This window comes from Somniosus microcephalus, chromosome 2 (genome assembly GCF_052327205.1).
Source record: "Somniosus microcephalus isolate GS21.2 chromosome 2, FLI_Smic_1.0, whole genome shotgun sequence".
Taxonomy (NCBI): Eukaryota; Metazoa; Chordata; class Chondrichthyes; order Squaliformes; family Somniosidae; genus Somniosus; species Somniosus microcephalus.
In genome coordinates, this window is record NC_140988.1 from 360,836,367 (window position 1) to 360,908,093 (window position 71,727).

The following is a 71,727-nucleotide window of genomic DNA, read 5'->3' on the forward strand; positions in this document are numbered from 1 at the left end:
GGTTTCTCTTGGCCATCATCCAATACGTAGTTTATGACAGCTTCCACACCATAGCTGGAAGCATCACAAGCTAACTTAAGCTCACCCTCTGTGTCATAGTGCACAAGGAGAGCATCGCTAGAGTGACTTCTCTTACAAGTGTTGTAAGCTTCCTGCTGTGCTTTCATCCACTTCCACTGGACATCCTTCTTGAGGAGCTCGTACAATGGAGCTAACATGGTCGCTAACTCAGGTAAGAAACGTGCGTAGTACTGGACCATTCCAAGGAAAGGTCTTAACTCAGACACGTTCTGTGGCTTTGGAGCATTGATGACAGCATCAACCTTTTCTTTCACTGGTTGCAAGCCATTTGCATCAACTTTCAGACCAATGTGCACAACCTCGGGCTGCACAAAAGCACATTTGCTCCTTTTCAATTTGGCATTGTGGCAATTCAACCTTTAAAGCACTAAATCTAACACTTCTAGATTTTCTTCTTTGCTGCTTGTTGCGATCAGCACATTGTCTTGATTGCATAAGCAATTTGGAACGCCTTGCAAAATCTTATCCATCGTAACCTGGAAGGTTTTGGGGGAGGACTTTACACCATACAGCAGCTTGGTGTACGAGTACAGTCCCTTGTGTGTGTTGATGGTGAGATACTGCTGACTCTCTTTGGCAACATTCTGCTGAGCGTAAGCGTGCGACAGGTCAAGTTTGGAGGAGATATTTGACCCAGAGAGTGCTGCATACAAATCTTGGGATGTAGGTAACGGGTACTGCTCATCGTCAACCACTTGTTTAACAGTAACTTTGTAGTCACCGCACAAGTGTACAGTTTGTCTGCTTTGGGCACTACCACAATCGGGGTAGCCCATTCACATTTGTCAGTTTGTACTAGCACTCTGTTCTGAGCTTCGCTAGCTCTTCCTCCACCTGACTTTTCAACACATTGGGGACCAGCCTTGCCTTACAATAGACAGGCTTCGCGTTGGATGATGCAGGTCATACCCAGTGATGCCCTCATAACTGTCTGTGAACATGCTTTCGTACTTCACAGAATCACAGAAATCACAGAAACCCCACAGTGCAGATAGAGGCCATTTCGGCCCATCGAGCCTGCACCGACACATATCCCACCCGATCCCCGTAACCCCTACACCAACACATATCCCACCCTATCCTGTAACCCCACGTATTTAATCCCCCTAACACTAAGGGTCAATTTATCATAGCCAATCAACCTAACCTGCACATCTTTGGACTGTGGGAGGAAACTGGAGCACCCGGAGGAAACCCACGCAAACACGGGGAGAATGTGCAAACTCCACACAGACAGTCGCCCGAGGCCGGATTCGAACCCGGGTCCCTGGCGCTGTGAGGCAACAGTGCTAACCACTATGCCACCGTTCAGCATTGTTTTGAGTCGCTTCTTTGAAGCATCTACACTGAGGATGTTTTTCCAGTCTAATTTTAACTTTCTCAACCAGTCTTTGCCCATGAGAGCTGGTCTGTTGTTGTAGCTCGCTACAATAATAGGCAGCTTTACTGACTGGTCATTGTGTTGAACTGTACATTCTATTTGTCCACATGTCTCTAGGGTTTCTCCAGAGTAGGTTTTTAACTCTAAGGTACTCTTTGTAAGTGGTACTTGATTAAACTTACTCTCATATGTGTCCTTACTCATGATAGAGCAGTCCGCTACCGTGTCGATACACATATCAATTTATCGTTTGTTGATCAAAGGTTTTGTACGGAAGTCTTTCTCACGACTGTTAGCATTGTCGCTAGTGGCATAGATACTGTAGATGCCTAATTCTTCAACATCAGGCGTGTTCACTTCAATATTGTGAATTCCTCCCTTTTGTTGTCGCTGCTTTGCATTGCCACTAGAATGGTTCTTACTTCCTGCTTTAGCTCTAGCTCTGCAAGCTGTTGAAATATGGCCTTGCTTCTGGCAGTGAAAACACTTCGCATTTCTGTATTGGCAGAACTGTGGTGAGTGATTTCCATTGCAGCGACAACAATTCACTGAACCACTCCCACCAACATGCTTTTGACCCAGTCTCACAACTTTAGGTTTGGCGGTGGCATTGTGACTGTAGACCTCAACTGCACTAATCACTTGAGTTGGACGGAGCTCCCTAGCATTCTTAGAAGCCATCTTCATAGATAGGGCAATTTTGCATGCTATAGCAAACCTTAGGTTGGGAGTGTTCAGTAACTTGGACTGTGTGCACTCATCCACCAGTCCACACACAAACTTATCTCACAACGCACGATCCAACAATGTGTCGAAGTTACAATGCAAAGCCAGGTTTTTAAGAGCTACAATGTACTCGCTGATGGTTTCACTTTGTTTTTGGTTTCGGATACCAACTTATAGCTCTCTGCTATTTCTAACATCTTTGGGTCAAAATGGTCCTCGAGTTTCGTGACAATGTCTTCAAACGACGCATCCTTCGCTTTCCTTGGTGTGAGTAGGTATGTCAACGTTCTGTAGACATCTGGCCCAATCTCTGTTAGAAAAATTGCTTTTTTTCATTCACAAATTACTTTATTTTGGACTTGAAAATTCTCATCTGCTCCTTCAATCTCAATAATGTTATTGGCCCTAAAAAACATCTCCATCTGCTCAATGTAAGAGCTGAATGGCACATGTGCTCAGTCATACATGCTGAGGCTTCCGATGAATCCCGTAGGCGAGACCATGATTGTCCCGATGCTGTCGAACAGTGACTCAGCACGTTACCTGTGTACATGTGCAAATCAATGCTGCTGTTGCTGACTGTAAAAGCTTTTATAGATATGTGGAGAGAAAAAGATTGGTGAAGTCAAGCGTAGGTCCCTTGCAGTCAGAATCAGGGGAATTTATAATGGGGAACAAAGAAATGGCAAACCAATTAAATACATATTTTGGTTCTGTCTTCACAAAGGAGAACACAAATAACCTCCCAGAGATGTCGGGGAACATAGGGTCTGATGAAAGGGAGGAACTGAAAGAAATCAGTATTTGTAGGGAAATGGTGTTAGGGAAATTGACGGGATTGAAGGCCGATAAATCCCCAGGGCCTGATAATCTACATCCTTGGGTACTTAATGAAGTGGCCCTAGAAATAGTAGATGCATTGCTGATCATCTTCCAACATTCGATAGAATCTGGAGCAGTACCCATGGATTGGAGGGTAGCTAATGTTACCCCACTATTCAAAAAAGGTGGTAGAGAGAAAATGGGGAATTACAGACCGGTAAGCCTGACATCGGTAGTGGGGAAAATGCTAGAGTCCATTATACAAGATGTAATAGCAGAGCACTTGGAAAACAGTGACAGGATCGGACAAAGTCAACGTGGATTTACAAAAGGTAAATCGTGTTTGACTAATCTACTGGAATTTTTTGAGGATGTAACTGGTAAAATAGATAAGGGAGAACCAGTGGATGTGGTGTATTTGGACGTTCAAAAGGCTTTTGATAAGGTCCCGCATAAGAGATTAGTGTGTAAAGTTAAGGCACATGGGATTGGGGGAAAGGTATTGACTTGGAGAGAGAACTGGTTGGCAGACAGAAAGCAAAGAGTTAGAATAAACAGGTCTTTATCCGAGTGGCGGGCAGTGACTAGTGGGGTACCGCAGGGATCGGTCCTTGGACCCCAGCTATTCACAATATATATTAATGATCTAGACGAGGGAACTAGATGTAATATCTCCAAGTTTGCAGATGACACAAAGCTGGGTGGGCGTGTGTGCTGTGAGGAGGATGCCGAGAAACTCCAGTATGATTTGGACAGGTTGGGTGATTGGGCAGAAGCATAGCAGATGCAGTATAACGTGGATAAATGCGAGGCTATCCAGTTTGGTGTCAAAAGCAGGAAGGCAGATTATTATCTGAACGGCAATAGATTGGGAGAAGGGGAAGTGCAACGAGGTGTCCTTGTGCACCAGTCGCTGAAGGTAAGCATGTAGGTGCAGCAGGCGGTTAAGAAGGCAAATGGTATTTTGGCCTTCGTAGCGAGAGGGTTTGAGTACAGGAACAAGAATGTCTTGCTACAGTTGTACAGGGCCTTGGTGAGACCGCATCTTGAGTATTGTGTGCAGTTTTGGTCGCCTTATCTGAGGAAGGATGTTCTTGCCATGGAGGGAGTGCAGGGAAGATTCACCAGGCTGATAGCTGGGATGGCAGGAATGACGTATGAGGAGAGATTGGGTCGATTGTGCTTATACTCGTTGGAGTTTAGAAGAATGAGAGGGGATCTCATTGAAACTTATAAAATTCTGACAGGACTGGACTGGACAGGCTAGATGCAGGAAGGATGTTCCCGATGGTTGGGGAGTCCAGAACCAGGGGTCACAGTCTAAGGATAAGGGGTAAGCCATTTAGGACAGAGATGAGGAGGAATTTCTTCACCCAGAGAGTGGTGAACCTGTGGAATTCTCTACCACAGAAGGCAGTAGAGGCCAATTCATTAAATATATTCAAGAAGGAGTTGGATATATTTCTTAAGGCTAAAGGGATCAAGGGATATGGGGAGAAGGCAGGGACAGGGTACTGAATTTGGATGATCAGCCATGATCTCATTGAATGGCGGAGCAGGCTCGAGGGGCCAAATGGCCTACTCCTGCTCCTATCTTCTATGTTTATATATTTCTATGCTGTGTATACATACACATGAAGGTGAAGCACAGACGATTCTGCATCAGCATTAACGATAAAACATCGCAAAAATTCAGTTTAGGTGTCAAAAATTCACCTTAAACTTGTCCACTCGAAGGTTGAACACTGTATCCTTCCATTATCCCTAAAAATGGCTTTGCGATCCCATCCTCTACTTGGGTGGAACAAATGAAGGACAGAAACACGATGAATTGCTAGTCCATGTGCTTGTTTATTAGGCCAGAGCGAACTGAGCATGCTCATACCAAACCACGTAATAATACATTACAACTAAGGACAAATATAGCAGCCAAAACTGTTATCCAAGAAATACTTGGGCCATCAGCAGCAGCAGAATTGTACACTACCGCGTGCATAACCTTCTCCCACCGCCAATCTCCTGACCTTCTCCCTCCCATTCTCTTAATCCTCGATCAACATAAACCCTGGTGCAATGAGCATTGTGGAAGAGCATGCTGGGTGCAGCAGCAGCCATAACTTCAAATTAGTATCAACCTAATGAAGCTACTACACATGTCAGCTGTTTATTGAGTTCTCAGAATTTTGAAGGTTATGTCGTTTTCTGGCTATGTGTATTTGTGAGCTCCTGTCCTCCACCACCCCACCCCCAACCGGCCCTCGCCACCCACAAGCTCCTGACCCCCTCCTCCTCCCCCCCTCCTCCTCCTCCTCCCTCTCCACCCCCTCCCCTCCACCCCCCTCTCCTCCCCCCCTCTCCCCTCCAGCCCCCCTCCACCCTCCCTCCCCCCCTCCTCCCCCCCTCTCTTCCCCCTCTCTCCCCTCCACCCTCCCTCCCCCCCTCCCCTCCTCCTCCCCCCTCTTCCCCCCTCCCCTCTCTTACCCCCCTCCCCTCCCCACCCCCCTCCACCTCTCCCCTCCCCTCTCCCCTTCCCCCGTTCTCCCCTCCCCCCTCCCTCCCCCTTCCCCCATTCTCCCCTCCCTCCCCCTCCCCCCTTCCTCCCCCCCTCCCCTCCCCCCTCCCCCTTCTCCCCTCCCCCTCCCTACCCCCCTTCCTCCCCCTCCCCTCCCCCTTCTCCCCTCCCTCCCCCTTCTCCCCTCCCTCCCCCTCCCCCTTCTCCCCTCCCCCCTTCTCCCCCTCCCCCCTTCTCCCCTCCCTCCCCCTCCCCCCTTCTCCCCTCCCCCCTGCTCCCCCTCCCCCCCTTCTCCCCTCCCCCCTGCTCCCCCTTCTCCCCTCCCCCTTCTCCCCTCCCCCTTCTCCCCTTCTCCCCTCCCTCCCCTCCCCCTTCTCCCCTCCCTCCCCTCCCCCCTTCTCCCCTCCCTTCCCCTCCCCCCTTCTCCCCTCCCTCCCCTCCCTTCTCCCCTCCCTCCCCTCCCTTCTCCCCTCCCCCTCCCCCCTTCTCCCCTCCCCCCTTCTCCCCTCCCTCCCCTCCCCCTTCTCCCCTTCTCCCCTCCCTCCCCTCCCCCTTCTCCCCTTCCCCCCTCCCTCCCCCTCCCCCCTTCTTCCCTCCCTCCCCTCCCCTCCCTCCCCCTCCCCCCTTCTCCCCTCCCTCCCCCTCCCCCCTTCTCCCCTCCCTCCCCTCCCCCTCTCAATTTCAATTCAATTCAAATCGCTTTATTGGCATGACAAGGTACATCTTATGTTACCAAAGCATCGAAAAACATTCATGGTTGAACACATAAACACAGATCTATCCATACAGTGTATAAACAGATATATCCCTGAGTGTATAAATATACATTCATATAATTTGTATATACTCTTTTTTTAGATTTACTGGTTGTCCCTCTGTTTATGGCAAGCTGTAACATAGTGTGCCGCTAAGCTTACACAATTTCTCTCTTCCCCTAGTAGGTATGGGAGTTTTTGGTCGTCATTCAAATTTCTGAATTCCGGGCATATTTTTGTGAATTTTGGGTAGAAATTCTCCCTTATGCCCTGATATTTTCTACAAGCTGTGAGGAAGTGCATCTCTGTCTCCACCACTCCCTCTCCCTCCCCCCCTCCCTCCCCCCTCTCCCTCTCCCCTCCCTCCCTCCCCCACCCCCCCTTCCCCACCCCTCCCTCCCCCCTCTCCCCCCCTCCCCCCTCGCGCCCTCCCCCCTCCCTCCCTCCCCACCCCCTCTCCCCACCCCCCTCTCCCCTCCCCCTCCCTTCCCCCTCTCCCTTCCCCCCCTCTCCCCCGTCTCTCCCCCCCTCCCCCCCCTCTCCCCCCCTCTCAATTCAATTCAATTCAATTCAATTCAAATCGTTTTATTGGCATGACAAGTTACATCTTATGTTGCCAAAGCATCGATAAACATTCATGTTTGTACACAAAAATACAGATCTATCCATACAGTGTATAAACAGATATATCCCTGAGTGTATAAATATACATTCATATAATTTGTATATACTCTTTTCTTAGATTAACTGGTTGTCCCTCTGTTTATGGCAAGCTGTAACATAGTGTGCCGCTAATGTTACACAATTTCTCTCTTCCCCTAGTAGGTATGGGAGTTTTTGGTCGTCATTCAAATTTCTGAATTCTGGGCATATTTTTGTGAATTTTAGGTAGAAATTCTCCCTTATGCCCTGATATTTTCTACAAGCTGTGAGGAAGTGTATCTCGGTCTCCACCACTCCCTGACTGCAGTGAGAGCATATCCTGTCCTCTCTTGGTAGCCGGGTCTGCCTGTGTCTACCTTTTTCGATCGCCAGGCTATGTTCACTAAGTCTGTACCTTGTCAAGGTTTCTCAGTTTGCTATCCTTTACCATGGTCAGGTAATCAGCCATGTTGTATTGTCTGTTTAGGGCCAAGTAGCAATTGAGTTTGCTTTGGGTTTTTGTTGTTTCTGCCCAATATGACAGATATTTTTCCTTTTGCTTAGCGATGATTGTGTTGGGTCGAATTCTTTGTGTTACGCTGTCACTGTCCTGGGGCTGGTTATTGTTAGTAGTGTTAGTAGTTACTTCACTGAGTCCCAGGACTAGTTGACTGAGGGTATTCTTCTTTATGGTCCTCTCTTGGCATTTCAGGGCTTCGTAATGATAGCATTGGGGGTTGCTCATTTCTAGGTGTTTCCAAAATTTGGTGGCTCTTTTTTGGATAGTGATTATTAATGGATATTGGCCTAGTTCTGCCCTGCATGCATTGTTTACGGTTTTCCTTTGAGTCCGGAGGATACTTTTACAGAATTCTGCATGTAGGATCTCAATTGGGTGTTTGTCCCATTTTGCAAATTCTTGTTGTGTTAGCGGTCCCCACACCTCACTGCCATAGAGTGCAATTGGTTCAATTACTGATTTGAAAATTTTGAGCCAAATGCTAATTGGGATTTCTATTTGGATTGATTTTTTAATGGCATAGAAAGCCCTTCTTGCTTTCTCTTTCAGTTCATTCACAGCCAGATGTAAATTTCCCATAGAACTGATTTTTAAGCCCAAGTATGTGTAGTTAGTGGTTTGTTCAATTTTGGCTGTTCCTAGTGTGAAATTTATTTTGGGTCCCTGATGTCTGGATCTTTGCTGGAACACAAGGACTTTGGTTTTTGGGGGATTTATTGTCAGGGCCCAAGTCTGGCAGTACGACTCTAGCAGATCCAGGTTTTGCTGTAGACCCTCCTTAGTTGGTGACAGCAGAACCAGGTCATCTGCATAGAGGAGGAATTTAACCTTGGATTCATATTGGGTGAGGCCGGGTGCTGTAGGTTGTTCAAGTAGTTTTGCCAATTCATTTATGTAAATATTAAAGAGTGTCGGTGAGATTGGTGAGCCCTGCGTCACCCCCCGCCCCTGTGGGAAGTATTTTGTTTGTTTGTCTCCAATTTTAACTGCACATTTGTTGTTTGTATACATTGATTTAATTACATCATATGTTTTTCCCCCTACCCGGCTTTCGATAAGTTTCAGGAATAAACTGTCGTGCCAGATGGAATCGAAAGCCTTCTGGAAATCAATAAAGCATGTGTAGATTTTGCTTTTGTTTTGATGAACGTGTTTGTCAATTAGGGTCTGTAGGGTGAAGATATGATCTGATGTTCTATAGTTTGGCAGGAATCCAATTTGGCTTTTACTCAAGACATTGTACTCCTCAAGGAAGTTTATAAGTCTTTTGTTTATGATACTACAGAATACCTTCCCCAGGTTACTGTTTACACAGATGCCTCGATAGTTATTTGGGTCGACTTTGTCCCCACTTTTGTATATGGGCGTTATGAGTCCTTTGTTCCAGATATCAGGGAAGTAACCGACACTCAGAACCAAGTTGATATTTCCCCCCCTGATATTTTCTACAAGCTGTGAGGAAGTGCACCTCTGTCTCCACCACTCCCTCTCCCCCCTCCCCTCCTCCCTCCCTCCCCCCCCCTCCCTTCCACACCCTCCCCTCTCCCCTCCACCCCCCTCTCCCTCCCCACCCTCTCCCTCCCCCCTCCCTCCCCCCTTTCCCTCCCCCCCTCCCTACCCCCCTCTCCCTCCCCCCCCTCCCTCCCCTCTCCCTTCCCCCCTCCCTCCCCTCTCCCTTCCCCCCTCCCCTCTCCCTTCCCCCCCTTTCTCCCCCCACTCTCCCCCCCTCCCTCTCCCTCCCCCCCTCTCTCCCCCTCCTCTCTCCCTCCCCTCTCCCCCCCTCTCCCTCCCCCCTCTCTCCCTCCCCCTCCTCTCTCCCCCTCCCCCCCTTCTCCCCACCCTCCCCCCCTCCCTCCCTCCCCCCCTCTCTCTCCCTCCCCCCCTCTCTCTCCCTCCCCCCCTCTCCCCCCCTGATATTTTCTGCAAGCTGTGAGGAAGTGCATCTCTGTCTCCACCACTCCCTCTCCCCCCTCCCCCTCCCTCCCTCCACTCCTCCCTCCCTCCCTCCACTCCTCCCTCCCTCCCCCTCTCTCCCCCCATCTCCCCCCTCCCCATCTCCCCCCATCCCCATCTCCCCTATCCCCTCCCCATCCCCATCTCCCTCCCCCCTCCCCATCTCCCCCCCATCCCCCCCCCCTCCCCTCCCCATCTCCCCCCCTCCCCTCCCCATCTCCCCCTCTCCCCCTTCCCTCCCCATCTCCCCCCCTCCCCATCTCCCCCCTCCCCTCCCCATCTCCCCCCATCCCCATCTCCCTCCCCTCCCCATCTCCCCCCTCCCCTCCCCATCTCCCCCCTCCCCTCCCCATCTCCCCCCATCCCCATCTCCCTCCCCTCCCCATCTCCCTCCCCTCCCCCTCCCCATCTCCCCCCCTCCCCCTCCCCATCTCCCTCTCCCCCCCATCCCCATCTCCCCCCCTCCCCATCCCCCCTCCCCACCATCCCCATCTCCCCCCCTCCCCATCCCCCCTCCCCATCTCCCCCATTCATCTCCCCCCCTCCCCATCCCCATCTCCCTCCTATCTCCCCCCCATTCTCTCCCCCCTCCCTCCCAATCCCCTCCCTCCCAGCCCCCCACTCCCTCGCTCCCAATCCCCTCCCTCCCACCCCCCACTCCCTCCCTCCCAATCCCCTCACTCCCTCACCCCCCCACTCCCTCCCTCCCAATCCCCTCCCTCCCACCCCCCCACTTCCTCCCTCCCAATCCCCCTCCCCAATCCCCCCTCCCCCTCCCAATCTCCCCCTCTCCGGACCTTCTGCCCCCCCCACCAATCTCCGGACCTTCTGCAACCCCCCCCCCAATCGCCGGACCTTCTGCCCCACCCAATCTCCGGACCTTCTGCCCCCCCCAACCTCTGGACCTTCTGCCCCCCCCGCCAATCTCCGGACCTTCTGCCCCCCCCCCAATCTCCGGACCTTCTGCGCCCCCCCCAAACTCCGGACCTTCTGCCCCCCCCAATCTCCGGACCTTCTGCCCCCCCAATCTCCGGACCTTCTGCCCCCCCCCAATCTCCGTACCTTCTGCCCCCCCCAATCTCCGGACCTTCTCTCCTCCCCCCAATCTCTGGGCCTTCTGCCCCCCCCACCCCCAAAATCTCCGGACCTTCTGCCCCCTCCCCCCAATCTCCGGACCTTCTCTCCTCCCCCCAATCTCCGGACCTTCTGCCCCCCCCCAAAATCTCCGGACCTTCTGCCCCCTCCCCCCAATCTCCGGACCATCTCTCCTCCCCCCAATCTCCGGACCTTCTGCCCCCCCCCAAAATCTCGGACCTTCTGCCCCCTCCCCCCAATCTCCGGACCTTCTCTCCTCCCCCTAATCTCCGGACCTTCTGCCCCCCCCAATCTCCGGACCTTCTGCCCCCCCCCAATCTCCGGACCTTCTGCCCCCCCCCCAATCTCCGGACCTTCTGCCCCCCCCAATCTCCGGACCTTCTGCCCCCCCCAATCTCCGGACCTTCTGCCCCCCCCCAATCTCCGGACCTTCTCTCCTCCCCCCAATCTCTGGACCTTCTGCCCCCCCACCCCCAAAATCTCCGGACCTTCTGCCCCCTCCCCCCAATCTCCGGACCTTCTGCCCCCCCCCCAATCTCGGGCCTTCTGCCCCCTCCCCCCAATCTCCAGACCTTCTCTCCTCCCCCCAATCTCCGGACCTTCTGCCCCCTCCCCCCAATCTCCAGACCTTCTCTCCTCCCCCCAATCTCCGGACCTTCTGCCCCCTCCCCCCAATCTCCGGACCTTCTCTCCTCCCCCCAATCTCCGGACCTTTTGCCCCCTCCCCCCAATCTCCGGACCTTCTGCCCCCTCCCCCCAATCTCCGGACCTTCTGCCCCCTCCCCCCAATCTCCGGACCTTCTGCCCCCTCCCCCCAATCTCGGACCTTCTGCCCCCTCCCCCCAATCTCGGACCTTCTGCCCCCTCCCCCCAATCTCCGGACCTTCTGCCCCCTCCCCCCAATCTCCGGACCTTCTGCCCCCTCCCCCCAATCTCCGGACCTTCTGCCCCCTCCCCCCAATCTCCAGACCTTCTGCCCCCTCCCCCCAATCTCCGGACCTTCTGCCCCCTCCCCCCAATCTCGGACCTTCTGCCCCCTCCCCCCAATCTCGGACCTTCTGCCCCCTCCCCCCAATCTCGGACCTTCTGCCCCCTCCCCCCAATCTCCGGACCTTCTGCCCCCTCCCCCCAATCTCGGACCTTCTGCCCCCTCCCCCCAATCTCGGACCTTCTGCCCCCTCCCCCCAATCTCGGACCTTCTGCCCCCTCCCCCCAATCCGGACCTTCTGCCCCCTCCCCCCAATCTCGGACCTTCTGCCCCCTCCCCCCAATCTCGGACCTTCTGCCCCCTCCCCCCAATCTCGGACCTTCTGCCCCCTCCCCCCAATCTCGGACCTTCTGCCCCCTCCCCCCAATCTCGGACCTTCTGCCCCCTCCCCCCAATCTCGGACCTTCTGCCCCCTCCCCCCAATCTCGGACCTTCTGCCCCCTCCCCCCAATCTCGGACCTTCTGGCCCCTCCCCCCAATCTCCTGACCTTCTCTCTCCTCCCCCCAATCTCCTGACCTTCTGGCCCCTCCCCCCAATCTCCTGACCTTCTGCCCCCTCCCCCCAATCTCCTGACCTTCTGGCCCCTCCCCCCAATCTCCTGACCTTCTGGCCCCTCCCCCCAATCTCCTGACCTTCTGGCCCCTCCCCCCAATCTCCTGACCTTCTCTCTCCTCCATGCGCGGCTCCCCGAGGTGCGCGCAGGCGCCGAGGCGCTCTCCGGCCCGGGCTGCTGTTTATGAGCTTTTGCTCTGCTCAGCAATGCGTGAACTTTGAGCACAGCAGGGACTTGCACAACTTGGTCTTGAATGTACTGAGTTAGTCGCGCTGCGGTCTCTCGGATTGGCTCCCTGTGTTCACTTAATCCCAGCATTATATGCAGTTATTGTTCGGATTGGCCAGGCAGATCTCAGTGGCGCTGTGCCAGCGGAAGCGATGAAGAAAAGTGTTCCGTGCAACGCAGAATGGCAAAGCAAACAGGGCTCGTCTTGTTACTGTGCGTATGTGTGGCAAACTGTGCAAAACTGTTAACTGTGGCCCTGATGGGTAAGAAACATTTTGTTATTAATTTACAGATAGTAGGCTGCAATTAACTCTGTGAAGGTATCTGGGGGGAAAAAAAAACAAAGTTGCATTTTAACATACCCTGCCGATTTTTTTTGTATTTGTTCCTGGGATGTGAGCTTCGCTGGCAAGGCCAGCATTTATTGTCCATCCCTAATTGCCCTTGAGAAGGTGGTGGTGAGCCGCCTTCTTGAACCGCTGCAGTCCGTGTGGTGAAGATATTCCCACAGTGCTGTTAGGGAGGGAGTTCCAGGACTTTGACCCAGCGACAATGAAGGAACGGCGATGTATTTCCAAGTCAGGATGGTGTGTAACTTGTAGGTGGTGGTGTTCCCATGTGTCTGATGCCCTTGTGCTTCTAGATGGTAGAGGTTGCGGGTTTGGGAGGTGCTGCTGAAGACGCCTTGGCGAGTTGCTGCAGTGCATCTTGTAGATGGTACACACTGCAGCCACAGTACGCCGGTGCTGGAGGGAGTGAATGTTTAAGGTGGTGAATGGGGTGCCAATCAAGCGGGCTGCTTTGTGCTGGATGGTGTCGAGCTTCTTGTGTTGTTGGAGCTGCACTCATCCAGGCAAGTGGAGAGTATTCCATCACACTCCTGACTTGTGCCTTGTAGATGGTAGAAAGGCTTTGGGTAGTCAGCAGGTGAGACACTCGCTGCAGAATACTTAGCCTCTGACCTGCTCTTGTTGCCACAGTATTTATGTGGCTGGTCCAGTTAAGTTTCTGGTCAATGGTGACCCCTCCAGGATGTTGATGGTGGGGGATTCAACGATGGTAATGCCGTTGAATGTCACGGGGCGGTGGTTAGACTCTCGCTTGTTGGAGATAGTCATTGCCTGGCACTTCTGTGGCACGACTGTTAACTGCCACTTATCAGCCCAAGCCTGTATGTCGTCCAGGTCTTGTTGCATGCGGGTATGGACTGCTTCATTATCTGAGGAGTTGTGAATGATGCTGAACACTGTGCAGTCATCAGCGAACATCCCCATTTCTGACCTTCTGCTGGTGGGATGGTCATTGATGAAGCAGCTGAAGATGGTTGAAGATGCATTGAAGTTTCAGGTGGGACTTGAGCCCACAACTTTCTGTCTCGGAGGCAAGAATGCTACCACTAAGCCAAGGCTGATACCTAAGCTACTGTATCCCAGATTGGACCTTATTTTGATTTGATTTATGTAATCCATGGATTGAGTGACGAGGCTGTAAAGGAACTGATTTCCTGTGCCTGGGACTATTCGATTGCCTCCCAAGTAAATGCACTTTGGTTTCAACATTATATTTTGCAAAGTTGTAAATCCTCAAACTCTGTGATCACAAATGTATTCACAGGTGGAAGTCATTATCTTATGATGGAGGAAATCACAAAGATCTTGGCAAATGGAGGCCATAATGTGTCCAACTTCCACCAGAAGGTCCGTTCTTTAAATGGTGAGTTCTATGCCTTTATTTTCCTGTATATCTATGTTGTTTTAAACAGACTTCTGTTGTTCACTTGAGTATTAACAAATTCAGTCTTCTGGTTATACTCATTTTATTCTTTAACTTCAGCATAGAAAGTAATTTACGAGCGGAGTATAGTCACAGATAGACACGCGAACCTAGACATGGGTCCCTTTTCGTGTGCTTGAACAAAGGAAAATGCTTATATTTATACATTATTCTCTATATCAAACTGGAAGTAGCCTTGCCTTATTTGGTAGTGTCCGGTCAAAAGCACCGTCCTTTAGCTGATGCACACAAGTTTACATTTCTCGTACATCAACATTCGGTAGTTTACATTCAATGTACCATCCTCCAACTGGCTGTACCATACTTCAACATCCTCTTGCAAAGATTGCAGTGGCCTGTGAGGGGGTGTTTACAGTATGGCAATACTATAAACGTCCCAAGGCTCTACTTCAATCTTGAACACTGGCTGTTGCTAAGTGAAATCTTTATCTCTTTCTCTTTCTCTAATGATGCCAACCACTTCTCTCCCCCTATATTGAATGAACTAAACATGAACACCTTTCGGAAGCTGAATTAGCCGAGTTCCATATAAGAACATAAGAACATAAGAAATAGGAGCAGGAGTAGGCCAATCGGCCCCTCGAGCCTGCTCCGCCATTCAATAAGATCATGGCTGATCTGATCCTAACCGCCAATCTACTATCACAGAACCATCTCCTGAATCTAACAGAATTAGACACACGAAATAGGAGCAGGATCAGGCTACACGGCCCCTGAGCCCGCTCCGCTACCCACAGGGCCATGTCCGATCTGAACCTAGACTCATGTCCAAATTCCTGCCCGCTCCCCGTAACCCTTAATTCTCTTTACTTCTAGGAAATTGTCTATTTCTATTTTAAATTTATGTAATGATGTAGCTTCTACAGCTTTTTGGCGCAGCATATTCCATGGACCTACCACCCTCTGAGTGAAGTAGTTCCTCCTCCATCTCAGTTTTGAAACAGCAGCCCCTTATTCTAAGACTATGCCCCCTAGTTCTAGTTTCACCCATCATCGGAAACATCCTCCCCGCATCCACCTGATCCAACCCCTTCACAATCTTATATGTTTCAATAAGATCGCCTCTCATTCTTCTGAACTCCAATGAGTAGAGTCCCAATCTACTCAACCTCTCCTCATATGTCCATCCCTTCATCCCCGGGATTAGCCGAGTGAACCTTCTTTGTACTGACTCGAGAGCAAGCATTTCTTTTCTTAAGTATGGACACCAAAACTGTACGCAGTATTCCAGGTGCGGTCTCAGCAATACCTTGTACAACTGAAGCAATACCTCCCTATTTTTATATTCTATCCCCCCAGCAATGAAAGCCAACATTCCATTGGCCTTCTTAATCACTTGCTGCACCTGCATACTAACCTTTTGAGTTTCGTGCACCAGGACCCCCAGATCCCTTTGTACTTCAGTACTTTCCAGTTTCTTGCCATTAAGATAATAACTTGCTCTACGATTTTTCCTCCCAAAGTGCATAACCTCACACTTTCCAGTATTGTATTCCATCTGCCAAATCTCTGCCCACTTACTTAGCCTGTCTATGTCCCCTTGCAGGTTTTTTATGTCCTCCTCACTCACTACTTTCCCTCCCATCTTAGTATCATCTGCAAACTTTGATATGTTACATTCGGTCCCCTCCTCCAAATCGTTAATATAGATTGTAAAGAGTTGGGGACCCAGCACTGACCCCTGCAGAACACCACTAGTTACTGATTGCCAGTCTGAGAACGAACCATTTATCCCAACTCTCTGCCTTCTGTTAGATAGCCGGTCTATAGTTTCCAGCCTTCTGTCTACTGCCCTTTTTAAATAAGGGTGTTACATTAGCAGTTTTCCAGTCTGCCGGGACCTTTGCTGAGTCCAGGGAGTTTTGGAAAATTATTACCAATGCATCCACAATCCCTACCGCCACTTCCCTCAAGACCCTAGGATGTAAGCCATCAGGTCCAGGTGATTTATCCGCCTTGAGTCCCATTATTTTACCGAGTACCACTTCCTTAGTGATTTTGATCGTGTTTAGCTCCTCCCCCCCTATAGCCCCCTGTTTGTCCAGTGTTGGGATATTCTTAGTGTCCTCTACTGTAAAGACTGATACAAAATATTCATTCAGTGTTTTTGCCATCTCCATATTTCCCACCATTAATTTCCCGGTCTCATCCTCTAAGGGACCAACATTTACTTTAGCCACCCTTTTTCTTTTTATATAACTATAAAAACTCTTACTATCTCTTTTTATATTTTTTGCTCATTTACTTTCATAATCTATCTTCCCTTTCTTAATCAATCTTTTTGTTATTTTTTGCTGTTTTTTAAAGTTTTCCCAATCCTCTATCCTCCCACTAGATTTGGCTACCTTATATGCCCTTGTTTTTAGTCAAATACTATCCTTAATTTCTTTACTTAGCCATGGATGGCTGTCTTTTTTTTTACACCCTTTTCTTCTCAGCGGAATATATATTTTTTGGAAGTTGTAAAATAACTCCTTAAATGTACACCACTGATCATGCATCGTCTTACCCTTTAATCTATTTTCCCAATCCACTCTACTCAATTCCACTCTCATACCTTCATAGTCTCCTTTATTCAAGCTTAGCACGCTTGTTTGAGATCCAACCTTCTCACCCTCTAATTGAATATGGAATTCAACCATGTTATGGTCACTCATTCCAAGGGGATCCTTTACTAGGACATTTTTAATGAATCCTGTCTCGTTACACAGGACCAGATCTAAGGTTGCTTGCCCCTTGGTCGGTTCAGTTACATACTGCTCAAGAAACCCATCCCTAATACACTCAATGAACTCATCCTCAAGGCAGCCCTGCCCAATTTGATTTGTCCAATTAATATGATAGTTAAAATCCCCCATAATTATAGATGTTCCCTTATTACAAGCCTCAACTATTTCCTGATTGATACTCCGTCCAACAGAGTTGCAACTGTTCGGAGGCCTATAGACTACGCCCACTAGTGTTTTTTTCCCCTTATTATTCCTTACCTCCACCCAAACTGTTTCATTATCCTGATCTTTTGACCCAATATCATTTCTCTGTATTACAGTGATTCCTTCCTTTATTAACATAGCCACCCCACCTCCCCTTCCTTCCTGCCTGTCCTTCCTGATCGTTAAATAACCTGGTATGTTTAATTCCCAGGCATTGTCACCCTGCAGCCATGTTTCTGTAATGGCCACAAGATCATACCCATATGTAGTTATTTGTGCCATTAACTCGTCTATTTTGTTACGAATGCTACGTGCATTCAGATAGAGAACTTTCAAATATGTTTTGTGACACTTAGTTCCTGCTTTTGCCCTTTTTATTACTTTACCTTTTACTCCATACCTTCTGCCCCTTCCTGACACGCTCTGGTTTTTAATTTCCCCACTGCTACCTAAGTCTATGACCTTCTCTGTTGTCATTTTTATTATTTGCCCTCTAGGAACCTCCCCCCACTAGTTAGTTTAAAGCCCTCTCTACAGCCCTAGTTATATGATCCGCCAGGACTCTAGTCCCAGCACTGGCCAAGTGAAGCCCGTCCCAACGGAACAGCTCCCTCCTGCCCCAGTACTGGTGCCAGTGTCCCAGGAAGCAAAACCCATTTCTCCCACACCAGTCTTTGAGCCACGCATTTAACTCTAATTTTATTTGTCCTAGCCAAATTCGCTCGTGGCTCAGGTAATAATCCAGAGATTATTACCCTTGAGGTTCTGTTTTTTAATTTGACCCCTAGCTGCTCATACTCCTTTAACAGAACCGGCTTCCTAGTCCTATCTATGTCGTTTGTACCAACATGGACCACGACAACTGGATCCACCCCCTCCCACTGCAAGTTTCTTTCCAGCCCAGAGGAGATGTCCTTAACCCTGGCACCGTTCGGGACTCTCGCTCTCGGCTGCAGAGAACTCTATCTATCCCCCTAATAATACTATCCCCTACCAGTACAACATTTCTATTTACTCCCCCCTCTTGAATGGCCCCCGTTCCACGGTGCTGTGGCCAGGTTGCTCATCCTCCCTGCAGTCCCTGCTCCTGTCCCCACAGGGAGTAAGAACCTCCTCCAGCTCTACCTCCTGGATCCCCGTACCTGCCTCACTCGTAGTCACACCGTCCTGTCCCTGACCATGGGCTACATCGGAATTAATTAACTTCATAGGTGTGACCACCTCCTGATACACAGAGTCCAGGTACTTCTCCCCCTCCCTGATGTGTCGCAGTGTCTGAATCTCAGACTCCAGCTCATCAACACGGAGCTGGAGTTCCTGTAGCAGCAGACACTTGTCACAGATGTAATCACCGTGAGCCTCAATGGGGTTCACTGGCTCCCACATCTCGCAACAGTAACACATCACCTGCTCCATTCTATGTAATTAATTACATTTTTCATTGTTAGTTATGGACACCCTCTGCCCGATTTTAGATGCTAGTATCCCCTTTAATTAATTGGATTTAAATTAAATCAATCCCTCTAGTTACACCAGTTAAATGGTTTACCAACAGTCACTCTGCACCAGAAAGGCCTTATTAACTACAACCCACAGAGTTAAAGTTTGAAAAGAGCACCTAACACCCCACTTACCCTAACTCACACTTACCCAAACTCACAGCACTCTTTGATGACTCGCACTAGGACTGGTCTTTTTATACTGTTTGTTTGTTTACAGCCAAATGAGTCACCCCTGCTGATTGGTTAGAAAACTGGTTTCCACTGCCTGCTGTGCCAATTTACTCCTACTGCAGTGTAACCTTGTTTTACTCTTCTTAAACCAACATAATCCCAAATATTTAACTTTTCCCCTTTACTTAAACTGCTTAAGTAATCTTATCAAGAATGAGTTAAAGAGAAATAACAATTAAAGAACTCTCACACTTACCCAAACTCACAGCACTCTTTGATGACTCGCACTCAGTGCTTGCTCGCACTAAGACTGGTCTTTTTATACTGTTTACAGCCAAATGAGTCACCCCTGCTGATTGGTTAGAAAACTGTTTTCCACTGCCTGCTGTGCCAATTTACTCCTACTGCAGTGTACTCTTCTGATTGGACCAAAAACAAATTGTCTGTAAATTAATCAAATTTTAAATAAACCTTAACAAATCAAATTAAAATTGTGTTGGCTGGGTTGATGATGCACTCCAGTCCCCGCGGCGCCCACCGGTCGCGGAAATACTCAAGCGTGCCGGCGGACACCGCGTGCTCCATCTCCAGGGCCACCCTGGCGCGCTACTGCAGTGTAACCTTGTTTTACTCTTCTTAAACCAACAGAATCCCAAATATTTAACTTTTCCCCTTTACTTAAACTGCTTAAGTAATCTTATCAAGAATGATTTAAAGAGAAATAACAATTAAAGAACAATTAAAGTATGCCAACAATCTACATCAATATAATAGTGTTTGCTCATTAACCTTTGGCTAGCTGTTTCAGTCCCAACTAATGTCATAGAAACATAGAAAAATAGGAGCAGGAGTAGGCCATTCAGCCCTTCGAGCCTGCTCCACCATTCAATGAGATCATGGCTGATCCTCTATCTCAATACCATATTCCTGCTCTCTCCCCATACCCCTTGATGCCTTTTGTGTCTAGTCTTTCTTGAGGACCACATTCTGTTCCATGGAGTGAGGGATTGGAGGACTGAACCTCAGATTCCTCAGACAGTGAGCTCCTAATTTCATCCATCTCACCCCATGGCAATTGTTAAGTAGAGACCAGGTAATTTCCCACAGGTTGGCTCAGTGGAAGGACCCTTGCCTCAGAGCCAGAGGGTTTAAGCTCCACTCCAGGGAAATTAGAACACAATGTGGACTTACACTCTCATGCAGTACTGAAGGGGTCCTGCACTGTTGAAGATGCTGTCTTGCAGATGAGATGTTAAACCAAGGCCCTGTCTGCCTCTTTGGGTGGATCTAAAAGATCTCATGGCACTATTTGAAAAAGAGCAAGGCTGAGCAAGCGGACCTGCGGGAGGATCAGAGTCGGACACCGGGGATAAAGGCAGCGCGGAGCAGAGGCCTGGGAGTGTGAGCGAGCGGACCTGCTGGAGGAACGGAGTCGGAGACCGGGGATAAAGGCAGCGCGGAGCAGAGGCCTGGGAGTGTGAGCGAGCGGACTACCTGCGAGGGAGACAGTCGGCAAGCGACACAACAAAGGAGTGACGTCAGAATTCAAAGGTGTCGCTGGCACAAGGGAGCTGAGAGGTGAGTATAGGATGAGTATTTGTGGTAAGTTTTTTGTTCTGTTAGAGTATATTTCTGCTAAGTAGATCATAGCCTATCTAATAGAGGGAAGTGCTGATTGGTGGGTAGCTGTTGAGTGCTCCTTGTTAAGTTTTAAGTTTATTTCTGCTAAATTAATTGCATAGTCTGGTAAATAGAGGCATGGCAGGGCAGCTCAGTCCCGCGGTTTGCACATCCTGTGCCATGTGGGAAGTCCTGGATGCTTCTTGCGGCCTGGACGACCACATGTGCAGGAAGAGTCGCCAACTGCAGCAACTCGAGCTCCGGGTTTCGGAGCTTGAGCTGCAGCTGGAGTCACTACAGTGCATCCGCGAGGCTGAGAAATACTTGGAAAGCAGAAGTGATCACCCCGCAGCCTCAGAATGTGCAGGCAGAGGGGGAATGGGTGACCGTCAGACAGAGAAGGAGGACCAGGCAGGTTGGGCAGGAATCCCCAAGAGTGCATCTCGTTCACTAACCGGTTCACAGTTCTGGAAACTGGTGAGGGTGATGGCTCCTCTAGGGAGAGCAGCCAGAGCCAAGGCCACGGCACCACGGGTGGCTCAGCTGCACAGGGGGGGAGGAAGAAGAGTGGAAGAGCAATAGTGATAGGAGATTCATTGGTTAGGGGAACAGATAGGTGTTTCTGTGGATGCAGACATGATCCCAGGATGGTATGTTGTCTCCCTGGTGTCCGGGACAAGGATGTCACTGAGCGGCTACAGGACACTCTGAGGGGGGAAGGTGAACAGCCAGAGGTCGTTGTCCATATCGGTACCAACGACATAGGCAGAAAGAGGGATGAGGTCCTGCAGGCAAACTATTGGGAGCTATGAAAGAGATTAAAAAGCAGGACCACAAAGGTAGTAAACTCCGGATTACTCCTGGTGCCATGTGCTAGTGAGTACAGGAATAGGAGGATAGAACAAGTGAATGCGTGGTTGGCGACATGGTGCAGGAGGGAGGGCTTTAGATTCCTGAGGCATTGGGACCATTTCTGGGGAAGGTGGGACCTGCTGCTCATCAGAGCCGGGACCAATATTCTCATGGGGAGGTTTGCTAGTGCTGTTGGGGAGGGTTTAAACTAGCTTGGCAGGGGGGTGGGCACCAACATATAGGAATAGAAAAGAGGAATAAGGTGCATAAAAGAGTGAGTGTGTTGGATAGAACTAGAGAAGAAAGTAGTACTAGAGGTGGAAGAAGTACCATATTAAAGAGGAGCAGACTAAGACTATGAAAAATTGAAAAATGGGTTTAGAATGCATGTACGTAAATGCACAAAGTGTGCTGAATAAAGTTGCTGAGCTACAAGCACAATTAGCCGTGTGGCAATATGATGTTGTGGCAATAACGGAAACGTGGCTTAAAAATGGTGAGGACTGGGCACTTAATATTCAAAGGTACAAGGTGTTCAAAAAAGGTAGGGAAGGAAAAAAGGGAGGTGGGGTGGCAGTGCTGATTAAGGAAGACATTGTAGTGTTGGAAAGGGAGACTGCTCTTGAGGGGACAAGGACAGAATCCATTTGGTTAGAATTGAGGAGCAAAAAGGGTATGATCACGCTATTGGGGTATTCTACAGGCCTCCAAATAGTGACAGGGAGGTAGAGGAGCAAATCTGCAGGGAAATCGCAGAGATAAGCAAGAGCTATAGAGTAGTGATACTGGGGGACTTTAATTACCCAAATATCAATTGGGATAATGCTAGGGTAAAGGGAAAGGAGGGGGAGGAATCTCTGAAATGTGTTCAGGAGAATTCCCTTGACCAGTATGTTCTTGGCCCAACTAGGAAGGAGGCATTGCTGGATCTGGTGCTGGGGAATGAGGTACGCCAGGTCGACCAAGTGTCTGTGGGAGAATACTTGGGTACGAGTGATCATCGTACCATAAGATTTAGATTAGCAATGGAGAGGAGCAAGGAACAATCTAGAGTGGAACTTCTAAACTGGAATAGGGCTAACTTCAGTGGGATGCGAAAGGAACTAGCCAGGGTAAAATGGAACCAAAGTCTGACAGGAAAAACTGTAACGGAACAATGGGTGATCTTTAAGGAGGAGACGTTCCAAGTACAGGCTAGGTACATTCCAACAAGAGGGAAGGGTAAGGGAGCCAAAGCAAGGGCTCCTTGGATGACGAGGGAGATAGAGAAGATGATGAAACAAAAAAAGAGGGTGTATGATGAATGTCAGGTGAATTCTTCAAGGGAGAATCGGACCAAATACAATAAGTTGAGAGGGGAAGTGAAGATTAAAATAAGATTGGCAAAGAGAGAATATGAGAGTAGACTGGCGGTTAACATAAAAGGGAACCCAAAAATCTTCTACCGGCATGTAATTAGTAAGCGGGTAGTAAGAGGCAGGGTGGAGCCTATTAGAGACAAAGAAGGAGATATATGCCTAGAGGTGCAGGGCAAGGCTGGAATACTCAATGAGTACTTTGTCGGTGTTTACTAAGGAGGTGAATGCTGACAATATATCAGTAGAAGTGGAAAAGGTAGAAGCAATGGAAGGGGTGGAAATTGATAGACAGGATGTACTAAAAAGGCCGGGTATGCTTAGAGTGGATAAGTCGCCCAGTCCAGATGGCTTGCATCCCAGGTTGCTAAGGGAATTGGGGGAGGAGATAGCGGAAGGGCTTGCCATAATTTTCCAATCTTCTCTAGATGCGGGGGAGGTGCCTGTGGATTGGAAAGTGGCAAATGTGACACCATTGTTCAAGAAAGGGCGTAAGGACAATCTTAGTAACTACAGGCTGGTCAGTTTAACATCAGTGGTGGGTAACGTTTTAGAGACAATAATCAACGAAAAAATTAACGGGCACTTGGAGAGGTTTAAGCTAATTAATGAGAGCCAACACCGATTTGTAAAAGGCAGAACATGCTTGACTAATCTAATTAGAAATAGAAACATAGAAGATAGGAGTAGGAGTAGGCCATTCAGCCCCTCGAGCCGGTTCCGCCATTTAATGAGATCATGGCTGATCATCCAAATTCAGTACCCTGTCCCTGCTTTCTCCCCATATCCCTTGATCCCTTTAGCCTTAAGAAATATATCTAACTCCTTCTTGAATATATTTAATGAATTGGCCTCAACTGCCTTGTGTGGTAGATAATTTCACAGGTTCACCACTCTCTGGGTGAAGAAATTCCTCCTCATCTCTGTCCTAAATGGCTTGCCCCTTATCCTTAGACTGTGACCCCTGGTTCTGGACTCCCCTGCCATCGGGAACATCCTTCCTGCATCTAGTCTGTCTAGTCCTGTTAGAATTTTATAAGTTTCAATGAGATCCCCTCTCATTCTTCTAAACTCTAGCGAATATAAGCCCAATCGACCCAATCTCTCCTCATACGTCATTCCTGCCATCCCAGGTATCAGTCTGGTGAATCTTCACTGCACTTTCTCCATGGCAAGAACATCCTTCCTCAGATAAGGTGACCAGAACTGCACACAATACACAAGGTGTGGTCTCACCAAGGCCCTGTACAACTGCAGCAAGACATCCTTGCTCCTGTACTCGAATCCTCTCGCTATAAAGGCCAACATACCATTTGCCTTCTTAACCGCCTGCTGCACCTGCATGCTTACCTTCAGCGACTGGTGCACAAGGACACCAGGTCTCGTTGCACTTCCCCTTTTCCCAATCTGTTGCCGTTCAGATAATAATCTGTCTTCCTGTTTTTGGCACCGAAGTGGATAACCTCACATTTATCCACATTATACTGCATTTGCCATGCATCTGCCCAATCACCCAACCTGTCCAAATCATACTGGAGTTTCTCGGCATCCTCCTTACAGCACACACGCCCACCCAGCTTTGTGTCATCTGCAAACTTGGAGATGTTACATCTAGTTCCCTCATCTAGATCATTTATATATATATTGTGAATAGCTGGGGTCCTAGCGCCGATCCCTGTGGTATCCCTGTGTCACTGCCTGCCACTTGGAAAAAGACCCGTTTATTCCAACTCTGCTTCCTGTCTGCCAACCAGTTCTCTATCCAAGACAGTACCTTACACCCAATCCCATGTGCTTTAACTTTGCACGCTAATCTCTTATGCGGGACCTTATCGAAAGCCTTCTGAAAGTCCAAATACACCACATCCACTGGTTCTCCCTTATCTATTCTACCAGTTACATCCTCAAAAAATTCCAGTAGATTAATCAAGCTTGATTTACCTTTTGTAAATCCATGTTGACTTTGTCCGATCCTGTCACTGTTTTCCAAGTGCTCTGCTATTACATCTTTTATAATGGACTCTAGCGTTTTCCCCACTACCGATGTCAGGCTTACTGGTCTATAATTCCCTGTTTTTCCTCTCCCACCTGTTTTTAAATAGTGGGGTTACATTAGCTATCCTCCAAGCGCTTTGAGACATCCGGTGGTCGTGAAATGCAAGTCATTTTTTTCTATTTAATTGAGGTGTATAACATTATGAGGGGCCTAGATCGAGTGGATAGGAAGGCCTGATTTCCCTTGGCACAGAGGCCAATAACCAGGGGATGTAGATTTAAAGTAATTGGTAGAAGGATTAGAGGGGAGTTGAGGAGAACTTTTTTCACCCAGAGGGTGGTGGGGGTCTGGAACTCACTGCCTGAAAGGGTGGTAGAGGCAGAAACTCTCATCGCATTTAAAAAGAACTTGGATGTGCACTTGAAGTGCTGTAACCTACAGGGCTACGGACCAAGAGCTGGAAAGTGGGATTAGGCTGGAGAGCTCTTTTTCGGCCGGCACGATGGGCCGAATGGCTTCTTTCTGTGCCATAAATTTCTATGATTCTATGAAAGGTGTTATATCGATGCAAGTTGTTTCTTTATGTCCTCTTTTAACATGGCCCTTTTACTTGTCATGTGGAAGCTGGGGTAACACCGCTACCTGATAGCATTCCCATGCCTTCTTTTGTTGGAGATCGTGAATAGAAGAGTGAGCAGCACTGAATCCTCAGTTCAGTCAACATCCTGTAGCCCCATTGAGGTAAATTTTTTCTGAGACTCCACTCCCATGAGAATATGGGCCAGAGAACTGGGTGCAGAGGTGAGCATGCCTGATTAAAAGGAAATGGCCAATAAATTGGTTGATACTGCGCCTGCTTTCTTCTGGGACACCTGGGATGATACCTGATACCTGGGATGGCAGGAATGACGCATGAGGAGAGATTGGGTCGATTGGGCTTATATTCGCTGGAGTTTAGAAGAATGAGAGGGGATCTCATTGAAACTTATAACATTCTAACAGGACTAGACAGACTAGATGCAGGAAGGATGTTCCCGATGGCGGGGGAGTCCAGAACCAGGGGTCACAGTCTAAGGATAAGGGGTAAGCCATTTAGGACTGAGATGAGGAGGAATTTCTTCACCCAGAGAGTGGTGAACCTGTGGAATTCTCTGCCATACAGGGCAGTTGAGGCCAATTCATTAAATATATTCAAGGAGTTAGATATATTTCTTAAGGTTAAAGGGATCAAGGGATATGGGGAGAAAGCAGGGACAGGGTACTGAATTTGGATGATCAGCCATGATCTCATTAAATGGCAGAACAGGCTCGAGGGGCCGAATTGCCTACTCCTGCTCCTATCTTCTATGCCTCTTCTTAGGCAGTCCCTCGGAACCGAGGATGACTTGCTTCCACATTAAAATTAAGTTCGCAGGTGACTGATGAGTCCAATGCGGGACCTACAGTCTCTGTCACAGGTGGGGCAGACGGTGGTTGAAGGGGCGGGTGGGTGGGGTGCTTGGGTTGATGTGCGCTCCTTCCGCTGTTTGCGCTTGGCTTCCACTTGCTCCCGGCGAAGAGATTTGAGGTATTTGGCGCCTTCCCGGATGCTTCTCCTTCACTTTGTGCGGTCTTGGGCCAAGGATTCCCAGGTGTCGTGGGGATGTAGCACTTTTTCAAGGAGGCTTTGAGGGTGTCCTTGACGTGTTTTCTCTGCCCACCTGGGGCTCTCTTGCCGTGTCGGAGCTCCGAGTAGAGCGCTTGTTTTGGGAGTCTCGTATCGGGCATGCGGATGATGTGACCCGTCCATCGGAGCTGATCGAGCGTGGTCAAAGCTTCGATGCTGGGGATGTTGGCCTGAGCGAGAACTGATGTTGGTGCGCCTATCCTGCCAATGGATTTGCAGGATCTTGCGGAGGCAGCATTGGTGGTACCTCTCCAGTGCTTTGAGGCACCTGCTGTACATGGTCCATGTTTCTGAGGCATACAGGAGGGCGGGTATCACTGCTGCCCTGTAAACCATGAGCTTAGTGCCGGGTTTGAGGTCCTGGTCTTCAAACACTCTCTTCCTCAGGTGACCGAAGGCTGCACTGGCACACTGAAGGCAGTGTTGGACTTCGTCATCGATGTCTGCCCTTGTTGACAGTAGGCTCCCGAGGTATGGAAAGTGGTCCACGTTGTCCAAGGCCTTGTCGTGGATTTTGATAATCGGGGGGGCAGTACTGTGTAGCGGGGGCAGGTTGGTAGAGGAACTTTGTCTTACGGATGTTTAGTGTAAGGCCCATGCTCTCGTACGCTTCGGTGAAGGTGTTAATAATGGCTTGGAGTTCGACCTCCGAGTGTGTGCAGACGCAAGCATCGTCTGCATACTGTAATTCGACGACAGAGGAAGGGACGGCCTTGGTTCTGGACTAGAGGCGATGGAGATGGAACAGTTTCCCGTTTGTTCCCATTTTGTCGCCTTCTGCCAGTGGCTGAAGAGCTCCTCCCAGAGTCGCAATGCGGATTCCGCCCACTAAGGGGCACAATGGACATGGTCTTCACCGCATGTCGATTACAAGAGAAATGCAGGGAATAGCGCCAACCGCTGTATATGGCCTTCTTTGACCTCACAAAGGCCTTTGACACTGTCATCCGTGAGGGATTATGGAGTGTTCTCCTCAAATTCGGCTGCCCTCAAAAGTTTGTCACCATCCTCCGCCTGCTTCACGACTACATGCAAGCCGTGATCCTGACCAACGGTTCCACCACAGACCCAATTCACGTACGAACCGGGGTCAAGCAAGGCTGTGTCATCTCACCAACGCTCTTCTTGATCTTCCTCGCAGCAATGCTCCATCTCACCATCAGTAAGCTCCCCGGTGGAGCGGAGCTAATTTACAGAACCTGCTTTACTGACCATCAAACAGGCTCCTAAGTGTCCAAAACCCCTGCGCACACTCTGCGCTGGATGTACACCGCACGTCGTATTGGCAAAGCCATTGTTGTGGAGTATTTTAAACCAACACTCGACACAAGGTTTTAGGTCGATAGTCAAGTTGTCTTTATTGCACCGGTGGGGAAACAGTCTGCTCTGTCTTAGCCAGACCTTTCCAAATTGGTACAGCAAACACGACATTTTTATACATAACTATACACATGTCAAAATTCATTCCTGCCACCTGATTGGACCTTGGCCCGCATGCATCTTCACTGATTGGTTGCCTATGCCGCATTACATTAAAGTACCACCTTTATTATCAGTTCAAGCTGTTGTTGCACCTATGACCTCTGTTTATACCAAATGGGTCTCATCAACATTGTACTTCTGACTCATTGTCCTCCTTTCCTGCCTCTCTAGGCCTCTTTTACTTCCAAATCATTGTTTTACTTTCCTGCCAGAACAAAACTTACATCCTCTTAGGCCTCTTATGGTTCCATGTCCGGCTATGTTATCTCTACTTAGAAAAAGCTTACTACTGCAAAATATGGTCTTTATTACACCATGCAGTGAAACTGCCAGCGATGCCAGTTTAACTCTTTCCCCACTGCAGCAGAAAACGCGGCCGACGGGACCCTGTGTCGTTCGGTCAATGCCGATAAGGAGCCTAATGCCCGTTTCCGGTCCGCTTCTGAAAACTGGGCGGCCCAGAAAGCGGCCGCAGCTCGCCGCAGCTCGTGGAAAAATGAGGTTCGAGGCCCAATATTGGGTGAGCCTCAACCCTACCCATCCCGGCGCAGGGCTCCTTCGATCCCTCCTCTCAGCTCTGGCGCGATCCAGCTTCTTGGCCTGTGAATGGAAAATCGTGGAGCCGAGAGAATCAAGCGCCCCCATTGTTGGATCCACGCTCCCACTGAGTGGGACTTCAGTCTCAGGGAAACTTATTCCGCTGAGCACTAAATGTGTAGAGGGCTACAGGTGAAGCGAAGGCAAACCCCAAATGTCCCTACTGTGGTTTGTATTTGTAAGTACCACTGTAACACAGTAGATTTGTAATAAAGGAAATTTAAAATGAAAATGTGCCTTTCAGGAACAGACATCACACACCATGGCTATACGTACATCCCATGGACTATCGGAGACAATTACATGCGAGAGTACAGGAAAGTGATGGAAAATTTTTTGCAGGATTCCTTTGATGGAAAGTACGTATATGATTTTATAAAGTATTTTTTTAAGTGGAGTTACAGAATGCAGGCAGGCGTATCGGACAAAAGCACTTTTAGTATGACAACCCACAACAAATGTAAGCACACCATTCCTGTTCTTCATTGAGCATAGGGCATGAGCTTAGGAAGAATAGAATCCGAGAAGTACGGATTTCCATTAGACACCAATGAGTTTTGATTTCAATACCGTGAGCATGCAGTAAGGTGCAGTATTTGGAGTGTAGGAGAAGCAAGAGAGGAAAGTTCAGTGAAGCATTTACCATAGCACCACTGATTAAAGAGGGAGACACAAGAAAGGTTGTGATAGAGTTTGAAAGCTAGAGGTGAGAGCAGACTTGCCTCTCAGATGCAAAGCTATTTCTGTGCTTTTCCAAGGACTATGGAAGAGTTGCTAGAGGACCATCCCCAGTGTGGGCCCAGTTTCACAGTCTTGGACTTTATAGAGTTAAGAACATAAGAAATAGATGAAGGCGTAGGCCATACAGCCCCTCGAGCCTGCTCCTCCATTCAATAAGATCATGGCTGATCTTACACATCAACTCTGCTTCCCCACCCGATCCCCATATCCCTTGATTCTCTTAGTGCCCAAAAATCTATCGATCTCAGTCTTGAATATACTCAACAACTGAGCCTCCACAGCCCTCTGGGGTAGAGAATTCCAAAGATTCACCACCCTCTGAGTGAAGACATTTCTCCTCATCTCAGTCCTAAATGACCGACCCCTTATTCTGAGACTATGACCCTACTTCTAGACTATCCAGCCAGGGGAAACAGCCTCTCAGCATCTACGCTGTCAAGCCCTCTAAGAATTTTATACATTTCAATGAGATCACCTCTCATTCTTCTAAACTCCAGAGAATATAGGCCCATTCTACTCGCTCTACTCAGAGATGTTGATGGGACAGAAGTGTTTGATAATGGTAAGGCAAAATGTATTAAATGGGTGTGGTAAACCACTGTAGTTCACTGTGTTCACTTGTTGTTGTTGTTGTTGTCGTTCACTCTTGTTTAACTGTTATGTCTGACTATGCCTCAGCTGACTCCGCCCTCGGCTACCGAGTATAAGGACGGCCGCATGGCAGCTCCAGGCATTCGGTCATCCACTAGAGGCATAGTCCTGATCTGTCTGAAGTGCAATTCAGTAGTTAATAAAAGCCTGTCGTTCTGAACTCTGCTCAGCCTCTCATTAGAATTGATAGCGCATCAATTTTATTAACTACTGAAAAAAAAAAATAATAATAATAACGATGCTGCAGATACTTAAGATCAAGTGCCTGGAACTCGACCCGCAAGAACCGGACTCGACTGCTAAATTCTCGCACTGGCTGAACTGTTTTGAGTCCTTTCTGGCTGCATCCGGCGAGACCGTCGCCGCCGATGCCGACAAGCTCAGGGTGCTGAATTCTAAAGTAAACCACCGAGCTTTTGCCCTTATCCGGGATGCTACGAGCTACCAGGGGGCTATCGACATTTTGAAGGAGCAATACGCACGCCCGGTCAACTATGTTTACGCAAGACATCTCCTGGGGTCCCGCAAACAACAGCCCGGGGAACCCACAGAAGCATACATACGGGCGCTGAAGGAACTCGGCCGAGCCTGCGAATGCAAGCAAGTATCAGCCACGGAACATACGGAGGAGCTCATCCGTGACGCCCTCGTTGCGGGCCTCAGGTCCACTCACACACGGCAGCGACTGCTGGAAAGTAGCAAGCTCGACCTGAAGAAGGCGATTTCACTCACCCTTTCGTTGGACGTAGCCCACCGGAACATGGAGGCCTACTCCCCGGACCGCGAGGCCGCCTCATGGATGCCGCAGCCGCCGCCACGGGCCCCGGCCTCAACTGCTGCAGCGATGTCCCGCCCGAGCCAGAAATGTTATTTCTGTGGCCAAACCAAACCCCCCAGGGCGCGCTGCCCGGCGAAAAACGCGGTCTGCTCTGCCTGCGGTAAGAAGGGACACTACGCTGGCGTCTGCAGAAGTCAGAAGACCCCTACCTCCAGCAGCGCCGCGTGCGATTCGTGGGAGCGGCCATCTTGCCTTCCTCCAGCCTTGTGGGGATCGGGATCGTCATGGGCGCCGCCATTTTGTCCTTCTTCTCCGACGCCGCCATTTTGCCAACGGGCCCCCGACTCACCCACCGCCGCCTCACCGGGGTTCTACAGCGACGCTCCCGACTCCACAGCGGCCTCCATTACGCTGGATCAATCCAGACCCCATCAGCTAGCCAGGTCCACGATGGACATCCAGGTAAATGGCCGCGCCACAACTTGCCTTTTTGATTCCGGGAGCACGGAGAGCTTCATACACCCTGATACGGTACGGCATTATTCCCTCTCGGTCCGGCCAACGCGCCATCGGATCTCCATGGCCTCAAAATCTCACTCAGCAGACGTCGACGGCTATTGCGTAGTGACCCTCTCGGTGAAGGGCTCCGTTTATAAAAATGTAAAGCTATTCGTCCTGCCACATCTCTGCGCTGCCGTTCTGCTGGGGTTGGACTTTCATTGTCACTTTAAGAGCGTCACCTTGACATACGGTGGACCTCTTCCCCCGCTCACTGTCTGCAACCAGCAGTTTTTAAATTGCCCGCCGCGCCCCACCTGTAGTCTCTCCACCCTCAAAATCACACCCCCCCCCCCCTGTTCGCCAACCTCACCCGCGACTGCAAGCCTATCGCCACAAAGAGCAGGCGATACAGCACCGGGGACAGATCCTTCATAAGATCTGAGGTGACGCGGCTCCTGAAAGAGGGGATTATTGAGGATAGTACCAGCCCCTGGCGAGCTCAGGTGGTAGTCGTTAAGACTGGCAACAAGCAGCGCCTGGTCATTGACTACAGCCAGACTATCAACAAGTACACCCAGTTGGACGCATACCCTCTCCCCCGCATAGCCGACATGGTTAATAAGATAGCGCCATATCGCGTTTTCTCGACCATTGACCTCAAGGCAGCATACCACCAAATCCCTATCCGCCCTGAGGACCGCCAGTACACAGCTTTCGAGGCAAACGGCCGTCTTTTTCACTTCCTCAGGGTTCCTTTCGGCGTCACCAACGGTGTCTCCGTCTTCCAGAGGGAGATGGACCGGATGGTCGACGAGAATGCGTTACAGGCCACGTTTCCCTACCTGGACAACGTGACCATCTGCGGCCATGACCTGCAGGACCATGACGCCAATCTTGATAAGTTCCTTCGCACGGCCCAACTCCTAAACCTCACGTACAACAAGGAAAAGTGCATATTCCGCACAGCCCGCCTCGCTATCCTTGGTTGCGTGGTGGAACACGGAGTCATCGGCCCTGACCCTGACCGGATGCGCCCATTGATGGAACTTCCCCTGCCCCACTGTCTCAAGGCCCTCAAAAGGTGCCTGGGCTTCTTTTCCTATTACGCCCAGTGGGTCCCTCATTATGCGGACAAAGCCCGTCCACTTATCAAGTCCACTTCCTTCCCCCTGACGGCGGAGGCCCGCTCAGCCTTTCACCGTATAAAAGACGACATTGCCAAGGCCACCATGCACTCGGTAGACGAGTCCATCCCCTTCCAGGTGGAGAGTGATGCATCCGACTTTGCCCTGGCCGCTACCCTTAACCAGGCGGGAAGACCCGTGGCCTTCTTTTCACGAACCCTCCAGGGCTCCGAACTCAGACACTCCTCTGTGGAAAAGGAGGCCCAGGCCATTGTGGAGGCGGTGCGCCACTGGCGGCACTACCTGGCTGGAAAACGATTTACCCTGCTTACTGACCAACGTTCAGTCGCTTTCATGTTCAACAACAAGCAGAGGGGCAAAATCAAAAATGACAAGATTTTGAGGTGGAGAATTGAACTTTCCACCTACAATTACGACGTCTTGTACCGGCCCGGGAAACTCAACGAACCCTCAGATGCTCTATCGCGAGGCACATGCGCCACCGCGCAGATCGATAGACTACGGGGCCTCCACAACGACCTCTGCCACCCGGGGGTCACCAGGTTCTTCCATTTCATTAAAGGCCGCAACCTGCCTTACTCCATCGAGGAGGTCAGGACCATGACCAGGAGCTGCCCAGTCTGTGCAGAGTGCAAGCCGCGCTTCTATACGCCTGACAGAGCAAACCTGATCAAGGCCACCCGCCCTTTTGAGCGCCTGAGTGTCGACTTTAAAGGGCCCCTCCCCTCCTCTGACCGTAATGTGTACTTCCTCAACATAGTTGATGAGTACTCCCGTTTCCCTTTCGCCATCCCCTGCCCGGACACGACCACCGCTACGGTCATTAAATGCCTGCACAACCTCTTTGCTCTGTTCGGTTTTCCCAGCTATATTCATAGCGACCGGGGCTCGTCCTTCATGAGCGACGAACTCCGTCAGTACCTGCTCATGAGAGGCATTGCCTCAAGCCGGACCACCAGCTACAACCCCCGGGGGAACGGACAGGTTGAAAGAGAAAACGCGACGGTTTGGAAGGCGGCCCTCCTAGCCTTAAAATCTAGGGGCCTTCCGACCTCCCGTTGGCAGGATGTCCTACCTGATGCGCTCCACTCCATCCGGTCACTGCTGTGTACGGCCACCAACGCCACCCCCCATGAGCGAATGTTCGTTTTTCCCCGGAGGTCCACATCCGGTACCTCACTACCACACTGGCTGACGTCCCCAGGGCCCGTCCTGCTGAGGAAGCATGTAAGGTCCCACAAAACGGCTCCCCTGGTAGAGAAGGTTCACCTCCTCCATGCCAACCCCCAGTACGCCTACGTGGCATACTCGGACGGGCGGGAGGATACAGTCTCCATTAGAGATCTGGCACCCTCGGGGTCCACTGACCCGTCACCATTGCCCTCCACCACGACCCCCTTCGACACGGCCCAAAATTCAGTAGACCAAATTCTCACCCCTATCCATTCCACCCCAGTAGACGGCATGCCGCGACCCCAGGACCAGCCGGAGTCCACTCGCCCACCCAACACCAAAGGGGACGATACACCGGTGCCCGACCCCGCTCAAGACGCGTCGTTGGAAGCTGTAACATAGCAACCGTCGCCACGAAGATCTCGACGGCAAACGAGGCCGCCCGACAGACTCGCCTACTCGAACTTTTGATACACTTCACCCCGCCGGACTTAATTTTAAACGAGGGGTGAATGTGGTAAACCACTGTAGTTCACTGTGTTCACGTTGTTGTTGTTGTTGTTGTTGTTGTCGTTCACTCTTGTTTAACTGTTATGTCTGACTATGCCTCAGCTGACTCCGCCCTCGGCTACCGAGTATAAGGACGGCCGCATGGCAGCTCCAGGCATTCGGTCATCCACTAGAGGCATAGTCCTGATCTGTCTGAAGTGCAATTCAGTAGTTAATAAAAGCCTGTCGTTCTGAACTCTGCTCAGCCTCTCATTAGAATTGATAGCGCATCAATGGGCATCGTGGCAAGGGATGGTTCAGTAGGGGAAAAATACTTACCTCTTGTTTGCAGCACCACCTTTTCAAGATGCTCTCCTGGGCGCCAAGGATCCTGGCTGGAAGGAAAAAGTTGGAGTGGGACATTTCGAGGTGCGTGCTGTGCATTAGACTTTTCCCTGCACTCTTCAGCCCTCAAATTTTTTGCGCCTTAGTTTGCTGGGAGCGCAAGTTGATAACGGCGCGACGAGGGCAACGGGGCATCTTGAGAACGAAGTGAACGGCGGGACCAACGGCCTATCTCCTCAACCAATGAGATTTAAGGATTGAGAGAGAGAAACAGAGGGACGACAGAGAAGGAAATAGGGTGAATTAGAATCAAATCCGGTACAATAAGAGAAATAGGAGAAGGAAAGAAAGACCGAGGAAAAGTAAGGAAAAAAAATCAAAATTTAGAATCTCTTGCGAACAATTTACTTCATGAAGGAATGAGTTTAAGTTGTTCATTTTCTGGGCCAGAGAGGTTGATTGGCAGTCATTAACAATTATCATGTCATTAAGAGGGCACTTACGCTGTTAATTGCTGTGGCCAGATTAATGGGAAATCAATGTGCAATTCCAGCAGGTTCTTAAAAATACTGTAACGGGGAGGCTAAGGGTGAGGTGCTGTTCGTGCAAATCAAACGGCGGAGCGGCGAAAATCGACCAGCAAGTTCTGGAGATTCGCAACTCACGGCGTATCTCTTAATCCCCTGAACTTGCTGGCCAATTTGCATATTAATAACCGCGTGCATCCTTAACACTTCATTAACTTTCCAGCAAGATCCAGGCCCATTATAACATTAACAGTAATGAGTGAGAGTTTGGGGTATTCAACGGTTTGTGGAAGATCAGAATTGAAGACCTGCAAACCATTTTATTTTCTACAATATGATCACGGATTAATAGGCCCGCCAAGCTGTGAGGTTCTAGATTGTGGTCGTATACAATTCTGCTCCAGTCTCTGGAGTGGGGACTTGAACCCACGCCCTTCTGACCCAGGAGGCGAGAGCACTACCAATTGCACTAGATGTTCAATTAAGTATTTCTGCATTAATTCTGGGGCTTTATGAATGAGGCAAAGGCACACAACAAGCTCAAGCTCACTAAATACAGAAGGCCAGCTGAATTGCAGCCTAGTTGGGAGACGGTGCAGGGCCTGCGATCCGAGCTCTATGCTTCCTCCTGTGGCCATTGCACATCTTTTATTGGCCCAGAAATTCGGGTCGGGGGCTTCCCGCGGGTGCTAGCGCGCCGGCCGTTGTGCTGTGGGCCCCCGTGGAATTGCGATCCTGGGCCTCCTCCAACTGCCGGCGCGCAGCGCTTGCGTATCCCAGGGGCGCAGTTAGTTCGAAGCGTCCCCTGGGATCACGTGGGCCATGGAGAGCCAATGGTAGCAGGGAATGCTTCATTCATAAGTTTGACCTGTCAAACCTATAAATACTATAAGCCCCAAAACATCACTAAATCTTCAAATAATTTTTTTTTAAATCACATTTTTAAAAGAAACTATAAATTACATGAAATAACTATTTTAAACAATAATTTAAAGTTTTGAGAAAAAAAAATATTTTCTAACAGGGCTAAAAATAAACGTACCCTTCTTTAAAGTATTTAAAAATAAACCTGTGGAAAAAATGTTTTAATTTTAATTAATTCACCACTTGCCTTGTAAAAAGCAGGCCTTGCGACTGCTTTTTACATGTCTAACTTCTGGAGACTTATCTTCCCGGGAAAACCTGCAAAAAAATACAGAAGTTCGATGGGCACGCGCTGCCTCTCCCGCGCACGCGTTCCACCTCTTAACCCCTTTCAGGGGAACGGAAGTGCCGGGTTCCCGCGCATGCGCAGTGCATTCAGGAAACCGGCACTTCCATTGGGCTTGCGGGTGAGTACCCCGTGCGTACTCACCCGTGGGGACCCGAATTTCTGGGCCATTGTCTCCCTGAATCCACCGCAAGTTCTCAGTGTGCAATTGTATCATGTTTTCTTTTATTTTCTCTCCAATGCAGATTCTCCATTTCATCGTTTCTCACAATCCTAGATGCACATGCTTATGAGTGTGACAAACTATTGTCAGATTCTGAAATACTGGCCAAGCTGCGCAACGAAAACTATGATTTGCTGGTGATCGACGCCTTTCACTTTTGCACCATGCTGCTGTCTGAGAAGCTCAAGGTGCCTTTTGTTGCTGTCTACGGCACCTCGTTCTACAATGGCCGCTATATCCACCTGCCATCAAACCCCAGTTATGTGCCGGCCTTAATGTCTCATTTGTCGGACTCCATGACGTTCTTCGAACGCCTCCAAAATGTCATGGTGTGGCTGAGAGGTTATTTTGAGGGCCAGTCTTGTTTTGATCGCTTCAATTCCGTTATCAAAAAGCATTTCCCGGCAGAAGAGAATGTAAACCTAGAGGAGCTGCAACATAAGGCGGAACTCTGGATCTATAACACAGGCTTCTCTTTGGAATACCCTCGGCCATTATTGCCGAATGTGGTTTACGTTGGGAGCTTCCTTTCTAAACCTGCCAAGCCGTTGCCCCAGGTAGGTGGCTTGTTTCTTTTTATGCAGTGTGATTGCACACATAAGACCCAAGAGGTTTAAAGGAAGCTTTATCACCCTACCCGCCTGATGGGAGCCAAGGTTGGAAAGTCGCGCGCCGTGTTGTAGCCTTATCTCCCACCCGCATTCCCACCATCACGTGAGGCTCTCCACTAGGATCACTGAATTTACCCTCTTGTTCTCTGAGACCTTTTACTCATTCATTCTCAGGGTGTGGGTGTCGCTGGCAAGGCTGGGCATTTGTGACCTATCCCTAGTTGCCCTGAGAAGATGGTGGTGGTGGTGGGCCGCCTTCTCGAACGGTTGAAATTCTTTGTGGCCGTTTGATACAACTGAGTGACTTCCTCAGAGGTCAGTTACAAGTTATCCATGTTGGTGTGGGATTGGAGCCACATTTTTGCTAGACTGGGTAAGGACAGCAGATTGGAATTTACAGCAAAGAAACAGGCCATTCAGCCCAACTAGCCTATGCCGGTGTTTATGCTCCACAAGAGCCTCCTCCCACCCCTCTTCATCTCACCCCATCAACATATCCTTCTATTTCTTTCTCCCTCGTGTACATATCTAGCTTCCTCTTAAAGGCATCTATGCTGTTTGCCTCCACTACTCCTTGTTCCACATTCTCAGCACTCTGGGTGAAGAAGTTCCTCCTGAATTCCCTATCGGATTTATTAGTGACTTCCTTATATTTATGGCCCCTGGTTTTGGACTCCCCCCCCCCCCCCCCCCCCCCACCCCCTACAAGTGGAAACATCTTCTCTACCCTATCAAACCCCTTTCATAGTTTCAAAGGGGTTTGATAGGAATGACGTATGAGGAGAGATTGGGTCAATTGGGCTTATACTCGCTGGAGTTTAGAAGAATGAGAGGGGATCTCATTGAAACTTATAAAATTCTAAAAGGACTAGACAGACCAGATGCAGGAAGGATGTTCCCGATGGTCGGGGAGTCCAGAACCAGGGGTCACAGTCTAAGGATAAGGGGTAAGCCATTTAGGACAGAGATGAGGAGGAATTTCTTCACCCAGAGAGTGGTGAACCTGTGGAATTCTCTACCACAGAAGGCTGTAGAGGCCAATTCATTAAATATATTCAGGAAGGAGTTAGATATATTTCTTAAGGCTAAAGGGATCAAGGGATATGGAGAGAAGGCAGGAACCGGGTACTGAATTTGGATGATCAGCCATGATCTCATTGAATGGCAGAGCAGGCTCGAGGGACCGAATGGCCTACTCCTGCCCCTATCTTCTATGTTTCTATGTAAAGACCTCTATCAGGTCATCCCTCAGCCTTCCCTTTTCTCAATTAGCCACATTTGGCTTGTGGCTGACATGTTGGAAAACGCTGTGAAAGAGTGCCTGCGACCTGTCATGGTCACAACTTTCTCCTCTTTGCTTGCGGGCAAGTCAGTGATAACAAATTATTTTGGAGAGGAAAAGAATCACTGGGAGGTTTCTGAAGCTTCGAGACGCTGCGTATATGGTCAGGGTAGCTGGAGCAGCTGCTTGAGGCACAGCGACGTCACGTGCCGACGACACAGTGACCGGTTTAGTGGGAACGGGGGGTCAAGGGAACAGGGGGTGGGGGTCTCGCGGAGACAATGAGCTCGGGAGAGGGCGTGAGGTGAGGGGAGGGAAAGAAAGATGCGGATTTCAGGGCTAGGGCAGGAGGGAGCAAGCACGCGGCCGAGGCCGCTGAGCGGGTGGCCTCAATCTTACTGACAAAGAAGTCCGTGAGCTTCTCGCACTCTGTTGTCGGAGTTGAGGGTGGAGGGGGTCAGGGAAGAGAGGTTTGAGGGGGACTGCTGGTAGTGGAGAAAGGAAGCCGCAGGGTTATTGTTGCTCTACACAACAACAACTTGCGTTTATATAGTGCCTTTAGCATAGTAAAATGTCCCAAGGCACTTCGCAGGACCGTTATCAATATAAGATTGTGAAGGGGGTGGATGCGGGGAGGATGTTCCCGATGATGGGTGAAACTAGAACTAGGGGGCATAGTCTTAGAATAAGGGGCTGCTCTTTCAAAACTGAGATGAGGAGGAACTACTTCACTCAGAGAGTGGTAGGTCCATGGAATATGCTGCCCCAAAAAGCTGTAGAAGCTACATCATTACATAAATTTAAAACAGAAATAGACAGTTTCCTAGAAGTAAAGGGAATTAAGGGTTACGGGGAGCGGGCAGGAATTTGGACATGAGTCTAGGTTCGGATCGGACATGGCCCTGTGGGTAGTGGAGCGGGCCCAGGGGCCGTGTAGCCTGATCCTGCTCCTATTTCGTGTGTCTAATTCTGTTAGATTCAGGAGATGGTTCTGTGATAGTAGATTGGCGGTTAGGATCAGATCAGCCATGATCTTATTGAATGGCGGAGCAGGCTCGAGGGGCCGATTGGCCTACTCCTGCTCCTATTTCTTATGTTCTTATGTAAGCGGCCGAGGCCGCTGAGCGGGTGGCCTCAATCTTACTGACAAAGAAGTCCGTGAGCTCCTCGCACTCTGTTGTCGGAGTTGAGGGTGGCGGGGGTCAGGGAAGAGAGGTTTGAGGGGGACTGCTGGTAGTGGAGAAAAGAAGCCGCAGGCAGGGTTATCGTTGCTCTACACAACAACAACTTGCGTTTATATGGTGCCTTTAGCATAGTAAAATGTCCCAAGGCACTTCGCAGGACCGTTGTCAAACAAAATTTGACACCGAGCCACATGAGATACTAGAACAGGACTAATAGCCTGGCCGAAGAGGTAGGTTTTAAGGAGGGTCTTAAAGGAGGAGAGAGAGGTAGAGCGAGGCGGAGAGGCTTAGGGAGGGAATTACAGAGCTCGGAGCCTAGCCAGCTGATCCTGGAGTGGGAGTTGTTTTTGCAATAGAGAGCGAGGCCTTCTAGCGCTTGATAGAGCCCAGCGAGAGCCGGTGACCGATGACCATGACAGTTATTCAGCAGATACACTCACGTCGTCGCTCTTTGAACTTGAGGAAGCAAAGATGGGGGCCGTACTAGGGGGGACGACCACATGGGGGAGAACAGGCTTTTACTGGGGATAATGGCATCAAAAGGCAGAGGAGAGGGAGTGACTGAGCACATCGACAGCTGAACTATTGTGACAAATGGAAGGTCAAAGGTTAGGCAGTTACCAAACCGAAAGTGAAATTGCAAGTGACCTCGGTAGAAGAGGTTTTTTTCTGCAGGGGAGGATTAAGAAGGAACTAGGGTTGGAAAGAGTTGGGTGGTGAGAGATACAAGGAAGTGGTTGGGAATGGCCTTGATCGTGATTAATCGAGACCATGGGAGTGGAGAGGCCATCTTAGATAGCAAGGTCATGGGTTGACCGTGATACATAGGAACAGGAGGAGGCCTTTCAGCCCCCCGAGCCTGTTCTGCCATTCGATTAGATCATGGCTGATCTGTATCTTAACTCCATCTACCCACCTTGGTTCCGTAACCCTCAATACCCTTGCTTAATTAGAAACCTGTCAATCTCAGTTTTCTAAATTTCATTTCACCCCCAGCCTCTCAAGCTTTTTGGGGGAGAGAGTTCCAGATTTCCACTACCCTTTGAGTGAAGAAGTGCTTCCTGACATTACCTGCTGAATGGCCTAGCTCTCATTTTAAGGTTATGCCCCCTTGTTCTGGACTCTCCCACCAGATGGAAATAGCTTCTATCTATCTATCCTATCAACTCCTTTAATCTCTTAAACATCTCAATTAGATCACCCCTTAATCTTCTATACTCAGGGGAATACAGACCGAGTCTATGCACCCTGTCCCCGTAATTTAACCCTTTTAGCCCCAGTAGGAGAATTTATACAGAAGGAGAAGTTTACGGAGGACAGGAGGAGGGCAGTGAAATCAGAGGAGACCTGACCAAGCATGAGCCATCGCTCAGTGCAGAGGCTGAGGGAGGATATCTCGGTGAGAAATTCAGCAGGGGGCAGGGGGGCTGTTCCGTCCTACAAGGTGTGAGGAGCAAGAGGCCGCAATCAGCTGATTTGGAGAGAGACGCCCGCACTATTCCTTTTCCAACAGAGGTTCCTGCCATCCTCCAGCCTCCCCTTTGCTGTGTAGTGCAGCTGTGTGACTAAGAGCTTAGGATCTGTCCGGTTAAGACAAGCCGAAGGGGAGGGGGGTGGGGGGCGGGCAGTGTGGGTGGAGGGAAGCACTGGCTCTCCCAAATTATGGGAACAGGAGTGATGGAATGAGATGAGTCACCAGCAGATGCAGCATTTAAATCTGGCGACGCGGCGGCTTACAGTGAAGCTAGGACCAACCTAAAAAAGAGTATCAGGACTGCCAAAAGGAAACAGACACTGCGGATAGAGGATCATTTCCACAACAACTCGGACCCCCGGCGCATCTGGCAAGGCATCCAGTCCATCACTGACTACAAGAGCAAAAACACCAGCCCCCCGGTTAGCGATGCCTCCCTTCCGGAGGAGCTTAACAACTTCTACGCTCGCTTCGACAGGGACAACAGGGAGCCGGCTACCAAAGCCTTGCCACCCCCGGAAGACCAGGTGCTCACTCTGTCGACCTCCGACGTAAGGGGTGTTCTACCGGGAGTGAACACACGAAAGGCTGCTGGACCGGATAGCATCCCTGGACGGGTACTCAAGGAATGTGCTGATCAGCTGGCTGATGTCTTCACCGCCATCTTCAATCTGTCATTGGCCTAGGCAGTAGTCCCTACATGCTTCAAGACCGCTACCATTATTCCTGTGCCAAAGCAAACGGCTGTGACGTGCCTGAATGACTATCGACCTGTCGCACTCACACCCATCATAATGAAGTGTTTCGAGAGACTGGTCCTGGCTCACATCAAAGCCAGTGTTCCCGCCTCTCTTGACCAACACCAGTTTGCCTATCGTGCAAACAGATCAACGGAGGATGCAATCACAACTGCTCTACACTCTGCACTGAAACACTTAGATGGTAAAGAGACCTACATCAGAATGCTGTTCATAGACTACAGCTCAGCATTCAACACTATCGTCCCCAACAAGCTGGCCACCAAACTCCACACTCTTGGCCTGAACACTTCCCTCTGCAACTGGACCCTGGACTTCCTAACAAACAGACCCCCGTCTGTCAAACTAGGTAACCACACCTCCCCCCACCTGACCCTGAACACGGGGGCCCCACAAGGATGTGTGCTGAGCCCCCTCCTCTACTCCCTCTTCACCCACGACTGTGTGGCTGTTCATGGTTCCAACACCATCATCAAGTTTGCGGATGATACCACGGTAGTAGGCCAGATCACCAACAACGATGAGTCAGCCTACAGGGAGGAGGTCCAGCATCTCGTGAAGTGGTGCGCCGATAACAACCTGGCCCTTAACATCAAGAAAACCAAAGAAATCATTGTGGACTTCAGAAAGTCTAAAGGCGGAAGTCACACCCCCATCCACATCCATGGGGCTGTGGTGGAAAGGGTGGACAGCTTTAAGTTCCTCGGAGTCCACATCACGGAAGACCTCTCCTGGTCCCTCAATACCTCCTCTCTGGTGAAGAAGGCCCAGCAGCGCCTATATTTCCTAAGGAGGCTGAAGGGATGTAACCTGTCACCCCTGATCCTCTCTAACTTTTACCGCTGCACAATAGAGAGCATCCTGACGAACTGTATCACAGTATGGTATGGCAGCTGTAGCTACTATGACCGGAAAGCCCTGCAGCGGGTAGTCAAAACTGCCCAACGCATTACCGGCACCCAGCTACCGACCATAGAGCACATATACCAGAAACGCTGTTTACGGAGGTCACGGACCATCATCAAAGACCCTACCCACCCCAGCCACAGTCTGTTCGCCCTCCTGCCATCTGGGAGACGCTACAGATGCATTCGCACCCGAACGACCAGATTTAGGAACAGCTTCTTTCCCAGGGCTGTCATCCTACTGAACTCCACAAATAAACTCTAAAGCCTGCACATCTGCCAATGCACTTTATTATGGTTATGTTTATGTTAATGTATTACAAGCCAAATGAATGTTGAATGTTTAAATGTCTTAATCTAAATGTACACTCTCGGGAGCCGCAAGCCTACATTTCGTTGTACTGCACTTGTGCACTAACAATGACAATAAAGTTGATTATTATTATTATTAGCAGAGGAGCTGGCAGGAGCCAGAGAGAGAGAGAGAGAGAGAGAGAGACAGCTGTAACATCAGGAACAGGAGAGGAAACAGTGAGCGAGCCACTGGGAGCAGGAGTGGAGTTGAGGTGGGGGGAGGGGTGGGGAGTGCAGTGTGTGGGGGTCAATATGAGTGGGCAAGGCAGCAGGAGAGGATTTGGCAGTGGGGGAGGCGACAGGAGCTGGAGGGGATTGAGCGGCAGGATAGCTAGCTGCAGCGGAAACCTGCAACTAAGAGCTAACAGGGTTTATAGCCAGGGAGTGGGCAGCAATGGCAAGAGTGTGTCCTTTCCACACTAAGTAAAGAACTGTAGCCTGAGCTACATCCTCCTGTAGTGATGTGTCACTTCCACCTCTGTGGGCTGTCTACCTGCAGGGTCTTCTGCTGCCTCATTCAGTACTAATTCTGTTAATAGAATCGTACAACGTAAAAGGAGGCCATTCGGCCCATCATACTCTGCTCTTTGAAAGAGCCATCCCGTTGGTCCCACTTGGGGCATTAGTGAACCAGTTGAGTTTTTGAGACAATCCAACAGCTTCATGGTCACTTTTGCTGAAAACAGCTTTTTATTTCCAGATTTTTAAAACTGAATTCAAATTCTCAAACTGCTACAGTGGGATTTGAACTCGGTGTTCCGTTTGGATTACTAACATAACCACCCACACTACCTTAACCGTCGCAAGCTGATGTATAAAGAATAGCCCTGATACATGCCACCGCCTCGCCCTGCAATCTGCCTAACATAATTTAAACCACTTGGATTTCCTGGTTCTGGCCAACATTTCTCAGCAGCAGGCCTGCCCTGTTGCTGGGGTAACGGGCACCGCCTTCAGCCTGTTTGCTTAAAACATCAGTCCGAAGACCTCCAGGCCCAAGAATCTCCCTGTTGGCCCTGCAGAGCAATGCAGTAACCAGGCCCTGCTGAGAACCTCCAATCTGGGCAGGGTGGGTGGGAGGTTGGACACGAGGCCTACTGCTTGCTTATTCTGGGCATTCCGCAGCCACAAAGCAGAGGAAAATCCACTGCAACGTGTTTTATGGGGGGAAAATTTCAGTTGGTTTGCGCCTCCCGTTAGCGCTTTAAGAGGGCACTAATGGGGCGCAAAGCAACTAGCGTCTGCGCAGCGATGTTTGCGCCGCTCATGAAATTAACTAGACATTTTGCGGTGGTGCTAAACACTACCGCCACGATCTCCTGCGCCGGCAGATTGTGACGTCAGTCGAGTGCGCAACGCTCCAGTAGCGCCCCGGACTGGATATTGAGTGGCGCCCCCTGCCTTACCACCTGCCGCTAGCAGTGACAGGTTGAGGGGAGCGTTTTGCAGTCAGGAAGGGACTGGGGGAGTGCTATTTAAAGGCGACCGCTTCCTGCCTTTTTTTGTTGGTGACATTTTTGCACCACGCATTCTGAGAGAGAGAGAGAGAGAGAGAGAGAGAGACTTCTGGAGAGATTCAACGCTGTGTGAAGGAGTTTTGGGTACTGAGCAGCACTTTGCAGGTTCATTTTGATTTGCCCTTTTATTGATTTAGAAGAGACTGTGGGGGCTGCACTCTGAGCTCTTTCCCTGGGCCTCTCCATTGTTCTTTCCAGCAGATTTGATATACAGGTCTCTCCAGGCCAAGATTCAAGGCTGCAATGAGCAAGATGTGGCTGCGCCTGCGCACTCGGATCCTGCCGGATGGAGTCGGCGCGGGGCATTCCGGGGAAAGGCCTTGGTGTCGGTTCCAGATTTGCGATCGGTGACGCAAAATGGCGTCCGTGGCGGTCGCAGGGTAAGCACTCTCCCTGAGTCGGTCGGCCCACTCCCGCTACAGACGCTGTGCATCGGCGCTGATGAGTTCGGCAGGGAGGCAGCAGAAGCAGCGATGGAGGCCACGATGACCCGCTGTAGCACGGTAGCCGGCAGCTCCTCGGCAGTCGAACCGGTAGGAGGAGAGGCGGCCAGCGGACCGAGTGCGGGAAAAGCAGGCCCTGGAATGTCGGACACCGCGGGAGGCTCGGAGATCAGACTGGGTGGAAGGAGAGCCAGGGAGAAGCAGGCCCCGGGATGTTGGTACCACGGCGGCTGAAGATTGTCGGGCAGGAGTGCGGGAAAGGCGGATCGAGGAGAGCGGACCCTATTGTGATGGCGCCGATGAAGATGGCTGCCGTCCTTGCGGGCTCCGTGCGTACCAGGCAGCTAGGTGTCCTTTGCTGCTTGGTGTGCTCGGCTCGTTAAGAAAAAAGCATTTCACTGACTGGATTTCACTTGTTGTATTTGGTTATGTGACAAATAAAAATTGAAAAAATTGAGAGCAAGATCAACCCTCCCCTTTAAGAACTGGCTGGCACCATTGTGTCTGTGTTCCATTGCTGACTGACATCACATGAGCTTCGCTAGCGCTCTGAGGTAGTGCCTCGCTCCTCTGCCTTTGCGCCATAAGACAGGTGTGAAGCGCCTGATTTAGTGCTCCAATCACCTCCAGGGGCGATAAAAGCCAAGTTTGCAGTCGGAGGCGATAATTAGCGCCAGGCGCTAATCTTTGCGCCCGGCTGATAATTGTGCCCCAAATGGGGCGATACTGAATTTCTCCCCCATGATGTCACCACACTCCACCTCCGTCACATCGCCTGTCTCCGCCCCTGCCTCAGCTCATCTGCTGCTGAAACCCTCCTCCATGCCTTTGTTACCTCTAGACTTGACTATTACAACACTCTCTTGGCCGGCCTCCCATCACCTTCCATAAACTAGTACGATAGCAAAATATCGTATTTCGGACCTTCCATAAACTTGTGCTCACCCAAAACTCTGCCACCCATATTCTAACTCGCACCAAGTCTCGTTCACTCATCACCCCTGTGCTCGCTGACCTATATTGGCTCCCGATCCGGCAATGTCTCAATTTTAAAATTCTATTCCTTGCGTTCAAATCCCTCTGTGGCCTCACCCCATCCTATCTCTGTAACCTCATCCAGCCCTACAACCCGCTGAGATCTCTGCACTCCTCCAATTCTGGCCTCTTGCGCATCCCTGATTTTAATCGCTCCACCAGCGGTGCCAGCTCTCTACCTCTCCTCCTTTTAGACCCTCCTTAAAACCACCCTCTTTGACCAAGCTTTTGGTCACCTGCCCTAATGTCTCCTTGTGTGGCTCGGTGTCAAATTTTGTTTGATAACGCTCCTGTGAAGTGCCTTGGGACATTAAAGGCGCTATATAAATGCAAGATGTTGTTGTAAAGGTGGATCATCCATCAGGCGACGAGCTTTGTTGTTGAATAGCTTAGAAACGATCTTGAATATTATGGGTTAAAATGATGATTCTCTATGAAGAATTATAATAATTACCTTAAAATTAGAGCTAGGCCGTTCAGGGGTAATGTCAGGTACCACTTCTTCGCGCAAAGGTTAGTGGAAATCTGGAATTCTCTCCCCCCAAAAAACTGTGGAGGCTGGGGGGTCAATAGAAAATGACAAAACTGAGGCTGATGGACTTCTGTTAGGCAAGGGTATTAAGGGTTACAGAACCAAGGCGGGGCAGATAGAGTTAAGATACAGAACACCATGATCTAATTGAAAGGCTGGAGGGAGCTGAATAACCTACCCCTGTTCCTACGTAATAATCTGGAAATGATCGGTATGTGAAACCCGAGTTTATGTTTTAATAATGTATTACGGGATTTAATTTTTTTTATGTGTAGGAAATGGAAGAATTTCTAACGGGGGACCAGGGCTTTATCGTGGTCGCTTTGGGTACTATGGTGGAATCTATTTCGGATCTCCGTCTTGTTGAGAAGATGACCAGAGCCTTCTCTCGGCTTCCGCAGAAGGTCATGTGGAGATACAACAACAGTTCCTGGCCACCCGCTATCACCCTACCAGAAAATGTGAAAATATACAAGTGGCTTCCACAGAATGACTTGCTGGGTAAGATCTGATGCCATCTAGTTGTTAAAATCTAATTTACATTGAGTGCTGAGCACGGAATATCGATCTTCATTAGGCTTCAAACTACATCAGGGGCAGACTGAGAAGATTTCATTGCAACCACAAGCAATCCCATCTCTGAAATAAGGGCAGTTTATTTTATATTTTGGCCCATTATCTTTCTGTCTCCGCTGGCAGCCAAGATATGATGCTGATTAAACTTCCATGAGGCTGGCGAAGCATTTCAGCAATGCCAAGCTGCGCGGGCAGATTATATTTTTCCATAGCAGAATTCGGAATCTCTCTCGCCTGTCAAGCAAACATGAGCAGAAGGAGAATGCAAGAGAATGCGTCCTTGTGCACCAGTCACTAAAAGTAAGCATGCAGATGCAGCAGGCGGCTAAGAAGGCAAATGGTATGTTGGCCTTCGTAGTGAGAGGGTTTGAGTACAGGAGCAAGGATGTCTTGCTGCAGTTGTACAGGGCCTTGGTGAGACCACATCTTGAGTATTGTGTGCAGTTTTGGTCGCCTTATCTGAGGAAGGATGTTCTTGCCATGGAAGGAGTGCAGCGAAGATTCACCAGGCTGATACCTGGGATGGCAGGAATGATGTATGAGGAGAGATTGGGTAGAAGAATGAGAGGGGATCATTGAAACTTATAAAATTCTGACAGGACTGGACAGACTAGATGCAGGAAGGATGTTCCCGATGGTCGGGGAGTCCAGAACCAGGGGTCATAGTCTAAGGATAAGGGGTAAGCCATTTAGGACAGAGACGAGGAGGAATTTCTTCACCCAGAGAGTGGTGAACCTGTGGAATTCTCTACCACAGAAGGCAGTAGAGGCCAATTCATTAAATATATTCAAGAAGGAGTTGGATATATTTCTTAAGGCTAAAGGGATCAAGGGATATGGAGAGAAGGCAGGAACAGGGTACTGAATTTGGATGATCAGCCATGATCTCATTGAATGGCGGAGCAGGCTCGAGGGGCCGAATGGCCTACTCCTGCTCCTAGCTTCTATGTTTCTATGTAAGTGTAGCTTTCAGTGCGGGGAAGGAAGATTCGGGAAAGACACCAGAAGCTGGAAATGGTGAGAAAGGTTAGAGTGTCAATAAGATTACGGGAGGACAATCAATCCCATGTTTCCTGCGGGCAACACTTATGTTATTCACTTGGGCTGTATAATGCACAGAATGGAACATGAATCACAGAATGTGATACTGAACCTAGAAAATACCATTTTGGGTTACAGTATATGAGTAATTTGAGACATGACATATGGTAGGTGTTGAGTGCTTGGCAGGAACCAGTCATTTTGGACCTACAGTTCCCAAAGCTCTCTGCCACTGAGGGTTTATCTCACCTCATATCTCTGTTGTAGACTATTTGATAGAGATTGATTGCTATAATTAGTCAACAACTCCATTCTCGATGCATCATGTGACTACCAGGATGATCGAAAGCAAACTACAGGAAACTCTTTGGTATCCGACACCGACGGGACCGGGATGGTGCCGGTTGATTAAAAATTCCGGATGGCGGAGAAGGTTATCTACCGAGGCTATTTTTAACAAACAAAAATTTTAAAAATCAAGAAATGTGCAGTATACAGTAATTGGGTACTCACCTACAGAATGTTGTGTTAAATGGATGGTGGAAGATGCTTGATTAAGTACAGTACTGCCAGTTGAGGGTAATCCATAACTCTTTAATTACTTAACAGTAAAACAAAACCTATACAGTAAATGACTTTATACAGTACTGTAGTTGACTGTACACTTTTTCCAAGTCAGCTGGTTCATCATTGAGGTGTTAGGACTTCCGACAGCGCCAAGAAGCCGAGTAGTGGCAGTTTGGAAAACTACCCCCACTGACTAACTCAGCCACCGCGGGAGACTCGGACTCGGCAACATTGCCGGTTATTGAGGTGTTGTTTTCGGGGTATGAATTTTGCCGGTTAGTAGAGAATTCCGGATATTTAGGTGCCATTTAAACGAGAGTTTCCTGTAGATGGATCTTGGCCCTTTTCCGTCTAGCAATTCCTATGTTTCTAGGCAATATAGAGAAGCATGGAATTAAGGGCAAATTCAGCCAGGCTACACTCCCCAGGCAGAGTCTGGTAGATTGGATTGTGAGTCGGTAATGGGGCTTTAACAATATAGTCCTGATACTCTGCCCTGCACTCCTGTCTAGTGAGTCTGCTTCAGAAGCACGGTCTCTCTGAATTTGCAAGTATCAAGGCATCTGGTCCAAGTGCCATAGACTCCTAAATCCACAGTTAACAGGTTGGTGAAATGGGTGATATCGCGACAAGTTTGATGCGTTTATCACTCCTGGTGTGGAGCCTCACTTGGCGGGAGAGTGGATGGGTAACTGGGTATGCAAAGCGGCTTGCCCAAATCCCAATCAGAAGGCCTGTGGCCTCCGAAGTTGGGTGCCAGGCGGGTAGCATCACTTCCAGTGCCATGATGTTCTTCCGATAATATGGTGATCAGAACCACACAAGATACTCCAACTGGAAACCAATCAACTGCCTGTGTAGGTTCAGTATTGCATCCTGCGATTCACATTCTGTTTCCAGATACAAGATCCCATTTGCTTTATTTACCGCTGCCGCACTCTGTGCAGACAGTTGTAATGACCTGTTCACCAATAGCCCCAAATCATTTCCCTGTGGTGCATCCTGTAAAGCAACACCATTTAGTTTGTACTTTTAAAGTTTCTAATCTCAACACTATTTTTACATTTGTTAACACTGAACTTAATTCAGCTGTGGCTCAGTGGGTAGCACTCTTGCCTCTGAGTCAGAAGGTTGTGGGTTCGCGGTCCCACTCCAGGGGCTCGAGCACAAGCCCAGGCTGACACACCAGATGAGATGTTATACCCTCTCAAATGCTTTTCCAATGCCCTTTTAAACAATGTTATATGGCTGGAATTTTGATCTCCCACCATAAATGTCCACAGAAGATCGGCAGAACCCCCAGAGAAATGGCTATATACAACCACGTACGCTGTTTCTCTGGTGGGTTTTGACAATATTCCGCTGAAGATTTATTCCCGCCCCCGCCTTCCTCATAACTACATAGGCAGAGCCAGTGCACAGATACTGAGGCACCTGCGATAGTCATTCACCACAACTGGAGGAAGGAGCAGTCATCCTTTGAAGGGGAAAATTGGAGAAGTCGGCTCCAATTTCTAGCTCTGAGGCACCAAAAGAAAAGGTTAGATCAACACAGAGGGCAGTGAATCAACCATTGGAATAAGTCCACTCAGTCTCTTTGCGCACTACGGGTGAACATGGTTCTCTAACGCATCTTATTAAGTCTAACTGCAAAGATTTCCTTAGTGGAAGAAGTAATTGCGTTTGTACATTGCTCAGTCACAGGTCGTGCTGATCCCTTCAGAAAACCATCTACATCCTCACAATAAATTCATCAGGGCAGGTGGAGAAATGATAACGGTTAGGACAAGGGCAGCAGGCGCATGGGAATACCATCACCTCCAAGTATGAGAACACCATCACCTCCCAACATCCCCTAAAAGTCACACACCACCCCGACTTGGTCATATATCACTGATCCCTCATCATAACTGGGCCAAAATCCTGGAACTCCCTCCCTAACAGCATTGTGGGAGTACCTTCACAACACGGACTGCAGTGACTCAAGAAGAAAGCCCATCACCACCTTCTCAAGGGCAACAAATGATGGGCAACAAATGCCAGCCTTGCCAGCGACGCAGATGTACCAAGAATGATTTTTTTTTTTAAATGATGTGATAGAAGGTCAGCTTCATAATTATTTATCTATGAGTGGTGTGATTCGACAAATAATAATGATTTGTTACTTTACATGTAGGACACCCACAGGTTCGAGCATTTATATCGCATGGTGGGATAAACAGTTTGCACCAGGCTGTGTACCATGGGGTCCCAGTGCTGGGGCTGCCACTCTTTTATGACCAGATGGACAACATTGTCCGCCTGGAGAGCAAAGGAATGGCCCTTTCCATCTCTGTGGCTGAACTTGAAGAAGAGACCTTAGTGAGGAAGCTGACACAACTGCTAACCATTCCCAGGTAATGTGTTTCTATATAAGCATATAAAATTCTTACGGTGCTTGACCAGGTAGATGCTGGGACGATGTTTCTCCTGGCTGGGGAGTCTAGAACTAGGAATCACAGTCTCAGAATAAGGGGTCGGCCATTTAGGACTGAGATGAGGGGAAATTTCTTCACTCAGAGGGTGGTGAATTTTTGGAATTCTCTACCTCAGAGGGCTGTGGAAGCTAAATTGTTGAGTATTCAAGACAGAGATTGATAAATTGTTGGATACTAAGGGAATCAAGGGATATGGGGATAGTGTGGGAAAGTGGAGTTGAGGTAGACGATCAGCCAGGCTCGAAGGGCCAAATAGCCTACTTCTGCTCTTATTTCTTATGTTACTAAGAACGGAGCACACAAGGCGTTTAGTATCTCGATGGTGAAGAGAATTTTCAGAACCTTATTTATTGATAACATGGACTCATACAGCACAGAAGGAGGCCATTTGGCCCATCGTGCCTGTGCCGGCTCTTTGAAAGAGCTATCAATTAATCCCACTTCCCTGCTCTTTCCCCATAGCCCTGCAAATGTTTTCCTTTTTTCAGTAGAGATCCAATTCCCTTTTGAAAGTTACTATTGAATCTGCTTCCACCACACTTTCAGGCAGTGCATTCCAGATCATAACAACTCACGTAAAAATAAATTCTCATTAAAATTCTTTTTAATATTGATGAAAGTACCAGTTAGACGGATTACAACATCCATATTTTTGGCTCAGTTGGCAGCACTCCTCTGAGTCAGAAAGTTGTGGGTTCAAGTCCCACTCCAGAGACTTGAGTCCAGAATCCAGGCTGACACTTCAGTGCTGTACAGAGGGCGTGCTGTTTTGTTGGAGGTGCTATTTTTCCGATCAAACATTAAATGATTTTGGAGAATCATAGACTAGTACAGCACAGAAGGAGGCCATTCGGCCCATCGAGTCTGCGCTGGCTCTTTCGAAGAGCAATCCAGTTGCCTACGAATTAGGAGCAGGAGTCGGCCCCTCGAGCCTGCTCCGCCATTCAGTAAGATCATGGCTGATCTGATTACTCCACATTCCCGCCTAACCCCGATAACCTTTCACCCCCTTATCAAGAATCTATCTACCTCTTAAAAATATTCAAAGACTCTGCTTCCACCGCCCTCTGAGGAAGAGAGTTAGTCCCACTCCCCTGTTCTTTCCCCATATCCCTGCAAATTTTTTCTCCTTCAATTATTTATCCAATTCCTTTTTGAAGGCTGCTATTGAATCTGTTTCCGCCACCCTATCAGGCAGCGCATTCCAAATCCTGTCCACTCGCTGTGTAATATTTTTTTTTCCTTAGGTCACCTCTGGTTCTTTTGTCAATCACCTTAAATCTATGCCTTCTTGTTATCGACCCTTCAGCCATTGGAAACAGTTTCTCTTTATTTACTCCATCTAAACCCTTCATGATTTTAAACATTTCTATCAAATCTCATCTTGGCCTTCTCTGCTCCAAGGAGAACAACTCCTGCTTCTCCAGTCTATCCATGTAACTGTAATCTCTCATTCCTGGTACCATTCTAGTTAATCTCTTCTGCACGCTCTGCAAAGCACATCCTTCCTAAAGTGTTGTGTCCAATACTCCAGCTGGGGTCGAACCAGTGTTTTATAAAGGTTTAGCATAACTTCCTGGATTTTGTATTCTGTGCCTCTATTTATGAAGCCCAGAATCCCATATGCTTTGTTAACCTGTCTTGCCGCCTTCAAAGATTTGTACGCAAGATTTGCTTGTAAAAGATCCCATGGCCCTGTTCAAGTTAGAATAGAGAATTTTTCCAGTGTCCTGTCCACATTCCTCTTTCAACCAACACCACCAAACTAATTTCATTGCTCTTTGCGGGTCCGTACGAAATAAGAATGACTGATTATGAAGCACTTTTGGGATACGCGGGGATGGGAAAGGCACTATGTAAATGCAAGTTCTTTTCCTAATATTTGGTGGCAATTCTTTACAAACGTGAATTCTAAACGCTTGCAAGAGCATCCTCCTGTCTGCAGCTGTTAAGATTTTTTTGGTACCCGCAGCACATACATTATGCATCACTACCAACGATAAGAATGCTATTTTCTTCTATTTTGCACAATAATGTTTTGCCGATGCCAAATTAAATATGCAAATAGAGCAATTTGGCTGCCGGCGGACCTCCAGGGAAGCGCAGTCGGGGGACACCAACCGCCTGAAATTCACCCCACCCCCAATGCTCATTTCTCGACCAATAAGTGGGCAGGCCAATTTCTACCCCCCCCCCCCCCCCCCGTTATCTGTGGAATAACTTTTTCATGTTAACAACAATAACGCATTGCTAGAATCTGATAGAAGATAATCTTGGATAACTGTTTGTTATCTTTTGGTTCCTCTAAAATGCTACCGTAAACTCTTGTCCTTGCAGCTTCAAGCAGAGTGCACTCCAAGCGATCAAGCAGCTGAGATTCCAACCATTTACTGCAGCTGAACTCACCAGCCGGTGGATTGACTCGATTCTGAACGTTGGAAGCGGGGACCACTTAAAGCCTCGCTCTTACCAAATGCCAACCTATCAACTTTATTTACTGGACATCTGTGTCTTTGCATTAGTTGTTACAATGCTGACCGTTTTCTGTGCCTACAAAATCCTCAGGGGCCTGTTACTCCGGGTCACGACAAGGCTTCTTCGGGTCAAAGCTGGCGAGAAGAAACGTAAAACAACGTAGGGAATACGTAGCGGGTCAACGCTGCTGATTAGACAAGGTGGTGGTGGGGGGGTACATTTCCGTCTCCACTCTGACAGCGAGGGACCCTGCTCACCACTGCTGTCGCATATCGGAAAGGTTGAGAGGAGATTTTAAGAGGTTTTAAATAGTGAGTAAGGAAAATCTATTTCCACTAGTTGGGGATTCAGTGATGATGGATTGTCAATTTAAAATTGTCATTATATCTAGACATTTGCATAGATTACATAGAATATACAGCACAGAAACAGGCCCTTCACCCAATAATCTCACTAAAAGAAACTGGCGGGTACTGGATGGGTGTGAATGGACTATAGGGCATGAATTCAATCAGGAGGTTTTGGAGATTTCTCAAAATACAAGAGCACAGCTTTGGTTAGACCTTAAGACAATCTATAATCTAAGGAAATATTTTCTGTTTAGGCACTCCAGGTTAAAATTCCATGTCGCGCCACTTAGACGAGCAACCCAGAGTCCTGAGATCAACTCCCCACCACAGCAAGTTGTGAAATTTGATTTTAATAAATCTGGTAATTGGGAGCTAATACTTGAAACCTGCTGGACTGTCATAAGAACCCAACTGGCTCAGTAACGTCAGCGAAGGGAACCTGCCACCCCTAATGCACTCGGCCTAGGTGTGACTCTAGTCCACACTCTCCCCTCTGAAGCAGCTGTTCAGTTGTAAAAGAAAAGTCACCACCACCACCACAAGGACTGCAGCGGTTAAAGGAGAAGGCCATCACCACCTTCTCAGGGCAACTAGGAATGGGCAAATAAATGTGGCCATGCCAGCTTCAAACACATCCCGGGAATAAACTTTAAAAATTGGAAAGTTGAGCAATTTCTCAATATGCGCTCCCAGAGGCCATAGTTCCAGGCTGGAATGGACAGACAATCACGGGCTGGGGTTAAGTAATTTCCCAATATGCACTCCTTGGGACACATTTCTGCGCCAGGGGACTGAAGTGCAAAATTTCCCACTTTATTTTATGAAAATTATGATGGTTTGTCAATCATTATCAATGATGACAGCCTATGATTCACAGCACAGAAGGAGGCCATTCGGCCCATTGTGCCAGTGCCGGCTCTTTGAAAGAGCGATCCAATTAATTCACTTTCCCCCAAAGCCCTGCAAATTTTTTCTTTTGAAAGTTACCTTTGAATCTGCTTCCACCATCCTTTCAGGCAGCGTATTCCAGATCATCATAACTCGCTGTGTAAAAAAAAATTCTCAATTACCCCCACTGGTTCTTTTGCCAATTATCTACAAAGATGGGTGGGAAAGCAAGTTGTGCAGAGGACTCAAAGAATCTGCAAAGGGATATAGACAGGCTAAGTGAGTGGGCAAACATTCAGCAGATGGAGTATAATGTGGGAAAGTGTGAGGTTATCCACTTTGGCGGGAAAAATAAAAAAGCAAATTATTATTCAGAGGGACCTGGGGGTCCTTGTGCATGAAACACAAAAAGTTAGCATGCAGGTACAGCAAGTAATCAAAAAGGCAAATGGAATGTTGGCCTTTATTGTAAAGGGGGTTGGAGTATAAAAGTAGGGAAGTCCTGCTACAACTGTACAGGGTATTGGTGAGACCACACCTTGAGTACTGCGTACAGTTTTGGTCTCCTTATTTAAGGAAGGATATACTTGCATTAGAGACAGTTCAGAGACGATTCACGAGGTTGATTCCTGAGATGAGGGGATTGACTTATGAAGAAAGGTTGAGCAGGCTGGGCCTATACTCATTGCAATTTAGAAGAATGAGAGGTGATCTTATTGAAACATATAAGATACTGAGTGGGCTTGACGAGGTAGATGCAGAGAGGATGTTTCCCCTCATGGGGAATCTAGAACGCGGGGGCACAGTCTCAGAATAAAGGGTCGCCCTTTTAGAACTGAGATGAGGAATTTCTTCTCTCAGAGGGTCGTAAATCTGTGGAATTCTCTGCTGCAGAGAGCTGTGGAGGCTGGATCATTAAATACATTTAAGGTGGAGATAGACAGATTTTTGCAAGATAAGGGAGTGAAGGGTTATGGGGAGCGGGCGGGGAAGTTGCTTTGTGCCCAAGATCAGCCATGATCTTATTGAATGGCGGAGCAGGTTCGAGGGGCCAAGTGGCCTATTCCTGCTCCTATTTCTTATGTTCTTATGTTATCTTAAAGAGCAAGAGGATAACTAAAGTAAGAGTAGGGCCTATTAGGGACCATAAAGGTAACCTGTGTGTGGAGGCAGAAGTGTATGGTTCTTAATGAATACTTTGCGTCTGTTTTCACAAGAGAGGGACGAAGCAGACATTGCGATCAGGGAGGAGGAGTGTGAAATATTAGATGAAATAAATGCAGTGAAAGAGGAAGTATTAAGGGGTTTAGCATCTTTGAAAGTGGATAAATCCCCAGACCTGGATGAAATGTATCCCAGACTTTTAAGAGAAGTAAGTGAGGAAATAGCAGAGGCTCTGACCATCATTTTCCAACCCTCTCTGTGTGGTGCCAGAGGACTGGAGGACTGCTAATGTGGTACCTTTGTTTAAAAAGGGAGAAAGTCATAGGCCGAGTAATTACAGGCCAGTCAGCCTAACCTCGGTGGTGGGAAAATTATTGGAAAAAATTCCCAGGGACAGGATAAATCTTAATTTAGAAAGACACAGATTAATCAGGGACAGTCAGCATGGATTTGTTACGGGAGGGTTGTGTCTGACTAACTTGATTGAATTCTTTGAGGAGGTAACAAGAAAGGTCGATGAGGGTAGTGCGTTTGATGTAGTTTATATGGATTTTAGCAAGGCCTTTGATAAGGTCCTGCATGGCAGACTGGTCACGAAAGTAAAAGCCCATGGGATCCAAGGCAAAGTGTCAAGTTGGATTCAAAAGGGTGTTTTTGTGACTGGGAAGTTGTTTCCAGTGGGGTTCCGCAGGGCTCAGTACTGGGTCCTTTGCTTTTTGTGGTACATATCAATGATTTGGACTTGAATGTAGGAAGTATGATTAAGAAGTTTGCAGATGATACAAAAATTGGCCGCGTGGTTGATAATGAAGAAGAAAGCTGCAGACTGCAGGAAGATATCAATGGACTGGTCAGGTGGGCAGAACAGCGACAAATGGAATTCAATCTGGAGAAGTGTGAGATAATGTATTTGGGGAGGGCTAACAAGGCAAGGGAATACACATTAAATGGTAGGACAGTGAGAAGTGCAGAAGATCAGAGGGACCTTGGCGTGCACGTCCACAGATCCCTGAAGGTAGCAGGTAGATAATGTGGTTAAGGAGGCATACGGGATACTTGCCTTTATTAGCCGAGGCATAGAATGTAAGAGCAGGAAGTTTATGCTTGGACTGTATAAAACACTAGTTAGGCCGCAGCTAGAATACTGCGTGCAGTTCTGGTCACCACATTACAGGAAGGATGTGATTGCACTAGAGGGGGTGCAGAGGAGATTTACGAGGATGTTTCCTGGGCTGGGGAATTTTAGCTATGAGCATAGATTGGATAGGCTGGGGTTGTTTTCTTTGGAACAGAGAAGGCTGAGGGGATATTTAATTGAGGTGTATAAAATTATCAGGGGCCTAGAGAGAGTGGATAGGAAGGATCTACTTCCCTTAGCAGAAGGGTCAATAACCAGGGGGCGTAGATTTAAAGTAATTGGTAGAGGTTTAGAGGGGAGTTCAGAAATCTTTTCACCCAGAGGGTGGTGGGGGTCTGAAACTCACTGCCTGAAAGGGTGGTCGAGGCAGAGACCCTCACCACATTTAAAAAGTACTTGGATATACACTTGAAGTGCCGTAACCTACAGGGCTACGGACCAAGTGCTGGAAAGTGGGATTAGGGTGGATAGCCCTTTGTCGGCCGGCACGGACACGATGGGCCGAATGGCCTCCTTCTGTGCTGTAAATTTCTATGATTCTATATGTGTCCTCAGGTTACTGAGCCTCCTCCCTCATCTCCAATTAATACAGGTTGCAGGTTCTCATATGAGTGTAAGGTCCGATTTTCGCAAGGAATGTTTTCCCACACACTGGACAGCGAGGGGTATAGTTTCTGCTTCGGGCACAGTCGGCAAATTGGGTGCAAAATTGCGCTTTTTCTGTTTTTTTTCTGAAGTGAAGTTGTCGTTCAAGCTTCCACTCAAACTCATTCGTATAATCACAAATGTAACATCTTCCTCGGTCCAGCGCAATCAGGCCATGTAATAGGATGGAATGGTTTATTTGTTTTCCTTTCCATTAAACAATATTCCTTGATGTATTTAAGAGCAGTAACCTGGTGCAGTCTTATTAATACAACTGAAAATGGGTTTATCACAAAAAATAAGCATTTTTTAATAAGAGTGTCCAGTCCTCCACCTGTGAGTAACCTGATTTAAAATCACTGAAAATGACTTTAAAAAAAACCCAACTCTACTGGACCATTTACTAATTTCATTGGTGTACACTAGTCAGTCTCTCTTAATAAATTACATATTTTTTTAATCTTTTACAACATGCCTACTACTCATGTGTGCCTAAAAATGTGGGCTCAATTCGAAGAGCCTTCTCAGACGGGTGTGATTGGTGGAAACTCGCTGTGCTCATTAATTCGATCTGGGGGCATGGCCAGTTTTTTGGGCGGGGCCGGCTTCCAACACGATGCTTTTCAAATCGGTAAGTAAAAGATCGAAATGGCGGAAACTCCATTTACGCTTGACGTAATTAGCGTTTGAAATTCCGCATTGTTTTGTGCTAATTTCAACTGGATTGTGCTGGTTTTATCTGGCGGGAAAGTCTAGGCCCGGACCTCAGCTTGACCTGAGGGCTGCTTGTTCCTTGATTTCCTTTTGGATTCTCTCGTTTCTTCGGCTAGTTGGATGCGACTCGCTTCAAGCTCTGTCATGCCATAGTGAATCATGCTTTTGCCTCTTTTTTTTCCCTGTCACAAGCATCGTTCTCCCGTGCATCAGTTGAGATGCCCCCTTTTTTTAGGTTGGTCTTCAGGCAATCGTTATATCTTTTTTGACATTTTTCTAGTTTATACAGAATGCAACAAGAGCAGCTAACATTTTTCTACCAGACCTCGTGCGCAAAAAGACGTCTCCAAGCACTTTACATTAGGTGGAAAAAAACAGCAGATGCCGAACCGGAGGGAAAAATGCAAGACTGCAAGGGGTGAAATGGAGACGGGAAGGGGTTTGAGGAGGTTCTTTTAAAAATAAAGCGGAAGATAAGAAGGTGGGGGGGTTTCCAGAGGGCAGGTGCATAGTTGGTGAGTGAGAAAGAAAGACTTGCATTTATTCAGCGCATATCACAACCTCAGGATGTTTCAAGGCACTTTACAGCCAATTAAGTACTGTTGAAGAGTTGCAATGTAGGAAATGCAACAAACATTTTGCGTGCAGTAAGGTCCCACAAACGGCAATGTGATAATGACCAGATTATAGCTGTTGGTTGAGGGATAAATATTGCCCAGGACACCAGGGATAACTCCCCTGCTCTTCTTCGAAATAGTGCCATGGGATCTTTTCCGTCCACCTGAGAGAGCAGATGGGGCATTAGTTTAACATCCCATCTGAAAGACAGCACTTCCGACAGCGCAGCACTCCCTCAGTACTGCAATGGAGTATCAGCCTAGATTTTTGTGCTCAAATCTCTGGGTTTGGACTTGAACCCACGACCTTCTGACTCCGAGACGATAAACGGCTGACACTGTGAGACCACCAACAGTGGGATGGAAGAGACCAGGGTCGAAGAAGAAGCTCGATGTTAGGGGAGTGGATGGTCTATGCAGGGACGCAAGGTAGGAGGAGATCACTAAGGTAAGGTCAGGTCAGGAGACCATGAAGGTGCAGACAAGAATTTTGAAAGTCACCTCGCCGTGGCATAGGAACCATGACAGCGCAGAGAGGGTGGGAATGTGAGCATGCAATTTGCTTTGTTTCTTTACAGTTTTTGAATGGCATTTTGATAGTGTTCAATGATAATGGCTTGGGTTGATCTCAAGTTGACACTGCTGTTTTGTTCGCCTGAACCATAATAATCTCATCTTTACAGAACTTTTGTCCTTTAAACACTTCAGCACATAATGCGGAATTCTTCCTGCCTTTCTCCCGCTGCAGTAGGAGTTTATATTCCTCTGTCAGCTATGTTTAGTACACTGGTTAAATATATATTTATATAAAATAGCTGTTGTCACTATTTCAGCAGAGTAGTTAACCATTTACAGGGAGAATTAAACCTGATCAGTACTTGCCAATTACAGCAAGTGGCGCATAATAACAGAGTAGCTCTCCACAATACATAAGAGCTGTTTCTGGATTGAAGTAACTAAGCAACAGCAAACTGTTTTGGCTTTAATACATTTTCTATATTGATTTACGTGGTAACTCAGTGCTGTGGTGTCCAGTTCTGCCCTCTAGTGGACAGATGCTTATAATGACATGCTGGACTGAAAATGGCCACGGTCTGAAGAGATTGCTTCCACTCCGCTTACTGGTATCCTCATGACCCAGAATTTGCTGGAGCAGGGCATCTCATGGCATGCCATGTTCATTAAGAAAAATTCCACACCCTTCAGTTCGACGTAACGGGAAGTGTGAGCTGTGTGGTCAGCTGTGGCTCAGTGGGTCGCACCCTCGCCTCTGTTAGTTCATGAAGGTTGTGGGTTCAAGTTCCACTCCAGGGACTTGAGCACATAAAGCTGGGCTGACACTCCAGTGCAGTGCTGAGGGAGTGCTGCACTGTCGGAGGTGTTGTAAAAACATAGAAGGCTCGAGCCCCTCGAGCCCATTCTGCCATTTAATGAGATCATAGCTGATCATCCAAATTCAGTACCCTGTCCCTGCTTTCTCCCCATATCCCTTTAGCCTTAAGAAATATATCTAACTCCTTCTTGAATATATTTAATGAATTGGCCTCCACTGCCTTCTGTGGTAGAGAATTCCACAGGTTCACCACTCTCTGGGTGAAGAAATTCCTCCTCATCTCTGTCCTAAATTGTCTTTTGGATGAGATGTTAAACCAAGGCCCCGTCTGCTCTCTCACGTGGAAGTAAAAGATCCCATGGCACTATTTCGAAGAAGAGCAGGGGAGTTCTCCCCGGTGTCCTGGCCAATATTTATCCCTCAAACAACATCATTAAAACAGATTATCTGGTCATTATCACATTGCTGTTTGTGGGAGCTTGCTGTGCGCAAATTGGCTGCCGCGTTTCCCACATTACAACAGTGACCACACTTCAAAAGTACTTCATTGACTGTAAAGCGCTTTGAGACGTCCGGTGGTCATGAAAGGCGCTATATAAATGCAAGTCTTTTAATTTCTGATACCGAGGAGAGTAAGATTGGATTAAGAGAGAGAGATAAAAGAGATAGAAAGAAAAAGTAAGAACTAAGGGGGAGAAATTCATTATTGCCCAGGATTGGGCGCTAAATTTTGAAAAGTTAGAGATTTAGCGCCAGGCGCTAATGATTCAGAGTGCACGCTAACTTCAGTGTTCACGTCAAAGAAAGGATGGGTGCGCTAAATCATGCGCTAACGACCTGGCTCAGTGGCGTTAGACTCAAAGCACTAAGCAATTTCAGGTGCAGTCTAATCGCTGGTCATCATTGCCACAGCCTCTTTCCAGTTCTTGAAGTAAGAAGTCACACAACACCAGGTTATAGTCCTTGTTCTTGTTCTTGAAGGGGAGGTTCATTCATGCTGCAGAACCTCATTCTCAGCATTGCTGGTTCTGCAGCTGTCTCAGCAAGCAGCAGAAGGCCAAGGAGAAGAACCGGACCACTGAAGGAGGTGTCATTATAGCAGATCAACGGCCCAGGGAGAGAGCTCGCAGATTCTGCGACCAGGCATTGGAGGCGGTGGTCCTCGCTGTGGAGAGACGGAGGGCGGTGCTCTACCCAGCAAGAGGCAGGAGGCCCTCGCCGCAATACTTCCGTGCCATGCGGAGGGAGGTAACCCAGCAGGTCTCGGGTAGCACTGTGGTCCCCAGGACCCCCACACAGTGGAGGAAGAAATTTAACGACCTCACTCGGGTGGTCAGGGTGAGTCAATGCTTCAACAAATGCTACATACCACCATCTGAACCTCAGTCTGCACACACTGCCCACACCCCCCAGCACTCACCCACCAACAATCTCCACCTACCAATACCCACAACCACATCTCACACATTACACACAATGACAGCTATTCAACTATGGCAGGCACATCTCCCATACACATTGCTCCACACTCACACACACAGTCCTTTCTCTTGCAGGCCAAGCTGGCTCACAACAGGATAGAGCAGGAGCACACAGGCGGGGGACAAGCCGACACTTGACCACTGTCAGAGCTGGAGTAAAGAGTGCTGCAAATCATTGGGTGCCAGGTGATGGGCGCCGTGGCCACTGGCGATATTGACCCCCTTGGGGACAACAATGGCATGTTCATCCCTACTCCTTCTTCTCGCATCCCACTTCCCCCTCACCCCACAAGCCTTTCCCACTTTCCAGCTAATCATGCTGTAAGCATTCATTTCTCCCTTCCTGCCCCCCTCCCCTCACCTTAACCCGACTTTTGTGCCTTTATGCTTTCAGATAATGAGCAAGCACCTGAGCAGCCTGTCCCTGAGGGCACAATTGAGAGTGAGGTGGAAGAAGAGGAGGAGGAAGAACACACCGCATCACTGCATCTCTCACCCGCAGGCACCAGCTCAGATACTGGCACTACGCCTTCTTTAAAGGCTAGTATAGTAGCGGGATCTGCACAGGGTGAGGCACTGGGGATGGGTGGGCTGCAGGAAGGCCAGGGGGAATGGGTAGCTTGGAAGCCAGCTCCCCGGAGGGCGAGTTCGCTCACGAGTTCTGCTGCACAGGTCTCAGATGAGGACCTCGATGGGGAGGCGTTTCGAAGAAGGGTGATAGGCATGCACACAGAAATGATAGGTGTAGTGGCAAGGGTGCCCGAGAGCCTCTCGGCAATGGTAAGGAGCGTGGAGGAGTTCGTCTTCAACATTGCACAAGGCTCTGCGCACACCATGGAGCCCATCATTTCCAGTCTGCAAAGGATAGTAGACTCTCAGAGAGACCGTGGCAACCCAGACCTGATGCCTCGTGTGATGGCAGCTTCCATTGCAGCACAGGCAGAAGCCACGCAATGTCTTAGTGCTGTAATGCAGTCTATGCTTGGTGCCATTGATTCCCACACTGCTCTCATGGAGTCTCAGCTTGATGCCACGCAAGCTCTGACTGCTGCCATCGTCGCTGGGTTGACCACCATCCACCGGGGCTTTCACGGTGTTGCAGCAGGCCAGCAATCTGTACTCCAGCAGATTGGTAGGGGTGCTGAGGTGCTGCCCCGGGGAAGTGGCAGTGGGTCAGTGGAGCAGGAACCTGCCGTCCTCTCTCAGGATGACAGCATTCCCGCTCCCACCATGCCACTCCGCCATTGCCCTTGTCGCTGCTTGTCATCCAGCCAGCCCAGACTGCTGCCGCCCATGCTGAGGTGGTGCAGTCTACAGCCGGGCCTTCCAGGCCCAGAGTTGGTCGAGGGCGTCCTGAAGTCTCCTGCATGGACACTCAGCCCTGCTGCAGCCACTGGGCTAACACTTCGTCGAAGCACTAGAGTAGGCAAAGGTACAATAACGAGAGGCACTAAGGGATTGCACAAGGGTGAATAGTTCACGTTGTTGTATGTGTTAATTGATTATTGATAAATTTATTAATTGACTTTGAATTCTTTTGTGGTGTCTCTCATTTCAGCTTTGCGCTGTGATATGGCCTGCGACAGGGATGGACTGATGGGGATGTGGTGAGCAATGGGGATCTGGGCTTTAATTTATTGGAACCGCAGTCACTGACCGCCCTTCCAGAAGGCCGATTGAGTGGCTGCCTCCTCCCTCGTTCCTATTCCTCCTCTTCCTCATCCTTGTCTTCCTCGTCATCTGTCTCCTCTTCCTCTTCCTCCTGAGGTGGTCCTGCAATCCCTGGTAGCAATGGCTGTGCCCTCACGATGTCCAAGTTGTGGAGCATGCAGCAGACCACCACAAAATGGGACACCCGCCCCGGTGAGTACTGGAGGGCTCCTCCTGAGCGGTCAAAGCAGTGGAACCATTGCTTGAGCATCCCGATGGTCTGCTCGATGATGTTCCTGGTGGCAGCACGTCTCATTATATGAGTGCTGGGCTGGAGTGTTAGGGTTGCGGAGGGGAGTCATGAGCCAGATGGAGAGCAGATAACCCTATTCTCCGACCAGACAGCCGCGAGCTTGATGTGGTGGCTGGAAGTGTGCTGGCACACCGGTCTGGCACAGGATGAAGGCATCGTGGCTGCTCCCAGGATAGCGGGCATTGACATTGAGGATTCGCTGTGCGTGGTCGCACACCAACTGCACATTAAGTGAGTGGTAGCCTTTGCGGTTACAGAAGATCACATGATTATTGTGCGGTGTCCGCAAAGCCACATGGGTGCAGTCAATGGCGCCCTGCACCATGGGGAAGTTCACTATCCTGGCCTATCGTCCTGCTTCTCTCTGGCGATGGGGAAGGAAATGTAATCCCTTCTCCTACTGTAGAAAGCCTCTGTGACCTGCCGGATGCAGCGATGGATGGCGAACTGCGAGATGTTAGCTATATCTCCTGTTGCAGACTGGAAGGATCCACTGGCGAAGAAATTGAGGGCGACAGTGACCTTGACTGCCACTGAGAGAGCCGTGGTCGCCCTGATCTGAGGCTGGAGGTCTGGTTGCAGGAGGTGGCAGAGTTCTGTGACCACCTCCTTGGTGAAGCAGAGCCTCCTAATACACTGCTCCTCGCTTAATTGGAGGTAGGAGAAGTGCTTTTGGGATACCTTCGGCGGGTAAGGCCTTCTGTTGCAAGCCCTGATGGCCCCCCTCCTCCCTCTGGCCACATGTTCCAGTCTTTCTCGCTGCCTCGCTCCCTCCGCGGTAGATCCTGGAGGGCGAGGTCGACTGCCAGTACAGCCCCCATTAACACAACGATGTGGAGCACTTTGTTATCATGTCAGAATAAATGTCACTAATTTTGAGTAGCCACAACACTCCTGAAAGTAAAAAACCTTTAAATGACTCAATTAAACTGTTGTACAATCTCAAACTGACGAGGAAGCAGTGAAGCAGCACTAACATGAAAGCTGTGACTGATCCCTTTAAATAGCACCCCTGGAGCTGCCATCTGCCTGCTTGACACCTCCTCTCCCTGTCGTTGTCGGGGCGAGGTGCTAAGGCAGGGGTTGATAATCAATTTGGCAGATCGGATGCTCAGTGAGTGTTGCATGCTCACTGACGTCACGATCTGCCTGGCGCTAAAGCCCTAGACGATAACTGTTAGTGGCAGCGCAAAGGGGCGACTGGATTTGGCGTACAGTGCTGGATTTGCTTCGCCCCGGCGCTACTGCATTAGCGCCCCCGCTAGGCGCTAATGGGAGGTGATAAGCAACTGAATTTCTCCCCCTAAATTTTTTTAATTTAAATTTCAAAAATCTTTAATAACAATTTACTACCTGATGGAATAAAACCCCACAGTTGCAATTGTTCCCTTTCTGGGCCGGAGAGGCTGAATGGCATTGCAGGAATATCAATCTCCTCATTAAGAAGGTACTTACGCTGTTAAGTACCAGCCCTAACTTTGTGCCATGAATTTAATTGGCAATTAAAGTGCAAATGTAGCAATTTCTTGAAACTCTCGAGGCTGAATAGCCTAAATCTAATACTCAATTCCCCCACCAGAGGAAATAGTTTCTCTGTATCTACCCTACCGAATCCTTTTAACATTTGCAACACCTCGATCAGATCACCCCTCAATCTTCCTGACCCAAGGGAATACAAGCCAAGTTTTATGCAACCTGCCCTCATAATTGAATCCTTTTAGCCTTGGTATCATTCTGGTGAATCTGCGATGCACACCCTCCAAGTTCAATATATCTTTCCTGAGGTGCGGTAGTCTAAAAGGGGTATGACCAAGGCTCCGTACAACTGAAGCTCTATATTGGCAATGTTAGATAAGAACATAAGAACTAGGAGCAGGAGTAGGCCATACTGCCCCTCGAGCCTGCCCTGCCATTCAATAAGATCATTGTTGTGTCTGTGTGTTGATAGAGACACTGAAGACAGGAGTTGGTTTCATAGGTGTTTACTAAACAAAGTCTGGAGGGGAACTAACGGATACAACACAATATACAGGCTTATATAGCCCGAGTGGCCATTACTGGCATTACAGTACACATGGGGCTCTTAAAGGCACATACAGTACAATCATGGCTGAACTTCTTCACTTTCCTGCTCTATCCCCATATCCCTTGATTCCCTTAATGTCCAAAAATCTATCGATCTCAGTCTTGAATATACTCATCGACTCAGCATTCACATCCCTCTGGGGTAGAGAATTCCAAAGATTCACAACCCTTTGAGTGAAGAAATTTCTCCTCACCTCAGTCCTAAATGGCCGACCCCTTATCCTGAGACTATGGGCTGGATTTTGTCAATGGGGGCGTATTGGGAGTGGGACTGCTGGTTTTTGGGTTTTAGTCCCGCCCCCAACGACGTCCGGCCAACCCACGCTCTTTTCCCTTGATTGACCTTGTTAAGCCCACCCTGCAGGCTTAGCCGGCCAATTAAGGGAAAGCCGCTGACAGAGGACGTCAGCGTATGACGCTTCATCTGTCAAGATGAATTGTCAGCGTCAAACACTGACAATCTCTGTTCTAAGGTGAAGACTCACCAAACCTCTTTCCTCAGCAGAAATCAGATGGTTGTTGCATCTGAGAATGCAGCAGCCATTCTGTCATCTCTGCCGTTGAGATGAGGCACCTCCAGATCCCCAAGGGTTGAAGCCTGCAGGAAGTAACAAAGGTAAGTAAACTTTTTCTAACACTTTTCACTCACCTCTCATACTTACCTCTCCACACTTGCACCCATCATTCACCTCCACAGCGCACCTTTCGATCCCTCTCACCCCGCAGACCTACTGCTCGCCTCGCTGACCCTGGCGAGGTTCGCAGCTGTCGGGAAACCCGCACTTGCAGGGGCAAAATGGGGATAAGCCTCCAAACTGCCTGTTAAATATTTGATAACAAGCAGTTAATTGGCTCTAATCCCCTTCCCGCCTCGAGGAGACGGGGCCCGCCTCCCGGGAAGATGGAACGGAGGTGGGTTGGGAGCGGGGTCAGTACCCGTTCCCAGTTTCTGCCATTTTCCCGGCAGTCCCGCCTCCATACCCGCCTCCCCAGGGCTGGCAAAATCCAGCCCTATAATCCCTAGTTCTAGACTCCCCAGCCAGGGGAAACATCCTCCCTGCATCTACCCTGTCAAGCCCTGTAAGAATTTTGTATATTTCCGAGCCGGAGCACGGAGCCTGGGAGGTGAGGAGCCGGTATAAAAACCGGAGAGCAGCGAGGCCCGAGAGCAGTCGGAGCACGGAGCCTGGGAGGTGAGGAGCCGGTATAAAAACCGGAGAGCAGCGAGGCCTGAGAGCAGTCGGAGCACGGAGCCTGGGAGGTGAGGAGCCAGTATAAAAACCGGAGAGCAGCGAGGCCCGAGAGCAGTCGGAGCACGGAGCCTGGGAGGTGAGGAGCCGGTATAAAAACCGGAGGCACCAGCGAGGCCCGAGAGCAGTCGGAGCACGGAGCCTGGGAGGTGAGGAGCCGGTATAAAAACCGGAGAGCAGCGAGGCCCGAGAGCAGTCGGAGCACGGAGCCTGGGAGGTGAGGAGCCGGTATAAAAACCGGAGAGCAGCGAGGCCCGAGAGCAGTCGGAGCACGGAGCCTGGGAGGTGAGGAGCCGGTATAAAAACCGGAGAGCAGCGAGGCCCGAGAGCAGTCGGAGCACGGAGCCTGGGAGGTGAGGAGCCGGTATAAAAACCGGAGGCACCAGCGAGGCCCGAGAGCAGTCGGAGCACGGAGCCTGGGAGGTGAGGAGCCGGTATAAAAACCGGAGGCACCAGCGAGGCCCGAGAGCAGTCGGAGCACGGAGCCTGGGAGGTGAGGAGCCGGTATAAAAACCGGAGGCACCAGCGAGGCGTACCAACTCAGCAGTGGGGAGAGAGGTAAAAAGTAATCAGTGTGTGACGTCACCAGGGAGCAGGTAGGTGATTGGTTGGTGAGTATTTCTCTTTTTTCAATACAAGCTTAAATTCTGTGGTGTTAAATTTCTGTGGTGTAGTGGGGATAGTTGGTAAATAAAGCGCCCTAGAGTATACCTGTAACTGGGGTATTGAATAAATTTTTAAATTAATTAAAGGAGTAAGTCATGGCAGTAGAGCTCAGACCCGTGTTCTGCTCCTCTTGCTCCATGTGGGAAATCAGGGACGCTGCCAGTGTCCCTGACGACCATGTGTGCGGGAAATGCATCCAGCTGCAGCTACTTGTAGACCGCATTGCGGCGCTCGAGCTGCGGGTGGATGAATTTTGGAGCATGCGCGATGCTGAGAGGCTCGTGGATAGCACGTTTAGCGAGTTGTTCACGCCTCAGGGTAGGGCAGCACAGGGGGTGACCATCAGGCGGAGCAACAAAGGCAGGCAGGTAGTGCAGGGAAGCCCTGCGGACATCCCCCTTTCAAACAAGTATACCGCTTTGGATACTGTTGAGGGGGATGACTCACCAGGGGAAGGCAGCAGCAGCCAACTTCCTGGCACTGGGGGTGCTCCTGCTGCCCAGGAAGGGGGGAAAAAGAGTGGGAGAGCAATAGTGGTAGGGGATTCTATAGTAAGGGGAACAGATAGGCGTTTCTGTGGCCGTAGACGTGAATCCAGGATGGTTTGTTGCCTCCCTGGTGCCAGGGTCAAGGATGTCACTGAGCGGCTGCAGGGCATTCTGGAGGGGGAGGGTGAACAGCCAGTGGTCGTGGTCCACATTGGTACCAACGACATAGGTAAAAAGAGGGATGAGGTCCTGCAGCATGAATTTAGGGAGCTCGGGGCAAGATTAAGGAGCAGGACCTCAAAGGTTGTAATCTCTGGATTACTCCCGGTGCCACATGCTAGTGAGTATGGGAATGGGAGGGTAGAACAGATGAAAGCGTGGCTAAAGGGATGGTGCAGGAGGGAGGGCTTTAGTTTCCTGGATCACTGGGTCTGCTTCTGGGACAGGTGGGACTTGTACAAGTCGGACGGTTTACACCTGAACCAGAGGGGAACCAATATCCTTGCGGGGAGGTTTGCTAGCACTGCTGGGGGGGGTTTAAACTAACTCGGCAGGGAGATGGGATACAGAGTGGAGCTATAGTAGGGGGTGATGTACAGCCAAATACGGAGGAAAAAACAAGTCAGCAGGGAAGGCAGAGCAAAGATGTGAAGGCAAAAGGGAATATGGCAGGGCTGGAAGGCATTTATTTTAATGCACGGAGTCTTGCAAATAAGGTGGATGAACTGAAGTTGTTGTTGAACACATGGGAGTACGATATTGTTGCTATCACGGAGACATGGTTGAGGGAGGGTCAGGACTGGCAGCTGAATATTCCGGGGTATAGAATCTTCAGGCGAGACAGAGGGGGGTGTAAAAGGGGAGGGGGTGTTGCAATATTAATTAAGGAGTCAATTACTGCTGTAAGGAGGGATGATATATTAGCGGGTTCCTCTAATGAGGCCATATGGATAGAACTTAAAAACAAAAAGGGGGCAAGCACTTTGCTGGGAGTGTACTATAGGCCCCCAAACAGTCAGGGGGAGATAGAGGAACAGATATGTAGGCAAATCTCAGAAAAGTGTGAAAATAATAGGGTAACAATAGTGGGGGATTTCAACTTCCCCAATATAAATTGGGATAGTCAGAGTGTGAAAGGCTTAGAGGGTGCAGAATTCTTAAAGTGCATCCAGGAGAGCTTTTTGAGCCAACATGTAGAAAGTCCTACAAGAGAGGGGGCGGTACTGGACCTAATTCTAGGGAATGTAACCGGGCAGGTGGTGGAAGTGTCTGTAGGAGAGCATTTTGGCGATAGTGACCATAATTCGGTGAGATTTAAGGTGGTCATGGAAAAAGACAAAGACGGCCCGGAAATAAGGGTTCTAAATTGGGAGAAGGCCGATTTTAATAAGATAAGGCAGGATCTGGCCAAAGTGGACTGGGAGCAGCTACTTATAGGAAAATCCACATCAAAACAGTGGGAGGCTTTCAGAAGGGAAATAGAGAGAGTACAACACCAACATGTTCCTGTAAAGGTCAAGGGTGGGACCAACAAGCAAAGGGAACCTTGGATGACAAGGGATATACAAAAATGCATTAGGAAAAAAAGGGAGGCTTTTGGCAGTTACAAAAGACAAAAGACGGAGGAAGCCCTAGAGGAGTATAAAAGGTGCAGGGGCATACTTATAAAGGAAATTAGGAGGGCGAGGAGGGGCCATGAAATAACACTGGCGAGCAAAATAAAGGAAAATCCTAAGATGTTTTATAAGTATATTAAGGGCAAGAGGATAACCAGGGAAATGGTAGGGCCCATTAGGGACCAAAGTGGCAAGCTGTGTGTAGAGCCAGATGAAGTAGGTGGGGTTTTAAATGAATTTTTTGCCTCTGTGTTCACTATGGAGAAAGACGATGTAGACATAGAAGTCGGGCAAGGGGACTGTAACATATTAGCATCGAGAGGGAGGAGGTACTAGCGGTTTTAGCAGGCCAAAAAGTGGATAAATCCCCAGGCCCGGACGAGATGTATCCCAGGCTGTTGTGTGAGGCAAAGGAGGAGATTGCAGGGGCTCTGACACAAATTTTCAGAACCTCTCTGGCCACAGGGGATGTACCAGAGGACTGGAGAACAGCTAACGTAGTACCATTATTCAAGAAGGGTAGCAGGGATAAACCAGGGAATTACAGGCCAGTGAGCCTAACATCTGTGGTAGGGAAATTATTGGAAAAAATTCTGAGGGACAAAATTAGCCTCCACTTGGAGAGGCAAGGATTAATCGGGGATAGTCAGCATGGCTTTGTCAAGGGTAAATCATGTCTGACCAATCTGATTGAATTTTTCGAGGGGGTGACCAGGTGTGTGGATGAGGGAAATGCTGTGGATGTGGTTTACATGGACTTCAGTAAAGCTTTTGACAAAGTCCCGCATAGGAGACTGGTCAAAAAGGTAAGAGCCCATGGGATCCAGGGGGCCTTGGCGCGTTGGATCCTAAACTGGCTGAGTGGCAGGAGGCAGAGGGTGATGGTCGAAGGTTGCTTTTGTGACTGGAAGCCTGTGTCCAGTGGGGTACCTCAGGGATCGGTGCTGGGTCCCTTGCTGTTTGTGATCTACATTAATGATTTGGATGAGAATGTAAAGGGTATGATCAGTAAGTTCGCGGATGACACGAAAATTGGTGGGGTGGTAAATTGCGAGGAGGAAAGCCTCAGGCTACAGGACGATATTAACGGGTTGGTCAGATGGGCGGAAAAGTGGCAAATGGAATTTAACCCGGAAAAGTGCGAGGTGATGCATTTTGGACAGACAAATAAGGCAAGGGAATACACAATGAGTGGTAGGACCCTAGGAAGTACAGAGGGTCAGAGGGACCTTGGTGTACATGTACATAGATCCCTGAAGGCAGCGGAACAGGTAGATAAGGTGGTTAAAAAGGCATATGGGATACTTGCCTTCATTAGCAGAGGCATAGAATATAAGAGCAGGGAGGTTATGATGGAGCTGTACAAAACGCTGGTGAGGCCACAGCTGGAGTACTGTGTGCAGTTCTGGTCGCCTCACTATAGGAAGGATGTGATTGCTTTGGAGAGGGTGCAGAGAAGATTCACCAGGATGTTACCTGGGATGGAGCGCCTCAGCTATGAAGAAAGACTAAACAGGCTGGGGTTGTTTTCCTTGGAGCAAAGGAGGCTGAGGGGGGACCTGATTGAGGTGTACAAAATGATGAGGGGCATAGATAGGGTAGATAAAGAGGAACTTTTCCCCTTAGTAGGGGGGTCAATAACAAGGGGGCATAGATTCAGGGTAAGGGGCAGGAGATTTAGAGGGGATTTGAGGAGGAACTTTTTCACCCAGAGGGTGGTTGGAAGCTGGAACTCACTGCCTGAAAGGGTGGTAGAGGCAGGAACCCTCACAACATTCAAGAAGCATTTGGATGGGCACTTGAAATGCCATTGCATACAAGGCTATGGACCAAATGCTGGAAAATGGGATTAGACTGGACAGGGATTGATGGACGGCGCAGACACGATGGGCCGAAGGGCCTCTTTCTGCGCTGTAAAACTCTATGACATCTATGACAAGATCACCTCTCATTCTTCTAAACTCTAGAGAGTATAGGCCCATTCTACTCAATCTCTCCTCATAGGACAACCCTCTCATCCCAGTGATCAATCTAGTGAACCTTTGTTACACCCTCTCTAAGACAAGTATATCCTTCCTTAGGTAAGAAGA

General features: G+C 49.0%; 1 protein-coding gene across 2 annotated transcripts; it reads left to right on the forward strand.

Annotated features, from left to right (window-relative positions):
* The first annotated feature begins 12,104 nt into the window (after window positions 1-12,104).
* Window positions 12,105-57,894, forward strand: LOC147123724 (UDP-glycosyltransferase 3A1-like). Of its 2 annotated transcripts, XM_085975541.1 has the most exons (7): window positions 12,105-12,520; window positions 13,872-13,970; window positions 28,470-28,584; window positions 36,031-36,565; window positions 46,379-46,604; window positions 50,464-50,683; window positions 53,102-57,894. In XM_085975541.1, the coding sequence occupies exons 1-7, from the start codon at window positions 12,439-12,441 to the stop codon at window positions 53,400-53,402; spliced, it is 1,578 nt and encodes a 525-aa protein (XP_085831667.1). In that variant the 5' UTR covers window positions 12,105-12,438; the 3' UTR covers window positions 53,403-57,894. The 2 variants fall into 2 exon arrangements, with proteins under 2 accessions (XP_085831667.1, XP_085831668.1); XM_085975542.1 differs by lacking the exons at window positions 12,105-12,520; window positions 13,872-13,970 and adding an exon at window positions 34,056-34,132 and having other exon boundaries at window positions 28,497-28,584.
* The last annotated feature ends 13,833 nt before the right edge of the window (window positions 57,895-71,727 follow it).

Coding starts and splice junctions, on each gene's coding strand:
- LOC147123724 (XM_085975541.1), top strand. CDS start 12,439: ATGGCAAAGCAAACAGGGCTCGTCTTGTTACTGTGCGTATGTGTGGCA. Junction 13,971..28,469: donor GAAGGTCCGTTCTTTAAATG/GTGAGTTCTATG, acceptor TGTGCCTTTCAG/GAACAGACATCACACACCAT. Junction 50,684..53,101: donor CAACTGCTAACCATTCCCAG/GTAATGTGTTTC, acceptor TTGTCCTTGCAG/CTTCAAGCAGAGTGCACTCC.